At 41.1% G+C, this 72,089-nt stretch overlaps 8 non-coding genes across 8 annotated transcripts; all 8 read left to right on the top strand.

Annotated features, from left to right (window-relative positions):
• The first annotated feature begins 27,830 nt into the window (after nt 1–27,830).
• TRNAA-CGC (transfer RNA alanine (anticodon CGC)) lies at nt 27,831–27,902 on the top strand. Its single transcript has one exon. It is a non-coding gene; the product is annotated as a tRNA-Ala (tRNA).
• Nucleotides 27,903–30,999: 3,097 nt separating this feature from the next.
• Nucleotides 31,000–31,071, top strand: TRNAA-CGC (transfer RNA alanine (anticodon CGC)). The gene has a single exon. It is a non-coding gene; the product is annotated as a tRNA-Ala (tRNA).
• A 928-nt stretch (nt 31,072–31,999) lies between these two features.
• Nucleotides 32,000–32,071, top strand: TRNAA-CGC (transfer RNA alanine (anticodon CGC)). The gene has a single exon. It is a non-coding gene; the product is annotated as a tRNA-Ala (tRNA).
• Nucleotides 32,072–33,000: 929 nt separating this feature from the next.
• On the top strand, nt 33,001–33,072 carry TRNAA-CGC (transfer RNA alanine (anticodon CGC)). The gene has a single exon. It is a non-coding gene; the product is annotated as a tRNA-Ala (tRNA).
• A 1,942-nt stretch (nt 33,073–35,014) lies between these two features.
• On the top strand, nt 35,015–35,086 carry TRNAA-CGC (transfer RNA alanine (anticodon CGC)). Its single transcript has one exon. It is a non-coding gene; the product is annotated as a tRNA-Ala (tRNA).
• An 8,003-nt stretch (nt 35,087–43,089) lies between these two features.
• On the top strand, nt 43,090–43,162 carry TRNAA-CGC (transfer RNA alanine (anticodon CGC)). Its single transcript has one exon. It is a non-coding gene; the product is annotated as a tRNA-Ala (tRNA).
• Nucleotides 43,163–47,038: 3,876 nt separating this feature from the next.
• Nucleotides 47,039–47,110, top strand: TRNAA-CGC (transfer RNA alanine (anticodon CGC)). Its single transcript has one exon. It is a non-coding gene; the product is annotated as a tRNA-Ala (tRNA).
• A 3,093-nt stretch (nt 47,111–50,203) lies between these two features.
• On the top strand, nt 50,204–50,275 carry TRNAA-CGC (transfer RNA alanine (anticodon CGC)). The gene has a single exon. It is a non-coding gene; the product is annotated as a tRNA-Ala (tRNA).
• The last annotated feature ends 21,814 nt before the right edge of the window (nt 50,276–72,089 follow it).

Below are 72,089 nucleotides of genomic sequence, written 5' to 3'. Positions count from 1 at the left end.
AAAGTGGTTTCCTGCACCAACACAAGTGCAAAAAGTGGTTTTTCAACACTAAAACAAGTGCGAAAAGTGGTTTTTCAACACTAACACAAGTGCGAAAAGTGGTTTTTCAACACTAACACAAGTGCGAAATGTGGTTTTTCAACACTATCACCTGTGCAAAAAGTGTTTTTTCCACACTAATACAAGTGCAAAAGTGGTTTCCTGCACCAACACAAGTGCGAAAAGTGGTTTTTCAACACTAACACAAGTGCGAAATGTGGTTTTCAACACTATCACATGTGCAAAAAGTGTTTTTTCCACACTAATACAAGTGCAAAAGTGGTTTCCTGCACCAACACAAGTGCGAAAAGTGGTTATTAACACTAACACAAGTGCGAAAAGTGGTTTCCTGCACCAACACAAGTGCGAAAAGTGGTTTTTCAACACTAACACAAGTGCGAAAAGTGGTTTTTCAACACTAACACAAGTATGAAAAGTTGTTTTTCCACACTAATACAAGTGCAAAAGTGGTTTCCTGCACCAACACAAGTGCGAAAAGTGGTTTTTCAACACTAACACAAGTGCGAAAAGTGGTGTTTCAACACTATCACAAGTTCAAAAAGTGTTTTTTCCACACTAATACAAGTGCAAAAGTGGTTTCCTGCACCAACACAAGTGCGAAAAGTGGTTTTTCAACACTAACACAAGTGCGAAAAGTGGTTTTTCAACACTAACACAAGTGCGAAAAGTGGTTTTTCAACACTAACACAAGTGCGAAAAGTGGTTTTTCAACACTAACACAAGTGCGAAAAGTGGTTTTTCAACACTAACACAAGTGCAAAAAGTGTTTTTTCCACACTAATACAAGTGCAAAAGTGGTTTCCTGCACCAACACAAGTGCGAAAAGTGGTTTTTCAACACTAACACAAGTGCTAAAAGTGGTTTTTCAACACTAACACAAGTGCGAAAAGTGTTTTTTCCACACTAATATAAGTGCAAAAGTGGTTTCCTGCACCAACACAAGTGCGAAAAGTGGTTTTTCAACACTAACACAAGTGCGAAAAGTGGTTTTTCAACACTAACACAAGTGCGAAAAGTGGTTTTTCAACACTAACACAAGTGCGAAAAGTGTTTTTTCCACACTAATACAAGTGCAAAAGTGGTTTCCTGCACCAACACAAGTGCGAAAAGTGGTTTTTCAACACTAACACAAGTGCGAAAAGTGGTTTTTCAACACTAACACAAGTGCAAAAAGTGTTTTTTCCACATTAATACAAGTGCAAAAGTGGTTTCCTGCACCAACACAAGTGCGAAAAGTGGTTTTTCAACACTAACACAAGTGCGAAAAGTGGTTTTTCAACACTAACACAACTGTGAAAAGTGGTTTTTCCACACTAATACAAGTGCAAAAGTGGTTTCCTGCACCAACACAAGTGCGAAAAGTGGTTTTTCAACACTAACACAAGTGCGAAAAGTGGTTTTGTCAACACTATCAAAAGTGCAAAAAGTGTTTTTCCACACTAATACAAGTGCAAAAGTGGTTTCCTGCACCAACACAAGTGCGAAAAGTGGTTTTTCAACACTAACACAAGTGCGAAAAGTGGTTTTTCAACACTATCACAAGTACAAAAAGTGTTTTTTCCACACTAATACAAGTGCAAAAGTGGTTGCCTGCACCAACACAAGTGCGAAAAGTGGTTTTTCAACACTAACACAAGTGCAAAAAGTGGTTTTTCCACACTAATACAAGTGCAAAAGTGGTTTCCTGCACCAACACAAGTGCGAAAAGTGGTTTTTCAACACTAACACAAGTGCGAAAAGTGGTTTTTCAACACTATCACAAGTGCAAAAAGTGTTTTTTCCACACTAATACAAGTGCAAAAGTGGTTTCCTGCACCAACACAAGTGCGAAAAGTGGTTTTTCAACACTAACACAAGTGCGAAAAGTGGTTTTTCAACACTAACACAAGTGCGAAAAGTGGTTTTTCAACACGAACACAAGTGCAAAAAGTGGTTTTTCCACACTAATACAAGTGCAAAAGTGGTTTCCTGCACCAACACAAGTGCGAAAAGTGGTTTTTCAACACTAACACAAGTGCGAAAAGTGGTTTTTCAACACTATCACAAGTGCAAAAAGTGTTTTTTCCACACTAATACAAGTGCAAAAGTGGTTTCCTGCACCAACACAAGTGCGAAAAGTGGTTTTTTCAACACTAACACAAGTGCGAAAAGTGGTTTTTCAACACGAACACAAGTGCGAAAAGTGGTTTTTCAACACTATCACAAGTGCAAAAAGTGTTTTTCCCACACGAATACAAGGGCAAAAGTGGTTTCCTGCACCAACACAAGTGCAAAAAGTGGTTTTTCAACACTAACACAAGTGCAAAAAGTGGTTTTTCAACACTAACACAAGTGCAAAAAGTGTTTTTTCCACACTAATACAAGTGCAAAAGTGATTTCCTGCACCAACTCAAGTGCGAAAAGTGGTTTTTCAACACTAACACAAGTGCTAAAAGTGGTTTTTCAACACTAACACAAGTGCAAAAAGTGTTTTTTCCACACTAATATAAGTGCAAAAGTGGTTTCCTGCACCAACACAAGTGCGAAAAGTGGTTTTTCAACACTAACACAAGTGCGAAAAGTGGTTTTTCAACACTAACACAAGTGCAAAAAGTGGTTTTTCAACACTAACACAAGTGCGAAAAGTGTTTTTTCCACACTAATACAAGTGCAAAAGTGGTTTCCTGCACCAACACAAGTGCGAAAAGTGGTTTTTCAACACTAACACAAGTGCGAAAAGTGGTTTTTCAACACTAACACAAGTGCAAAAAGTGTTTTTTCCACATTAATACAAGTGCAAAAGTGGTTTCCTGCACCAACACAAGTGCGAAAAGTGGTTTTTCAACACTAACACAAGTGCGAAAAGTGGTTTTTCAACACTAACACAAGTGTGAAAAGTGGTTTTTCCACACTAATACAAGTGCAAAAGTGGTTTCCTGCACCAACACAGGTGCGAAAAGTGGTTTTTCAACACTAACACAAGTGCGAAAAGTGGTTTTGTCAACACTATCAAAAGTGCAAAAAGTGTTTTTTCCACACTAATACAAGTGCAAAAGTGGTTTCCTGCACCAACACAAGTGCGAAAAGTGGTTTTTCAACACTAACACAAGTGCGAAAAGTGGTTTTTCAACACTATCACAAGTACAAAAAAGTGCGAAAAGTGGTTTTTCAACACTATCACAAGTGCAAAAAGTGTTTTTTCCACACTAATACAAGTGCAAATGTGGTTTCCTGCACCAACACAAGTGCGAAAAGTGGTTTTTCAACACTAACACAAGTGCGAAAAGTGGTTATTCAACACTAACACAAGTGGGAAAAGTGTTTTTTCCACACTAATACAAGTGCAAAATTGGTTTCCTGCACCAACACAAGTGCGAAAAGTGGTTTTTCAACACGAACACAAGTGTGAAAAGTGGTTTTTCAACACTAACACAAGTGCGAAAAGTGGTTTTTCCACACTAATACAAGTGCAAAAGTGGTTTCCTGCACCAACACAAGTGCGAAAGGTGGTTTTTCAACACTAACACAAGTGGGAAAAGTGGTTTTTCAACACTATCACAAGAGCAAAAAGTGTTTTTTCCACACTAATACAAGTGCAAAAGTGGTTTCCTGCACCAACACAAGTGCAAAAAGTGGTTTTTCAACACTAACACAAGTGCGAAAAGTGGTTTTTCAACACTAACACAAGTGCGAAAAGTGGTTTTTCAACACTAACACAAGTGCGAAATGTGGTTTTTCAACACTATCACCTGTGCAAAAAGTGTTTTTTCCACACTAATACAAGTGCAAAAGTGGTTTCCTGCACCAACACAAGTGCGAAAAGTGGTTTTTCAACACTAACACAAGTGCGAAATGTGGTTTTTCAACACTATCACATGTGCAAAAAGTGTTTTTTCCACACTAATACAAGTGCAAAAGTGGTTTCCTGCACCAACACAAGTGCGAAAAGTGGTTATTAACACTAACACAAGTGCGAAAAGTGGTTTTTCAACACTAACACAAGTATGAAAAGTTGTTTTTCCACACTAATACAAGTGCAAAAGTGGTTTCCTGCACCAACACAAGTGCGAAAAGTGGTTTTTCAACACTAACACAAGTGCGAAAAGTGGTGTTTCAACACTATCACAAGTTCAAAAAGTGTTTTTTCCACACTAATACAAGTGCAAAAGTGGTTTCCTGCACCAACACAAGTGCGAAAAGTGGTTTTTCAACACTAACACAAGTGCGAAAAGTGGTTTTTCAACACTAACACAAGTGCGAAAAGTGGTTTTTCAACACTAACACAAGTGCGAAAAGTGGTTTTTCAACACTAACACAAGTGCGAAAAGTGGTGTTTTTCAACACTAACACAAGTGCAAAAAGTGTTTTTCCACACTAATACAAGTGCAAAAGTGGTTTCCTGCACCAACACAAGTGCGAAAAGTGGTTTTTCAACACTAACACAAGTGCTAAAAGTGGTTTTTCAACACTAACACAAGTGCGAAAAGTGTTTTTTCCACACTAATATAAGTGCAAAAGTGGTTTCCTGCACCAACACAAGTGCGAAAAGTGGTTTTTCAACACTAACACAAGTGCGAAAAGTGGTTTTTCAACACTAACACAAGTGCGAAAAGTGGTTTTTCAACACTAACACAAGTGCGAAAAGTGTTTTTTCCACACTAATACAAGTGCAAAAGTGTTTCCTGCACCAACACAAGTGCGAAAAGTGGTTTTTCAACACTAACACAAGTGCGAAAAGTGGTTTTTCAACACTAACACAACTGTGAAAAGTGGTTTTTCCACACTAATACAAGTGCAAAAGTGGTTTCCTGCACCAACACAGGTGCGAAAAGTGGTTTTTCAACACTAACACAAGTGCGAAAAGTGGTTTTGTCAACACTATCAAAAGTGCAAAAAGTGTTTTTTCCACACTAATACAAGTGCAAAAGTGGTTTCCTGCACCAACACAAGTGCGAAAAGTGGTTTTTCAACACTAACACAAGTGCGAAAAGTGGTTTTTCAACACTATCACAAGTACAAAAAGTGTTTTTTCCACACTAATACAAGTGCAAAAGTGGTTGCCTGCACCAACACAAGTGCGAAAAGTGGTTTTTCAACACTAACACAAGTGCAAAAAGTGGTTTTTCCACACTAATACAAGTGCAAAAGTGGTTTCCTGCACCAACACAAGTGCGAAAAGTGGTTTTTCAACACTAACACAAGTGCGAAAAGTGTTTTTTCCACACTAATACAAGTGCAAAAGTGGTTTCCTGCACCAACACAAGTGCGAAAAGTGGTTTTTCAACACTAACACAAGTGCGAAAAGTGTTTTTTCCACACTAATACAAGTGCAAAAGTGGTTGCCTGCACCAACACAAGTGCGAAAAGTGGTTTTTCAACACTAACACAAGTGCAAAAAGTGGTTTTTCCACACTAATACAAGTGCAAAAGTGGTTTCCTGCACCAACACAAGTGCGAAAAGTGGTTTTTCAACACTAACACAAGTGCGAAAAGTGTTTTTTCCACACTAATACAAGTGCAAAAGTGGTTTCCTGCACCAACACAAGTGCGAAAAGTGGTTTTTCAACACTAACACAAGTGCGAAAAGTGGTTTTTCAACACTAACACAAGTGCGAAAAGTGGTTTTTCAACATTATCACAAGTGTAAAAAGTGGTTTTTCCACACTAATACAAGTGCAAAAGTGGTTTCCTGCACCAACACAAGTGCGAAAAGTGGTTTTTCAACACTAACACAAGTGCGAAAAGTGGTTTTTCAACACTAGCACAAGTGAGAAAAGTGGTTTTTCAACACTAACACAAGTGCGAAAAGTGGTTTTTCAACACTATCACAAGTACAAAAAGTGTTTTTTCCACACTAATACAAGTGCAAAAGTGGTTGCCTGCACCAACACAAGTGCGAAAAGTGGTTTTTCAACACTAACACAAGTGCAAAAAGTGGTTTTTCCACACTAATACAAGTGCAAAAGTGGTTTCCTGCACCAACACAAGTGCGAAAAGTGGTTTTTCAACACTATCACAAGTGCAAAAAGTGTTTTTTCCACACTAATACAAGTGCAAAAGTGGTTTCCTGCACCAACACAAGTGCGAAAAGTGGTTTTTCAACACTAACACAAGTGCGAAAAGTGGTTTTTCAACACTAACACAAGTGCGAAAAGTGGTTTTTCAACATTATCACAAGTGTAAAAAGTGGTTTTTCCACACTAATACAAGTGCAAAAGTGGTTTCCTGCACCAACACAAGTGCGAAAAGTGGTTTTTCAACACTAGCACAAGTGAGAAAAGTGGTTTTTCAACACTATCACAAGTGCAAAAAGTGTTTTTTCCACACTAATACAAGTGCAAAAGTGGTTTCCTGCACCAACACAAGTACGAAAAGTGGTTTTTCAACATTAACACAAGTGCGAAAAGTGGTTTTTCAACACTATCACAAGTGCAAAAAGTGTTTTTTCCACACTAATACAAGTGCAAAAGTGGTTTTCTGCACCAACACAAGTGCGAAAAGTGGTTTTTGAACACTAAGACAAGTGCGAAAAGTGTTTTTTCAACACTAACACAAGTGCGAAAAGTGGTTTTTCCACACTAATACAAGTGCAAAAGTGGTTTCCTGCACCAACACAAGTGCGAAAGGTGGTTTTTCAACACTAACACAAGTGCGAAAAGTGGTTTTTCAACACTATCACAAGTGCAAAAAGTGGTTTTTCCACACTAATACAAGTGCAAATGTGGTTTCCTGCACCAACACAAGTGCGAAAAGTGGTTTTTCAACACTAACACAAGTGCGAAAAGTGGTTTTTCAACACTAACACAAGTGTGAAAAGTGTTTTTTCAACACTAATACAAGTGCAAAAGTGGTTTTCTGGACCAACACAAGTGCGAAAAGTGGTTTTTCAACACTAACACAAGTGCGAAAAGTGCTTTTTCAACACTAACACAAGTGTGAAAAGTGGTTTTTTCCAAACTAATACAAGTGCAAAAGTGGTTTCCTGCACCAACACAAGTGCGAAAGGTGGTTTTTCAATACTAACACAAGTGCGAAAAGTGGTTTTTCAACACTATCACAAGTGCAAAAAGTGTTTTTTCCACACTAATACAAGTGCAAATGTGGTTTCCTGCACCAACACAAGTGCGAAAAGTGGTTTTTCAACACTAACACAAGTGCGAAAAGTGGTTTTTCAACACTAACACAAGTGGGAAAAGTGCTTTTTCCACACTAATACAAGTGCAAAAGTGGTTTCCTGCACCAACACAAGTGCAAAAAGTGGTTTTTCAACACTAACACAAGTGCGAAAAGTGGTTTTTCAACACTAACACAAGTGCAAAAAGTGTTTTTTCCACACTAATATAAGTGCAAAAGTGGTTTCCTGCACCAACACAAGTGCGAAAAGTGGTTTTTCAACACTAACACAAGTGCGAAAAGTGTTTTTTCCACACTAATATAAGTGCAAAAGTGGTTTCCTGCACCAACACAAGTGCGAAAAGTGGTTTTTCAACATTAACACAAGTGCGAAAAGTGGTTTTTCAACACTAACACAAGTGCGAAAAGTGGTTTTTCAACACTAACACAAGTGCGAAAAGTGTTTTTTCCACACTAATACAAGTGCAAAAGTGTTTCCTGCACCAACACAAGTGCGAAAAGTGGTTTTTCAACACTAACACAAGTGCGAAAAGTGGTTTTTCAACACTAACACAAGTGCAAAAAGTGTTTTTTCCACATTAATACAAGTGCAAAAGTGGTTTCCTGCACCAACACAAGTGCGAAAAGTGGTTTTTCAACACTAACACAAGTGGGAAAAGTGCTTTTTCCACACTAATACAAGTGCAAAAGTGGTTTCCTGCACCAACACAAGTGCGAAAAGTGGTTTTTCAACACGAACACAAGTGCGAAAAGTGGTTTTTCAACACTAACACAAGTGCGAAAAGTGGTTTTTCCACACTAATACAAGTGCAAAAGTGGTTTCCTGCACCAACACAAGTGCGAAAGGTGGTTTTTCAACACTAACACAAGTGCGAAAAGTGGTTTTTCAACACTAACACAAGTGCGAAAAGTGTTTTTTTCCCCCACACTAATATAAGTGCAAAAGTGGTTTCCTCCACCAACACAAGTGCGAACAGTGGTTTTTCAACACTAACACAAGTGCGAAAAGTGGTTTTTCAACACTAACACAAGTGCGAAAAGTGGGTTTCCTGCACCAACACAAGTGCGAAAAGTGGTTTTTCAACACTAACACAAGTGCGAAAAGTGGTGTTTCAACACTATCACAAGTTCAAAAAGTGTTTTTTCCACACTAATACAAGTGCAAAAGTGGTTTCCTGCACCAACACAAGTGCGAAAAGTGGTTTTTCAACACTAACACAAGTGCGAAAAGTGGTTTTTCAACACTAACACAAGTGCGAAAAGTGGTTTTTCAACACTAACACAAGTGCGAAAAGTGGTTTTTCAACACTAACACAAGTGCGAAAAGTGGTTTTTCAACACTAACACAAGTGCAAAAAGTGTTTTTCCACACTAATACAAGTGCAAAAGTGGTTTCCTGCACCAACACAAGTGCGAAAAGTGGTTTTTCAACACTAACACAAGTGCTAAAAGTGGTTTTTCAACACTAACACAAGTGCGAAAAGTGTTTTTTCCACACTAATATAAGTGCAAAAGTGGTTTCCTGCACCAACACAAGTGCGAAAAGTGGTTTTTCAACACTAACACAAGTGCGAAAAGTGGTTTTTCAACACTAACACAAGTGCGAAAAGTGGTTTTTCAACACTAACACAAGTGCGAAAAGTGTTTTTTCCACACTAATACAAGTGCAAAAGTGTTTCCTGCACCAACACAAGTGCGAAAAGTGGTTTTTCAACACTAACACAAGTGCGAAAAGTGGTTTTTCAACACTAACACAACTGTGAAAAGTGGTTTTTCCACACTAATACAAGTGCAAAAGTGGTTTCCTGCACCAACACAGGTGCGAAAAGTGGTTTTTCAACACTAACACAAGTGCGAAAAGTGGTTTTGTCAACACTATCAAAAGTGCAAAAAGTGTTTTTTCCACACTAATACAAGTGCAAAAGTGGTTTCCTGCACCAACACAAGTGCGAAAAGTGGTTTTTCAACACTAACACAAGTGCGAAAAGTGGTTTTTCAACACTATCACAAGTACAAAAAGTGTTTTTTCCACACTAATACAAGTGCAAAAGTGGTTGCCTGCACCAACACAAGTGCGAAAAGTGGTTTTTCAACACTAACACAAGTGCAAAAAGTGGTTTTTCCACACTAATACAAGTGCAAAAGTGGTTTCCTGCACCAACACAAGTGCGAAAAGTGGTTTTTCAACACTAACACAAGTGCGAAAAGTGTTTTTTCCACACTAATACAAGTGCAAAAGTGGTTTCCTGCACCAACACAAGTGCGAAAAGTGGTTTTTCAACACTAACACAAGTGCGAAAAGTGTTTTTTCCACACTAATACAAGTGCAAAAGTGGTTGCCTGCACCAACACAAGTGCGAAAAGTGGTTTTTCAACACTAACACAAGTGCAAAAAGTGGTTTTTCCACACTAATACAAGTGCAAAAGTGGTTTCCTGCACCAACACAAGTGCGAAAAGTGGTTTTTCAACACTAACACAAGTGCGAAAAGTGTTTTTTCCACACTAATACAAGTGCAAAAGTGGTTTCCTGCACCAACACAAGTGCGAAAAGTGGTTTTTCAACACTAACACAAGTGCGAAAAGTGGTTTTTCAACACTAACACAAGTGCGAAAAGTGGTTTTTCAACATTATCACAAGTGTAAAAAGTGGTTTTTCCACACTAATACAAGTGCAAAAGTGGTTTCCTGCACCAACACAAGTGCGAAAAGTGGTTTTTCAACACTAACACAAGTGCGAAAAGTGGTTTTTCAACACTAGCACAAGTGAGAAAAGTGGTTTTTCAACACTAACACAAGTGCGAAAAGTGGTTTTTCAACACTATCACAAGTACAAAAAGTGTTTTTTCCACACTAATACAAGTGCAAAAGTGGTTGCCTGCACCAACACAAGTGCGAAAAGTGGTTTTTCAACACTAACACAAGTGCAAAAAGTGGTTTTTCCACACTAATACAAGTGCAAAAGTGGTTTCCTGCACCAACACAAGTGCGAAAAGTGGTTTTTCAACACTATCACAAGTGCAAAAAGTGTTTTTTCCACACTAATACAAGTGCAAAAGTGGTTTCCTGCACCAACACAAGTGCGAAAAGTGGTTTTTCAACACTAACACAAGTGCGAAAAGTGGTTTTTCAACACTAACACAAGTGCGAAAAGTGGTTTTTCAACATTATCACAAGTGTAAAAAGTGGTTTTTCCACACTAATACAAGTGCAAAAGTGGTTTCCTGCACCAACACAAGTGCGAAAAGTGGTTTTTCAACACTAGCACAAGTGAGAAAAGTGGTTTTTCAACACTATCACAAGTGCAAAAAGTGTTTTTTCCACACTAATACAAGTGCAAAAGTGGTTTCCTGCACCAACACAAGTACGAAAAGTGGTTTTTCAACATTAACACAAGTGCGAAAAGTGGTTTTTCAACACTATCACAAGTGCAAAAAGTGTTTTTTCCACACTAATACAAGTGCAAAAGTGGTTTTCTGCACCAACACAAGTGCGAAAAGTGGTTTTTGAACACTAAGACAAGTGCGAAAAGTGTTTTTTCAACACTAACACAAGTGCGAAAAGTGGTTTTTCCACACTAATACAAGTGCAAAAGTGGTTTCCTGCACCAACACAAGTGCGAAAGGTGGTTTTTCAACACTAACACAAGTGCGAAAAGTGGTTTTTCAACACTATCACAAGTGCAAAAAGTGGTTTTTCCACACTAATACAAGTGCAAATGTGGTTTCCTGCACCAACACAAGTGCGAAAAGTGGTTTTTCAACACTAACACAAGTGCGAAAAGTGGTTTTTCAACACTAACACAAGTGTGAAAAGTGTTTTTTCAACACTAATACAAGTGCAAAAGTGGTTTTCTGGACCAACACAAGTGCGAAAAGTGGTTTTTCAACACTAACACAAGTGCGAAAAGTGCTTTTTCAACACTAACACAAGTGTGAAAAGTGGTTTTTCCAAACTAATACAAGTGCAAAAGTGGTTTCCTGCACCAACACAAGTGCGAAAGGTGGTTTTTCAATACTAACACAAGTGCGAAAAGTGGTTTTTCAACACTATCACAAGTGCAAAAAGTGTTTTTTCCACACTAATACAAGTGCAAATGTGGTTTCCTGCACCAACACAAGTGCGAAAAGTGGTTTTTCAACACTAACACAAGTGCGAAAAGTGGTTTTTCAACACTAACACAAGTGGGAAAAGTGCTTTTTCCACACTAATACAAGTGCAAAAGTGGTTTCCTGCACCAACACAAGTGCAAAAAGTGGTTTTTCAACACTAACACAAGTGCGAAAAGTGGTTTTTCAACACTAACACAAGTGCAAAAAGTGTTTTTTCCACACTAATATAAGTGCAAAAGTGGTTTCCTGCACCAACACAAGTGCGAAAAGTGGTTTTTCAACACTAACACAAGTGCGAAAAGTGTTTTTTCCACACTAATATAAGTGCAAAAGTGGTTTCCTGCACCAACACAAGTGCGAAAAGTGGTTTTTCAACATTAACACAAGTGCGAAAAGTGGTTTTTCAACACTAACACAAGTGCGAAAAGTGGTTTTTCAACACTAACACAAGTGCGAAAAGTGTTTTTTCCACACTAATACAAGTGCAAAAGTGTTTCCTGCACCAACACAAGTGCGAAAAGTGGTTTTTCAACACTAACACAAGTGCGAAAAGTGGTTTTTCAACACTAACACAAGTGCAAAAAGTGTTTTTTCCACATTAATACAAGTGCAAAAGTGGTTTCCTGCACCAACACAAGTGCGAAAAGTGGTTTTTCAACACTAACACAAGTGGGAAAAGTGCTTTTTCCACACTAATACAAGTGCAAAAGTGGTTTCCTGCACCAACACAAGTGCGAAAAGTGGTTTTTCAACACGAACACAAGTGCGAAAAGTGGTTTTTCAACACTAACACAAGTGCGAAAAGTGGTTTTTCCACACTAATACAAGTGCAAAAGTGGTTTCCTGCACCAACACAAGTGCGAAAGGTGGTTTTTCAACACTAACACAAGTGCGAAAAGTGGTTTTTCAACACTAACACAAGTGCGAAAAGTGTTTTTTTTCCCCACACTAATATAAGTGCAAAAGTGGTTTCCTCCACCAACACAAGTGCGAACAGTGGTTTTTCAACACTAACACAAGTGCGAAAAGTGGTTTTTCAACACTAACACAAGTGCGAAAAGTGGTTTTTCAACACTAACACAAGTGCGAAATGTGGTTTTTCAACACTATCACATGTGCAAAAAGTGTTTTTTCCACACTAATACAAGTGCAAAAGTGGTTTCCTGCACCAACACAAGTGCGAAAAGTGGTTTTTCAACACTAACACAAGTGCGAAAAGTGGTGTTTCAACCCTTTCACAAGTTCAAAAAGTGTTTTTTCCACACTAATACAAGTGCAAAAGTGGTTTCCTGCACCAACACAAGTGCGAAAAGTGGTTTTTCAACACTAACACAAGTGCGAAAAGTGGTTTTTCAACACTAACACAAGTGCGAAAAGTGGTTTTTCAACACTAACACAAGTGCGAAAAGTGGTTTTTCAACACTAACACAAGTGCGAAAAGTGGTTTTTCAACACTAACACAAGTGCAAAAAGTGTTTTTTCCACACTAATACAAGTGCAAAAGTGGTTTCCTGCACCAACACAAGTGCGAAAAGTGGTTTTTCAACACTAACACAAGTGCTAAAAGTGGTTTTTCAACACTAACACAAGTGCGAAAAGTGTTTTTTCCACACTAATATAAGTGCAAAAGTGGTTTCCTGCACCAACACAAGTGCGAAAAGTGGTTTTTCAACACTAACACAAGTGCGAAAAGTGGTTTTTCAACACTAACACAAGTGCGAAAAGTGGTTTTTCAACACTAACACAAGTGCGAAAAGTGTTTTTTCCACACTAATACAAGTGCAAAAGTGTTTCCTGCACCAACACAAGTGCGAAAAGTGGTTTTTCAACACTAACACAAGTGCGAAAAGTGGTTTTTCAACACTAACACAAGTGCAAAAAGTGTTTTTTCCACATTAATACAAGTGCAAAAGTGGTTTCCTGCACCAACACAAGTGCGAAAAGTGGTTTTTCAACACTAACACAAGTGCGAAAAGTGGTTTTTCAACACTAACACAACTGTGAAAAGTGGTTTTCCACACTTATACAAGTGCAAAAGTGGTTTCCTGCACCAACACAGGTGCGAAAAGTGGTTTTTCAACACTAACACAAGTGCGAAAAGTGGTTTTGTCAACACTATCAAAAGTGCAAAAAGTGTTTTTTCCACACTAATACAAGTGCAAAAGTGGTTTCCTGCACCAACACAAGTGCGAAAAGTGGTTTTTCAACACTAACACAAGTGCGAAAAGTGGTTTTTCAACACTATCACAAGTACAAAAAGTGTTTTTTCCACACTAATACAAGTGCAAAAGTGGTTGCCTGCACCAACACAAGTGCGAAAAGTGGTTTTTCAACACTAACACAAGTGCAAAAAGTGTTTTTTCCACACTAATACAAGTGCAAAAGTGGTTTCCTGCACCAACACAAGTGCGAAAAGTGGTTTTTCAACACTAACACAAGTGCGAAAAGTGTTTTTTCCACACTAATACAAGTGCAAAAGTGGTTGCCTGCACCAACACAAGTGCGAAAAGTGGTTTTTCAACACTAACACAAGTGCAAAAAGTGGTTTTTCCACACTAATACAAGTGCAAAAGTGGTTTCCTGCACCAACACAAGTGCGAAAAGTGGTTTTTCAACACTAACACAAGTGCGAAAAGTGTTTTTTCCACACTAATACAAGTGCAAAAGTGGTTTCCTGCACCAACACAAGTGCGAAAAGTGGTTTTTCAACACTAACACAAGTGCGAAAAGTGGTTTTTCAACACTAACACAAGTGCGAAAAGTGGTTTTTCAACATTATCACAAGTGTAAAAAGTGGTTTTTCCACACTAATACAAGTGCAAAAGTGGTTTCCTGCACCAACACAAGTGCGAAAAGTGGTTTTTCAACACTAACACAAGTGCGAAAAGTGGTTTTTCAACACTAGCACAAGTGAGAAAAGTGGTTTTTCAACACTAACACAAGTGCGAAAAGTGGTTTTTCAACACTATCACAAGTACAAAAAGTGTTTTTTCCACACTAATACAAGTGCAAAAGTGGTTGCCTGCACCAACACAAGTGCGAAAAGTGGTTTTTCAACACTAACACAAGTGCAAAAAGTGGTTTTTCCACACTAATACAAGTGCAAAAGTGGTTTCCTGCACCAACACAAGTGCGAAAAGTGGTTTTTCAACACTATCACAAGTGCAAAAAGTGTTTTTTCCACACTAATACAAGTGCAAAAGTGGTTTCCTGCACCAACACATGTGCGAAAAGTGGTTTTTCAACACTAACACAAGTGCGAAAAGTGGTTTTTCAACACTAACACAAGTGCGAAAAGTGGTTTTTCAACATTATCACAAGTGTAAAAAGTGGTTTTTCCACACTAATACAAGTGCAAAAGTGGTTTCCTGCACCAACACAAGTGCGAAAAGTGGTTTTTCAACACTAACACAAGTGCGAAAAGTGGTTTTTCAACACTAGCACAAGTGAGAAAAGTGGTTTTTCAACACTATCACAAGTGCAAAAAGTGTTTTTTCCACACTAATACAAGTGCAAAAGTGGTTTCCTGCACCAACACAAGTACGAAAAGTGGTTTTTCAACATTAACACAAGTGCGAAAAGTGGTTTTTCAACACTATCACAAGTGCAAAAAGTGTTTTTTCCACACTAATACAAGTGCAAAAGTGGTTTTCTGCACCAACACAAGTGCGAAAAGTGGTTTTTCCACACTAATACAAGTGCAAAAGTGGTTTCCTGCACCAACACAAGTGCGAAAGGTGGTTTTTCAACACTAACACAAGTGCGAAAAGTGGTTTTTCAACACTATCACAAGTGCAAAAAGTGGTTTTTCCACACTAATACAAGTGCAAATGTGGTTTCCTGCACCAACACAAGTGCGAAAAGTAGTTTTTCAACACTAACACAAGTGCGAAAAGTGGTTTTTCAGCACTAACACAAGTGTGAAAAGTGTTTTTCCACACTAATACAAGTGCAGAAGTGGTTTTCTGGACCAACACAAGTGCGAAAAGTGGTTTTTCAACACTAACACAAGTGCGAAAAGTGCTTTTTCAACACTAACACAAGTGTGAAAAGTGGTTTTTCCACACTAATACAAGTGCAAAAGTGGTTTCCTGCACCAACACAAGTGCGAAAGGTGGTTTTTCAATACTAACACAAGTGCGAAAAGTGGTTTTTCAACACTATCACAAGTGCAAAAAGTGTTTTTTCCACACTAATACAAGTGCAAATGTGGTTTCCTGCACCAACACAAGTGCGAAAAGTGGTTTTTCAACACTAACACAAGTGCGAAAAGTGGTTTTTCAACACTAACACAAGTGGGAAAAGTGCTTTTTCCACACTAATACAAGTGCAAAAGTGGTTTCCTGCACCAACACAAGTGCGAAAAGTGGTTTTTCAACACGAACACAAGTGCGAAAAGTGGTTTTTCAACACTAACACAAGTGCGAAAAGTGGTTTTTCCACACTAATACAAGTGCAAAAGTGGTTTCCTGCACCAACACAAGTGCGAAAGGTGGTTTTTCAACACTAACACAAGTGGGAAAAGTGGTTTTTCAACACTATCACAAGTGCAAAAAGTGTTTTTTCCACACTAATACAAGTGCAAAAGTGGTTTCCTGCACCAACACAAGTGCAAAAAGTGGTTTTTCAACACTAACACAAGTGCGAAAAGTGGTTTTTCAACACTAACACAAGTGCGAAAAGTGTTTTTTTTCCCACACTAATATAAGTGCAAAAGTGGTTTCCTGCACCAACACAAGTGCGAACAGTGGTTTTTCAACACTAACACAAGTGCGAAAAGTGGTTTTTCAACACTAACACAAGTGCGAAAAGTGGTTTTTCAACACTAACACAAGTGCGAAATGTGGTTTTTCAACACTATCACATGTGCAAAAAGTGTTTTTTCCACACTAATACAAGTGCAAAAGTGGTTTCCTGCACCAACACAAGTGCGAAAGGTGGTTTTTCAACACTAACACAAGTGCGAAATGTGGTTTTTCAACACTATCACATGTGCAAAAAGTGTTTTTTCCACACTAATACAAGTGCAAAAGTGGTTTCCTGCACCAACACAAGTGCGAAAAGTGGTTTCCTGCACCAACACAAGTGCGAAAAGTGGTTTTTCAACACTAACACAAGTGCGAAATGTGGTTTTTCAACACTATCACATGTGCAAAAAGTGTTTTTTCCACACTAATACAAGTGCAAAAGTGGTTTCCTGCACCAACACAAGTGCGAAAAGTGGTTTTTCAACACTAACACAAGTGCGAAAAGTGGTGTTTCAACACTATCACAAGTTCAAAAAGTGTTTTTTCCACACTAATACAAGTGCAAAAGTGGTTTCCTGCACCAACACAAGTGCGAAAAGTGGTTTTTCAACACTAACACAAGTGCGAAAAGTGGTTTTTCAACACTAACACAAGTGCGAAAAGTGGTTTTTCAACACTAACACAAGTGCGAAAAGTGGTTTTTCAACACTAACACAAGTGCGAAAAGTGGTTTTTCAACACTAACACAAGTGCAAAAAGTGTTTTTTCCACACTAATACAAGTGCAAAAGTGGTTTCCTGCACCAACACAAGTGCGAAAAGTGGTTTTTCAACACTAACACAAGTGCTAAAAGTGGTTTTTCAACACTAACACAAGTGCGAAAAGTGTTTTTTCCACACTAATATAAGTGCAAAAGTGGTTTCCTGCACCAACACAAGTGCGAAAAGTGGTTTTTCAACACTAACACAAGTGCGAAAAGTGGTTTTTCAACACTAACACAAGTGCGAAAAGTGGTTTTTCAACACTAACACAAGTGCGAAAAGTGTTTTTTCCACACTAATACAAGTGCAAAAGTGTTTCCTGCACCAACACAAGTGCGAAAAGTGGTTTTTCAACACTAACACAAGTGCGAAAAGTGGTTTTTCAACACTAACACAAGTGCAAAAAGTGTTTTTTCCACATTAATACAAGTGCAAAAGTGGTTTCCTGCACCAACACAAGTGCGAAAAGTGGTTTTTCAACACTAACACAAGTGCGAAAAGTGGTTTTTCAACACTAACACAACTGTGAAAAGTGGTTTTTCCACACTAATACAAGTGCAAAAGTGGTTTCCTGCACCAACACAGGTGCAAAAAGTGGTTTTTCAACACTAACACAAGTGCGAAAAGTGGTTTTGTCAACACTATCAAAAGTGCAAAAAGTGTTTTTTCCACACTAATACAAGTGCAAAAGTGGTTTCCTGCACCAACACAAGTGCGAAAAGTGGTTTTTCAACACTAACACAAGTGCGAAAAGTGGTTTTTCAACACTATCACAAGTACAAAAAGTGTTTTTTCCACACTAATACAAGTGCAAAAGTGGTTGCCTGCACCAACACAAGTGCGAAAAGTGGTTTTTCAACACTAACACAAGTGCAAAAAGTGGTTTTTCCACACTAATACAAGTGCAAAAGTGGTTTCCTGCACCAACACAAGTGCGAAAAGTGGTTTTTCAACACTAACACAAGTGCGAAAAGTGTTTTTTCCACACTAATACAAGTGCAAAAGTGGTTTCCTGCACCAACACAAGTGCGAAAAGTGGTTTTTCAACACTAACACAAGTGCGAAAAGTGTTTTTTCCACACTAATACAAGTGCAAAAGTGGTTGCCTGCACCAACACAAGTGCGAAAAGTGGTTTTTCAACACTAACACAAGTGCAAAAAGTGGTTTTTCCACACTAATACAAGTGCAAAAGTGGTTTCCTGCACCAACACAAGTGCGAAAAGTGGTTTTTCAACACTAACACAAGTGCGAAAAGTGTTTTTTCCACACTAATACAAGTGCAAAAGTGGTTTCCTGCACCAACACAAGTGCGAAAAGTGGTTTTTCAACACTAACACAAGTGCGAAAAGTGGTTTTTCAACACTAACACAAGTGCAAAAAGTGGTTTTTCAACATTATCACAAGTGTAAAAAGTAGTTTTACCACACTAATACAAGTGCAAAAGTGGTTTCCTGCACCAACACAGGTGCGAAAAGTGGTTTTTCAACACTAACACAAGTGCGAAAAGTGGTTTTTCAACACTAGCACAAGTGAGAAAAGTGGTTTTTCAACACTAACACAAGTGCGAAAAGTGGTTTTTCAACACTATCACAAGTACAAAAAGTGTTTTTTCCACACTAATACAAGTGCAAAAGTGGTTGCCTGCACCAACACAAGTGCGAAAAGTGGTTTTTCAACACTAACACAAGTGCAAAAAGTGGTTTTTCCACACTAATACAAGTGCAAAAGTGGTTTCCTGCACCAACACAAGTGCGAAAAGTGGTTTTTCAACACTAACACAAGTGCGAAAAGTGGTTTTTCAACACTAACACAAGTGCGAAAAGTGGTTTTTCAACATTATCACAAGTGTAAAAAGTGGTTTTTCCACACTAATACAAGTGCAAAAGTGGTTTCCTGCACCAACACAAGTGCGAAAAGTGGTTTTTCAACACTAACACAAGTGCGAAAAGTGGTTTTTCAACACTAGCACAAGTGAGAAAAGTGGTTTTTCAACACTATCACAAGTGCAAAAAGTGTTTTTTCCACACTAATACAAGTGCAAAAGTGGTTTCCTGCACCAACACAAGTACGAAAAGTGGTTTTTCAACATTAACACAAGTGCGAAAAGTTGTTTTTCAACACTATCACAAGTGCAAAAAGTGTTTTTTCCACACTAATACAAGTGCAAAAGTGGTTTCCTGCACCAACACAAGTGCGAAAAGTGGTTTTTCAACACGAACACAAGTGCGAAAAGTGGTTTTTCAACACTAACACAAGTGCGAAAAGTGGTTTTTCCACACTAATACAAGTGCAAAAGTGGTTTCCTGCACCAACACAAGTGCGAAAGGTGGTTTTTCAACACTAACACAAGTGGGAAAAGTGGTTTTTCAACACTATCACAAGTGCAAAAAGTGTTTTTTCCACACTAATACAAGTGCAAAAGTGGTTTCCTGCACCAACACAAGTGCAAAAAGTGGTTTTTCAACACTAACACAAGTGCGAAAAGTGGTTTATCAACACTAACACAAGTGCGAAAAGTGTTTTTTTTCCCACACTAATATAAGTGCAAAAGTGGTTTCCTGCACCAACACAAGTGCGAACAGTGGTTTTTCAACACTAACACAAGTGCGAAAAGTGGTTTTTCAACACTAACACAAGTGCGAAAAGTGGTTTTTCAACACTAACACAAGTGCGAAATGTGGTTTTTCAACACTATCACATGTGCAAAAAGTGTTTTTTCCACACTAATACAAGTGCAAAAGTGGTTTCCTGCACCAACACAAGTGCGAAAGGTGGTTTTTCAACACTAACACAAGTGCGAAATGTGGTTTTTCAACACTATCACATGTGCAAAAAGTGTTTTTTCCACACTAATACAAGTGCAAAAGTGGTTTCCTGCACCAACACAAGTGCGAAAAGTGGTTTCCTGCACCAACACAAGTGCGAAAAGTGGTTTTTCAACACTAACACAAGTGCGAAATGTGGTTTTTCAACACTATCACATGTGCAAAAAGTGTTTTTTCCACACTAATACAAGTGCAAAAGTGGTTTCCTGCACCAACACAAGTGCGAAAAGTGGTTTTTCAACACTAACACAAGTGCGAAAAGTGGTGTTTCAACACTATCACAAGTTCAAAAAGTGTTTTTTCCACACTAATACAAGTGCAAAAGTGGTTTCCTGCACCAACACAAGTGCGAAAAGTGGTTTTTCAACACTAACACAAGTGCGAAAAGTGGTTTTTCAACACTAACACAAGTGCGAAAAGTGGTTTTTCAACACTAACACAAGTGCGAAAAGTGGTTTTTCAACACTAACACAAGTGCGAAAAGTGGTTTTTCAACACTAACACAAGTGCAAAAAGTGTTTTTTCCACACTAATACAAGTGCAAAAGTGGTTTCCTGCACCAACACAAGTGCGAAAAGTGGTTTTTCAACACTAACACAAGTGCGAAAAGTGTTTTTTCCACACTAATATAAGTGCAAAAGTGGTTTCCTGCACCAACACAAGTGCGAAAAGTGGTTTTTCAACACTAACACAAGTGCGAAAAGTGGTTTTTCAACACTAACACAAGTGCGAAAAGTGGTTTTTCAACACTAACACAAGTGCGAAAAGTGTTTTTTCCACACTAATACAAGTGCAAAAGTGTTTCCTGCACCAACACAAGTGCGAAAAGTGGTTTTTCAACACTAACACAAGTGCGAAAAGTGGTTTTTCAACACTAACACAAGTGCAAAAAGTGTTTTTTCCACATTAATACAAGTGCAAAAGTGGTTTCCTGCACCAACACAAGTGCGAAAAGTGGTTTTTCAACACTAACACAAGTGCGAAAAGTGGTTTTTCAACACTAACACAACTGTGAAAAGTGGTTTTTCCACACTAATACAAGTGCAAAAGTGGTTTCCTGCACCAACACAGGTGCAAAAAGTGGTTTTTCAACACTAACACAAGTGCGAAAAGTGGTTTTGTCAACACTATCAAAAGTGCAAAAAGTGTTTTTTCCACACTAATACAAGTGCAAAAGTGGTTTCCTGCACCAACACAAGTGCGAAAAGTGGTTTTTCAACACTAACACAAGTGCGAAAAGTGGTTTTTCAACACTATCACAAGTACAAAAAGTGTTTTTTCCACACTAATACAAGTGCAAAAGTGGTTGCCTGCACCAACACAAGTGCGAAAAGTGGTTTTTCAACACTAACACAAGTGCAAAAAGTGGTTTTTCCACACTAATACAAGTGCAAAAGTGGTTTCCTGCACCAACACAAGTGCGAAAAGTGGTTTTTCAACACTAACACAAGTGCGAAAAGTGTTTTTTCCACACTAATACAAGTGCAAAAGTGGTTTCCTGCACCAACACAAGTGCGAAAAGTGGTTTTTCAACACTAACACAAGTGCGAAAAGTGTTTTTTCCACACTAATACAAGTGCAAAAGTGGTTGCCTGCACCAACACAAGTGCGAAAAGTGGTTTTTCAACACTAACACAAGTGCAAAAAGTGGTTTTTCCACACTAATACAAGTGCAAAAGTGGTTTCCTGCACCAACACAAGTGCGAAAAGTGGTTTTTCAACACTAACACAAGTGCGAAAAGTGTTTTTTCCACACTAATACAAGTGCAAAAGTCGTTTCCTGCACCAACACAAGTGCGAAAAGTGGTTTTTCAACACTAACACAAGTGCGAAAAGTGGTTTTTCAACACTAACACAAGTGCGAAAAGTGGTTTTTCAACATTATCACAAGTGTAAAAAGTGGTTTTACCACACTAATACAAGTGCAAAAGTGGTTTCCTGCACCAACACAAGTGCGAAAAGTGGTTTTTCAACACTAACACAAGTGCGAAAAGTGGTTTTTCAACACTAGCACAAGTGAGAAAAGTGGTTTTTCAACACTAACACAAGTGCGAAAAGTGGTTTTTCAACACTATCACAAGTACAAAAAGTGTTTTTTCCACACTAATACAAGTGCAAAAGTGGTTGCCTGCACCAACACAAGTGCGAAAAGTGGTTTTTCAACACTAACACAAGTGCAAAAAGTGGTTTTTCCACACTAATACAAGTGCAAAAGTGGTTTCCTGCACCAACACAAGTGCGAAAAGTGGTTTTTCAACACTAACACAAGTGCGAAAAGTGGTTTTTCAACACTAACACAAGTGCGAAAAGTGGTTTTTCAACATTATCACAAGTGTAAAAAGTGGTTTTTCCACACTAATACAAGTGCAAAAGTGGTTTCCTGCACCAACACAAGTGCGAAAAGTGGTTTTTCAACACTAACACAAGTGCGAAAAGTGGTTTTTCAACACTAGCACAAGTGAGAAAAGTGGTTTTTCAACACTATCACAAGTGCAAAAAGTGTTTTTTCCACACTAATACAAGTGCAAAAGTGGTTTTCTGCACCAACACAAGTACGAAAAGTGGTTTTTCAACATTAACACAAGTGCGAAAAGTGGTTTTTCAACACTATCACAAGTGCAAAAAGTGTTTTTTCCACACTAATACAAGTGCAAAAGTGGTTTTCTGCACCAACACAAGTGCGAAAAGTGGTTTTTGAACACTAAGACAAGTGCGAAAAGTGTTTTTTCAACACTAACACAAGTGCGAAAAGTGGTTTTTCCACACTAATACAAGTGCAAAAGTGGTTTCCTGCACCAACACAAGTGCGAAAGGTGGTTTTTCAACACTAACACAAGTGCGAAAAGTGGTTTTTCAACACTATCACAAGTGCAAAAAGTGGTTTTTCCACACTAATACAAGTGCAAATGTGGTTTCCTGCACCAACACAAGTGCGAAAAGTGGTTTTTCAACACTAACACAAGTGCGAAAAGTGGTTTTTCAGCACTAACACAAGTGTGAAAAGTGTTTTTTCCACACTAATACAAGTGCAAAAGTGGTTTTCTGGACCAACACAAGTGCGAAAAGTGGTTTTTCAACACTAACACAAGTGCGAAAAGTGCTTTTTCAACACTAACACAAGTGTGAAAAGTGGTTTTTCCACACTAATACAAGTGCAAAAGTGGTTTCCTGCACCAACACAAGTGCGAAAGGTGGTTTTTCAATACTAACACAAGTGCGAAAAGTGGTTTTTCAACACTATCACAAGTGCAAAAAGTGTTTTTTCCACACTAATACAAGTGCAAATGTGGTTTCCTGCACCAACACAAGTGCGAAAAGTGGTTTTTCAACACTAACACAAGTGCGAAAAGTGGTTTTTCAACACTAACACAAGTGGGAAAAGTGCTTTTTCCACACTAATACAAGTGCAAAAGTGGTTTCCTGCACCAACACAAGTGCGAAAGGTGGTTTTTCAACACTAACACAAGTGGGAAAAGTGGTTTTTCAACACTATCACAAGTGCAAAAAGTGTTTTTTCCACACTAATACAAGTGCAAAAGTGGTTTCCTGCACCAACACAAGTGCAAAAAGTGGTTTTTCAACACTAACACAAGTGCGAAAAGTGGTTTTTCAACACTAACACAAGTGCGAAAAGTGTTTTTTTTCCCACACTAATATAAGTGCAAAAGTGGTTTCCTGCACCAACACAAGTGCGAACAGTGGTTTTTCAACACTAACACAAGTGCGAAAAGTGGTTTTTCAACACTAACACAAGTGCGAAAAGTGGTTTTTCAACACTAACACAAGTGCGAAATGTGGTTTTTCAACACTATCACATGTGCAAAAAGTGTTTTTTCCACACTAATACAAGTGCAAAAGTGGTTTCCTGCACCAACACAAGTGCGAAAGGTGGTTTTTCAACACTAACACAAGTGCGAAATGTGGTTTTTCAACACTATCACATGTGCAAAAAGTGTTTTTTCCACACTAATACAAGTGCAAAAGTGGTTTCCTGCACCAACACAAGTGCGAAAAGTGGTTTTTAACACTAACACAAGTGCGAAAAGTGGTTTCCTGCACCAACACAAGTGCGAAAAGTGGTTTTTCAACACTAACACAAGTGCGAAAAGTGGTTTTTCAACACTAACACAAGTATGAAAAGTTGTTTTTCCACACTAATACAAGTGCAAAAGTGGTTTCCTGCACCAACACAAGTGCGAAAAGTGGTTTTTCAACACTAACACAAGTGCGAAAAGTGGTGTTTCAACACTATCACAAGTTCAAAAAGTGTTTTTTCCACACTAATACAAGTGCAAAAGTGGTTTCCTGCACCAACACAAGTGCGAAAAGTGGTTTTTCAACACTAACACAAGTGCGAAAAGTGGTTTTTCAACACTATCACAAGTGCAAAAAGTGTTTTTTCCACACTAATACAAGTGCAAAAGTGGTTTCCTGCACCAACACAAGTGCGAAAAGTGGTTTTTCAACACCAACACAAGTGCGAAAAGTGGTTTTTCCACACTAATACAAGTGCAAAAGTGGTTTCCTGCACCAACACAAGTGCGAAAAGTGGTTTTTCAACACTAACACAAGTGCAAAAAGTCGTTTTTCAACACTAAAACAAGTGCGAAAAGTGGTTTTTCAACACTATCACAAGTGCAAAAAGTGGTATTTCCACACTAATACAAGTGCAAAAGTGGTTTTTCAACACTATCACAAGTGCAAAAAGTGTTTTTTCCACACTAATACAAGTGCAAAAGTGGTTTCCTGCACCAACACAAGTGCGAAAAGTGGTTTTTCAACACTAACACAAGTGCGAAAAGTGGTTTTTCAACACTATCACAAGTGCGAAAAGTGGTTTTTTCCACACTAATACAAGTGCAAAAGTGGTTTCCTGCACCAACACAAGTGTGAAAAGTGGTTTTTCAACACTAACACATGTGCGAAAAGTGGTTTTTCAACACTATCACAAGTGCAAAAAGTGTTTTTTCCACACCAATACAAGCGCAAAAGTGGTTTCCTGCACCAACACAAGTGCGAAAAGTGGTTTCCTTCACCAACACATGTGCGAAAAGTGGGTTTTCCACACTAATACAAGTGCAAAAGTGGTTTCCTGCACCAACACAAGTGCGAAAAGTGGTTTTTCAACACTAACACAAGTGCAAAAAGTGGTTTCCTACTCCAACACAAGTGGGAAAAGTGGATTTTCAACACTAACACAAGTGTGAAAAGTGGGTTTTCAACACTAACACAAGTGCGAAAAGTGGTTTCCTTCACCAACACCAGTTGTTAGGGTTATGGATAGGGTTATGGATAGGGTTAGGGTGAGGGTTAGGGTTAGGGTTAGGGTGAGGGTTAGGGTTAGGGTTAGGGTTAGGGTTAACCCTTTACAGCCAAATGACTTGGTCATTGTCATGTCCAAATATCAACTGTCCAAATATCAATGAATAGATTTGGTGAGCAAGACGAAAGCATCCTTTTGTAGGAAAAGAAGAAAAGGGTGTTATAATATATGAGAGAAAATAGTTGTTCAGGGGAGAGATTATACATATCTAACCGCGTGATCGCGAACGAAGAACGAACGAACAAAAAGAACAACAAATAAACGAATAAGACCTGGGAAGGAAATATTTTTTGGGGGTTTTTTTTTTTTTTTTTGTGAGTACAGATATTAAACAAGGAGGTACGGGGTGAACGACTGGTACGAAACAGAGAACGAAAATAATTTCAGCGCATTCGACGAATCGCTGAGAGAAAAACAAACCACAAGGTCGGAGACGGTACGGTAGTCTAAGCCTACGAGTACTAGGCCGCAGAATACTCGATACCATTAACCGACGATTGTGTATACATGTACGAAAAATTAGCACCGAAAATTTTCCAAAAGATACGCTATAGGTACATACACCGAAAGATAGATACAGTCTCGACAAAAACACAATTGAGAAATATCACTTAGCTTCGAAAGCGTGAGCGCATGGAGCAGCTTCGAAAAGACGTGACCTCGCCGTGATCTCGCGAGATCTCCGGATCTCGCCGTGATCTCGCGAGAACCACTTTTCGCAATAACGACATTGTTGCCCAGTAATGACATCATGCAGTGCCTGGAGAATGCACAGGAAAGGAGCGGTGTACAACAGAGCATGATGTGATGGGCCTCTGCCCTCTCCCATCAGCGAGCCCAGTGCTTCAGCTCCACATCTTTCCCAGATCACTGCTTTGATTGAGGTGTCAAAGACAGTTCATAATTGGGGATGTAGCTCAGTGGTGGAGTGGCATGCCTCGCATGTGTGAGGCCCTGGGTTCAACTCCCGGCATCTCCATTTTGCTTGTGGTATCTTTTCAATTTTATCGTCAATAACGAATCGCAAGTTCAATTAATTTTAAATAATTTCGCTGCTGTGGTTTTGGTCATCTGAAGCAACAATCCAATTGGTTACAGAGACTTTCATCGCCATAACACGCTGTGTTAATTGGTGCTCTTTCAATCTTTTCTCATGCCCTGTCGTCCTTCTCCTTTATTTGTCATCAATCTGCAATATGAGGAGTTCACGAAAGTGAGGCCTGAGTGTTCGAGTCCCAGTGTCTTGATATGGAAATTCAAATCCACTCCTAATTATGACAAAATAATTAATTAATTGATTAATCAATAAAAATGAATTGAATTACTCCGAATTATCAAAAAAACAAATAATTCATTGATTCATCAATAAATAATTAATCGATTAATTTGATGATTCAATTCATCAAAAATACCTTGGTCATTGTCATGTCCAAATATCAACTCCCCAGCTCAAAAGGTGCCTGAGATGTGCCCAGATGAGAAAGGAAATAAAAAAAGTTCTTCATCAATCGACAATCATTCGGTTATTAATTGATTAATCAAAAAAACTGAAAATACCGTTTTTGCCAAAGCAGTTGCTCACTATTGTGCCAAAATTTCTGCTTCCTCACTCATCGGATGGCTGAGATATCGCCCGGACAAACAAACAAGAAAACAACCAGAGTGAAATCTGAGTACTCCCTTTCAGCGCGCATCATTGCCGGGCCCCCTTCGTTGCCCAGTAATGACATCATGCAGCGCCTGGAGAATGCACAGGAAAGGAGTGGTGCACAACAGAGCGTGTCGTGATGGGCAAAGCTCTGCCCTCTCCCATCAGCGAGCCCAGTGCTTCAGCTCCACATCTTTCCCAGATCACTGCTTTGATTGAGGTGTCAAAAACAGTTCATAAGTGGGGATGTACCTCAGGGGTAGAGCGCATGCTTTGCATATGTGAGGCCCTGGGTTCAACTCCTGGCATCTCCATTTTGTTTGTGGTATCTTTTCAATTTTATCGTCAATAACGAATCGCAAGTTCAATTAATTTCAAATAATTTCGCTGCTGTGGTTTTGGTCATCTGAAGCAACAATCCAATTGGTTACAGAGACTTTCATCGCCATAACATCCTGTGTTAATTGGTGCTCTTTCAAAATTTTCTCACGCCCTGTCGTCCTTCTCCTTTATTTGTGATCAATCTGCAATATGAGGAGTTCACGAAAGTGAGGTGCGAGTGTTCGAGTCCCAGTGTCTTGATATGGAAGTTCAAATCCACTCCTAATTATGAAAAAATAATTAATTAATTGATTAATCAATAAAAATGAATTGAATTACTCCGAATTGTCAAAAAAACAAATAATTCATTGATTCATCAATAAATAATGAATCGATAAATTTGATGATTCAATTCATCAAAAATACCCGTCACAGCCAAAGAACTTGGTCATTGTCATGTCCAAATATCAGCTTCCTAGATCGAAAGGTGCCTTCGATATTGCCCAGATGAGAAAGGAAATAAATAAGTTCTTAATCAATGGATAATAATTCGGTAATGAATTGATTTATCAAAAAAACAAAACATACCGTTTTTGCCAAAGCACTTGCTCACTAATGTGCCAAAATTTCTGTTTCCTCACTCAAAGGATGGATGAGATATCGCCCGGATAAACAAACAAGAAAACAACCAGAGTGAAAACTGAGTTCTCCCTTTCAGCGCGCGTCATTGCCGGCCCCCTTTGTTGCCTGGTTATGACATCATGCAGCGCCTGGAGAATGCACAGGAAAGGAGCGGTGCACAACAGACCATGTCGTGATGTGGAAAGCTCTGCCCTATCTCATCAGCTGGCCCAGTGCTTCAGCTCCACATCATGTACAGATCACTGCTTTGATTGAGGTGTCAAAGATAGTTCACAGGTGGGGATGTAGCTCAGTGGTAGAGTGCATGCTTCGCATGTGTGAGGCCCTGGGCTCAACTCCCGGCATCCCCATTTTGCTTGTGGTATCTTTTCAACTTTATCGTCAATAACGAATCGCAAGTTCAATTAATTTCAAATAATTTCGCTGCTGTGGTTTTGGTCATCTGAAGCAACAATCCAATTGGTTACAGAGACTTTCATCGCCATAACACCCTGTGTTAATTGGTGCTCTTTCAATATTTTCTCATGCCCTGTCGTCCTTCTCCTTTATTTGTGATCAATCTGCAATATGAAGAGTTTACGAAAGTGAGGTGCGAGTGTTCGAGTCCCAGTGTCTTGATATGGAAGTTCAAATCCATAGTAAAGGCAGTTTATGAGATATTTCACAAATCTGTTAACTAAATTGTTACCAAAAAATTTCTTCACCAATATGTTTGTATAGGTGTGTAATAACATGTGTTAAAATGTTGAAGTTCAACTCCCGTGGGAAACCCAGAAAAAAAGCTGTTGAATTCGGGTACCGAAAAATTGTTTTTGAGAATTTTTTTTTTTTTAATCCGCCCTTAAGTAACTTATGAGGGGTCAAATAAGGGTTTTTCATGATTCTGAGTTGATTGTTAACATTTATATTTTCACTTTTACATTTACACACAAAGTAGCTTTTATTTCACATACATATATAATACTCAAGAGTTATTTCTCATTCACAATGTCAGAAGTTTCAACAGTCATTGTCTATGTCTTCTTCAGACTCAACAACATCATGACTGCAGTTTCTGCATGTAATGCCATTACAGACTCCACAGGCCGAGATGCACGTGACCCCATTCTTCTTGCAGCTGCATCGCCGGTTGCTGCAATCTCCAAGACAATTACAGCTCGTGAACTGCAATAGCTCCTCAGGAGCCGTGGGGTCCAGTGTTGGAACTGGCTCATACCCATGCACACCTATTGTCCATGCACACCTATTTCTCATTCACAATGTCAGAAGTTTCAACAGTCATTGTCTATGTCTTCTTCAGACTCAACAACATCATGACTGCAGTTTCTGCATGTAATGCCATTACAGACTCCACAGGCCGAGATGCACGTGACCCCATTCTTCTTGCAGCTGCATCGCCGGTTGCTGCAATCTCCATGACAATTACAGCTCGTGAACTGCAATAGCTCCTCAGGAGCCGTGGGGTCCAGTGTTGGAACTGGCTCATACCCATGCACACCTATTGTCAAGATTAGCATGATGCTCTCACAGAATATTGTCGGTGCCATCTTTGAGACAGAGTACATCTGCCCTTCTTTCCTGTGTTGTGAAATACAAGGTGTCTTCGTATTTCTCTAGAAGTTTTATCTTTAGCCAATGCTTTGAATAAGAAAGGCTCTTCTCTGGTGACTGATCAAACTCCTGCAGCTTTTCATGGACTTGGTCCATGTTCATTACCCCATGCTCTAATTCTGAGTCTAACCATTCGCAGAATTCAATAAAAACTGCCTCTCGCTCCTCATCAATACTCCTCTGTCCTCTCTTCCTTTTTCCTTCCTCATCAGTCTTGGACAAACTGTCACCTCTCGCAAACATAAGTTTGCATCGCAACTGGTACAGTGTTTCTTCTGCTACCAAGTCGTTGATCCCTTCCAGGCGTCCAGTGACTTCAGTGCCCCAGTCATCCCCACGACTCCGTGCTGTCTTCAGCAAGCTTGCCTTCAGTGTATCTGCAGTCAAATTATCTGGCACTCTGTATTTCTTTCTAGCTTGTGCTGGATTATTTTTGTAGAGCTGGGCTGGTTGGTTGCAAAGAATGCATACATACATCCTTATACAGGAGGTCAACTGACTGTGACCTTCTAGAACTGCAGCCAGTTGATGAACTGAACTCACAAGTAGTGTGTCTTCTCTTCAACTTTGATGACTCTTTCTCTGCCTTTGATGCTTGAGCTGACTTCTTGGTGGTTGCAACAAAGTTGTTGTACAGATCATTTTTACACTTCTGGTGGTACCTCAGTTTTCCTTCCTTTTGAGCCGCCTTCATATGTTCCACATCAGTAACATTTTCGACAGTTTCTGCTTGTTTCAATAAAGTTGAGTATCCCTTTGGAGTTGCCTGTATGAGCCTTTCAGCTGGTGTATCCGAGCATGCACAGATGAAGCAATTGAGCACAGGTGGAGTAACGTCTTCATCCATATTGCTAGACTCCATGTCCTGCAAAGTAGAAAATGAGATATATTTAGAAATTATTTTTCCACAAAGGAGTGTCTGTGGTGAAATATAAATGTTAACAATCAACTCAGAATCATGAAAAACCCTTATTTGACCCCTCATAAGTTACTTAAGGGCCGATTTAAAAAAATAAAAATTCTCGAAAATAATTTTTCGGTACCCGAATTCAACAGCTTTTTTTCTGGGTTTCCCACGGGAGTTGACCTTCAACATTTTAACATATGTTATTACACACCTTTACAAACATATTGGTGAAGAAATTTTTTGGTAACAATTTAGTTAACAGATTTTCATATGTTTCCCTTACTAACTCCTAATTATGAAAAAATAATTAATTAATTGAGTAATCAATAAAAATGAATTGAATTACTCCGAATTATCAAAAAAAAGAAAAATTCATTGATTCATCAACAAATAATTAATCGATTAATTTGATGATTCAATTCATCAAAAATACCCTTTACAGACAAATGACTTGGTCATTGTCATGTCCAAATATCAACTCCCCAGCTCAAAAGGTGCCTGAGATGTTGCCCAGATGAGAAAGGAAATAAAAAAAGTTCTTAATCAATCGACAATCATTCGGTTATTAATTGATTAATCAAAAAAACAGAAAATATCGTTTTTGCCAAAGCAGTTGCTCACTATTGTGCCAAAATTTCTGCTTCCTCACTCATCGGATGGCTGAGATATCGCCCGGACAAACAAACAAGAAAACAACCAGAGTGAAATCTGAGTACTCCCTTTCAGTGCGCGTCATTGCTGGGCCCCCTTCGTTGCCCAGTAATGACATCATGCTGCGCCTGGAGAATGCACAGGAAAGGAGTGGTGCACAACAGAGCATGTCGTGATGGGCAAAGCTCTGCCCTCTCCCATCAGCGAGCCCAGTGCTTCAGCTCCACATCTTTCCCAGATCACTGCTTTGATTGAGGTGTCAAAGACAGCTCATAAATGGGGATGTAGCTCAGTGGTCGAGTGCATGCCTCGCATGTGTGAGGCCCTGGGTTCAACTCCCAGCATCTCCATTTGTTTGTGGTATCTTTTCAATTTTATCGTCAATAATGAATCGCAAGTCCAATTAATTTCAAATAATTTCGCTGCTGTGGTTTTGGTCATCTGAAGCAACAATCCAATTGGTTACAGAGACTTTCATCGCCATAACACGCTGTGTTAATTGGTGCTCTTTCAATATTTTCTCATGCCCTGTCGTCCTTCTCCTTTATTTGTCATCAATCTGCAATATGAGGAGTTCACGAAAGTGAGGCCTGAGTGTTCGAGTCCCAGTGTCTTGATATGGAAGTTCAAATCCACTCCTAATTATGACAAAATAATTAATTAATTGATTAATCAATAAAAATGAATTGAATTACTCCGAATTATCAAAAAAACAAATAATTCATTGATTCATCAACAAATAATTAATCGATAAATTTGATGATTCAATTCATCGAAAATACCCTTTACAGCCAAATGACTTGGTCATTGTCATGTCCAAATATCAACTCCCCAGCTCAAAAGGTGCCTGAGATGTTGCCCAGATGAGAAAGGAAATAAAAAAAGTTCTTCATCAATCGACAATCATTCGGTTATTAATTGATTAATCAAAAAAACTGAAAATACCGTTTTTGCCAAAGCAGTTGCTCACTATTGTGCCAAAATTTCTGCTTCCTCACTCATCGGATGGCTGAGATATCGCCCGGACAAACAAACAAGAAAACAACCAGAGTGAAATCTGAGTACTCCCTTTCAGCGCACATCATTGCCGGGCCCCCTTCGTTGCCCAGTAATGACATCATGCTGCGCCTGGAGAATGCACAGGAAAGGAGTGGTGCACAACAGAGCATGTCGTGATGGGCAAAGCTCTGCCCTCTCCCATCAGCGAGCCCAGTGCTTCAGCTCCACATCTTTCCCAGATCACTGCTTTGATTGAGGTGTCAAAGACAGCTCATAAATGGGGATGTAGCTCAGTGGTCGAGTGCATGCCTCGCATGTGTGAGGCCCTGGGTTCAACTCCCAGCATCTCCATTTGTTTGTGGTATCTTTTCAATTTTATCGTCAATAATGAATCGCAAGTCCAATTAATTTCAAATAATTTCGCTGCTGTGGTTTTGGTCATCTGAAGCAACAATCCAATTGGTTACAGAGACTTTCATCGCCATAACACGCTGTGTTAATTGGTGCTCTTTCAATATTTTCTCATGCCCTGTCGTCCTGCTCCTTTATTTGTGATCAATCTGCAATATGAGGAGTTCACAAAAGTGAGGCGCTAGTGTCCGAGTCCCAGTGTCTTGGTATGGAAGTTCAAATCCACTCCTAATTATCAAAAAATAAATTAATTAATTGATTTATCAATAATAATGAATTGAATTTCTCCAAATTATCAAAAAACAGATAATTAATTTATTAATCAATAAAAAATCAATCGATTAATTTGATGATTCAATTCATCAAAAATACCCGTTACAGCCAAATGACTTGGTCATTGTCATGTCCAAATATCAACTTCCTAGCTCAAAAGGTGCCTGAGATTTTGCCCAGATGAGAAAGGAAATAAATAAGTTCTTAATCAATCGATATAATAATTCGGTAATTAATTGATTAATCAAAAAAACAGAACATACCGTTTTTGCCAAAGCAGTTGCTCACTATTGTGCCAAAATTTCTGCTTCCTCACTCACGGGATGGCTGAGATATCGCCCGGACAAACAAACAAGAAAACAACCAGAGTGAAATCTGAGTACTCCCTTTCAGCGCGCATCATTGCCGGGCCCCCTTCGTTGCCCAGTAATGACATAATGCAGCGCCTGGAGAATGCACAGGAAAGGAGTGGTGCACAACAGAGCATGTCGTGATGGGCAAAGCTCTGCCCTCTCCCATCAGCGAGCCCAGTGCTTCAGCTCCACATCTTTCCCAGATCACTGCTTTGATTGAGGTGTCAAAGACAGTTCATAAGTGGGGATGTAGCTCAGGGGTAGAGCGCATGCTTCGCATGTGTGAGGCCCCGGGTTCAACTCCTGGCATCGCCATTTTGTTTGTGGTATCTTTTCAATTTTACCGTCAATAACGAATCGCAAGTTCAATTAATTTCAAATAATTTCGCTGCTGTGGTTTTGGTCATCTGAAGCAACAATCCAATTGGTTACAGAGACTTTCATCGCCATAACACCCTGTGTTAATTGGTGCTCTTTCAAAATTTTCTCACGCCCTGTCATCCTTCTCCTTTATTTGTGATCAATCTGCAATATGAGGAGTTCACGAAAGTGAGGTGCGAGTGTTCGAGTCCCAGTGTCTTGATATGGAAGTTCAAATCCACTCCTAATTATAAAAAATAATTAATTAATTGATTAATCAATAAAAATGAATTGAATTACTCCGAATTGTCAAAAAAACAAATAATTCATTGATTCATCAATAAATAATTAATCGATAAATTTGATGATTCAATTCATCAAAAATACCCGTCACAGCCAAAGAACTTGGTCATTGTCATGTCCAAATATCAGCTTCCTAGATCGAAAGGTGCCTTCGATATTGCCCAGATGAGAAAGGAAATAAATAAGTTCTTAATCAATGGATAATAATTCGGTAATGAATTGATTTATCAAAAAACAAAACATACCGTTTTTGCCAAAGCACTTGCTCACTAATGTGCCAAAATTTCTGTTTCCTCACTCAAAGGATGGATGAGATATCGCCCGGATAAACAAACAAGAAAACAACCAGAGTGAAAACTGAGTTCTCCCTTTCAGCGCGCGTCATTGCCGGCCCCCTTTGATGCTCTGGTTATGACATCATGCAGCGCCTCGAGAATGCACAGGAAAGGAGCGGTGTACAACAGAGCATGTCGTGATGTGGAAAGCTCTGCCCTATCTCATCAGCTGGCCCAGTGCTTCAGCTCCACATCTTGTACAGATCACTGCTTTGATTGAGGTGTCAAATATAGTTCACAGATGGGGATGTAGCTCAGTGGTAGAGTGCATGCTTCGCATGTGTGAGGCCCTGGGCTCAACTCCTGGCATCCCCATTTTGTTTGTGGTATCTTTTCAACTTTATCGTCAATAACGAATCGCAAGTTCAATTAATTTCAAATAATTTCGCTGCTGTGGTTTTGGTCATCTGAAGCAACAATCCAATTCGTTACAGAGACTTTCATCGCCATAACACCCTGTGTAAATTGGTGCTCTTTCAATAATTTCTCATGCCCTGTCGTCCTTCTCCTATATTTGTGATCAATCTGCAATATGAGTTCACGAAAGTGAGGCGCGAGTGTTCGAGTCCCAGTGTCTTGATATGGAAGTTCAAATCCACTCCTAATCATCAAAAAATAATTAATTAATTGATTAATCAATAAAAATGAATTGAATTACTCCGAATTATCAAAAAAAACAAATAATTCATTGATTCATCAATAGATAATTAATCGATTAATTTGATGATTCAATTCATCAAAAATACCCGTCACAGCCAAATAACTTGGTCATTGTGATGTCCAAATATTAGCTTCCTAGATCCTAGCTTCCTATTAGCTTCCTAGGTGCCTTCGATATTGCCCAGATGAGAAAGGAAATAAATAAGTTCTTAATCAATGGATAATAATTCGGTAATTAATTGATTAATCAAAAAAAAAAAACATACCGTTTTTGCCAAAGCACTTGCTCACTCATGTGCCAAGATTTCTGTTTCCTCACTCAAAGGATGGATGAGATATCGCCCGGATAAACAAACAAGAAAACAACCAGAGTGAAAACTGAGTTCTCCCTTTGAGCGCGCGTCATTGCCGGGCCCCCTTCGTTGCCTGGTTATGACATCATGCAGCGCCTGGAGAATGCACAGGAAAGGAGCGGTGGACAACAGAGCATGTCGTGATGCGGAAAGCTCTGCCCTCTCTCATCAGCTGGCCCAGTGCTTCAGCTCCACATCTTGTACAGATCACTGCTTTCATTGAGGTGGCAAAGACAGTTCATATGTGGGGATGTAGCTCAGTGGTAGAGTGCATGCTTCGCATGTGTGACGCCCTGGGTTCAACTCCTGGCATCCCCAACTTGCTTGTGGTATCTTTCCGATTTTATTGTCAATAACGAATCGCAAGTTCAATTAATTTCAAATAATTTCGCTGCTGTGGTTTTGGTCATCTGAAGCAACAATCCAATTGGTTACAGAGACCTTCATCGCCATAACACCCTGTGTTCATTGGTGCTCTTTCAATATTTTCTCATGCCCTGTCGTCCTACTCCTTTATTTGTGATCAATCTGCATTATGAGAAGTTCACGAAAGTGAGGTGCGAATGTTCGAGTCCCAGTGTCTTGATATGGAAGTTCAAATCCACTCCTCATTATGAAAAAATAATTAATTAATTGAGTAATCAATAAAAAATGAATTGAATTACTCCGAATTATCAAAAAAAAAAAATTTCATTGATTCATCAACAAATAATTAATCGATTAATTTGATGAGTCAATTCATCAAAAATACCCTTTACAGCCAAATGACTTGGTCATTGTCATGTCCAAATATCAACTCCCCAGCTCAAAAGGTGCCTTAGATGTTGCCCAGATGAGAAAGGAAATTAAAAAAAAATCTTAATCAATCGATAATAATTCGGTAATTAATTGATTAATCAAAAAAACAGAACATACCGTTTTTGCCAAAGCAGTTGGTCACTATTGTGCCAAAATTTCTGCTTCCTCACTCATAGGTTGGCTGATATATCACCCGGACAAACAAACAGGAAAACAACCAGAGTGAAATCTGAGTACTCCCTTTCAGCGCGCGTCATTGCCGGGTCCCCTTCGTTGTCCAGTAATGACATCATGCAGCGCCTGGAGAATGCACAGGAAAGGAGAGGTGGACAACAGAGCATGTCGTGATTGTCAAAGCTCTGCCCTCTCCGATCAGCTGGCCCAGTGCTTCAGCTCCACATCTTGTACAGATCACTGCTTTGAGTGAGGTGTCAAAGACAGTTCATAGGTGGGGATCTAGCTCAGCAGTCGAGCACATACCCTGCATGTGTGAAGCCCCAGGTTCAACTCCCAGCATCTCCATTTTGTTTGTGGTATCTTTTCAATTTTATCGTCAATCACGAATCGCAAGTTCAATTATTTTCAAATAATTTCGCTGTTGTGGTTTTGGTCATCTGAAGCAACAATCCAATTGGTTACAGAGACTTTCATCGCCATAACACCCTGTGTTAATTGGTGCTCTTTCAAAATTTTCTCATGCCCTGTCGTCCTGCTCCTTTATTTGTGATCAATCTGCAATATGAGGAGTTCACAAAAGTGAGGCGCTAGTGTCCGAGTCCCAGTGTCTTGGTATGGAAGTTCAAATCCACTCCTAATTATCAAAAAATAAATTAATTAATTGATTGATCAATAATAATGAATTGAATTTCTCCAAATTATCAAAAAACAGATAATTAATTTATTAATCAATAAAAAATCAATCGATTAATTTGATGATTCAATTCATCAAAAATACCCGTTACAGCCAAATGACTTGGTCATTGTCATGTCCAAATATCAACTTCCTAGCTCAAAAGGTGCCTGAGATTTTGCCCAGATGAGAAAGGAAATAAATAAGTTCTTAATCAATCGATATAATAATTCGGTAATTAATTGATTAATCAAAAAAACAGAACATACCGTTTTTGCCAAAGCAGTTGCTCACTATTGTGCCAAAATTTCTGCTTCCTCACTCACGGGATGGCTGAGATATCGCCCGGACAAACAAACAAGAAAACAACCAGAGTGAAATTTGAGTACTCCCTTTCAGCGCGCGTCATTGCCGTGCCCCCTTCGTTGCCCGGTAATGACATCATGCAGTGCCTGGAGAATGCACAGGAAAGGAGCGGTGCATAACAGAGCATGTCGTGATGGGCAAAGCTCTGTCCTCCCCCATCAGCGAGCCCATTGCTTCAGCTCCACATCTTGTGCAGATCACTGCTTTGATTGCGGTGTCAAAAATAGTTCATAAGTAGGAATGTAGCCCAGTGGAACAATGTGTCCTTTGCATGTGTGAGGCCATGGGTTCATCTCCTGGCATCTCCATTTTGTTTGTGGTCTCTTTTCAATTTTATCTTTAATATCTAATCACAAGTTCATTTAATTTCCAATAATTTCGCTGTTATGGTTTTGGTCATCTGAAGCAACAATCCAATTGGTTACAGAGATTTTCTTCGCCATGACACCCTGTGTTAATTGGTGTTCTTTCAATCTTTTCTCATGCCCTGTCGTCCTCCTCCTTCATTTGTCATCAATCTGCAATATGAGGAGTTCACTTAAGTGAGGCACGAGTGTCCGAGTCCCAGTGTCTTGATATGGAAGTTCAAATCCACTCCTAATTATCAAAAAATAAATAATTAATTGATTAAACAATAAAAAATCAATCGATTAATTTGATGATACAATTTATCAACCCCCAGCTGGAGCCCCCAGCTGGAGAAAGACGGACCTGCGAGCGCTGAAACAGATGCGCCTCAGCTTGGAGAGAGAAGCCACCGCCACCCCCAGCGCGACGATACCTCCCCGCATCTTTGGACCGGACCGGACCGTACTGTACCCTGCTTTGAGCCAAGAGTGCACCTTGAGCCATCGCTATCTGCCTTTCCTTGCCATCAACCCCCGTGTGAGTCAGCCTTGTCCCGTTTACCTGTCGTCTGTCCGGGGTTAATGTAAGAGTGTGTCTAAGTGCCTGTCTTCCTGTAATATACCTCTAGCCCCTGTAATCTGACCTTTCCGTACGAATATAATCTCCTCCGGAGGTCTTGAGAATCGAAACCTTGGTGTCGTATTGTGTTATTGTAATCCAGCCGGGTGTCTTCTTTTTCTTATTGAGCCAGCATCGCGCGACTAGTCAACGTTCGGGCACAATCGGGTAACTTGTGCAGACGTGGTCATACCATAAAACCGCTCGGTAAATAACATCCAAGCCACGTCTGTAACAATTTTATGGTATGACCACGTCTGCACAAGTTACCCGATTGTGCCCGAACGTTGACTAGTCGCGCGATGCTGGCTCAATAAGAAAAAGAAGACACCCGGCTGGATTACAATAACACAATACGACACCAATGTTTCGATTCTCAAGACCTCCGGAGGAGATTATATTCGTACGGAAAGGTCAGATTACAGGGGCTAGAAGTATAATCACAGAAAGACAGGCACTTAGACACACTCTTATATTAACCCCGGACAGACGACAGACAAACGGGACAACGGCTGACTCACACGGGGGTTTGATGGCTAGGAAAGGCAGGTATCGATGGCTCCAGGTCCTCCTGGGCTCGGGGCAGGGTACAGTACGGTCCGGTCCAGTCCAAAGATGCGGGGAGGTATCGTCGCGCTGGGGGTGGCGGTGGCTTCTCTCTCCAAGCTGAGGCGCATCTGTTTCAGCGCTCGCAGGTCCTTCCTTCTCCAGCTGGGGGCGAATCTGACGTCACATCCGGCGCGGGGCCGCGTATATCCGGCGGGGAGTGACACGCCCTCGGCTCGTTAGCTCCGCCCCAGATGGAATCGGCACGTTGCTTCTCATTGGGTGCATGGGGGGGGTTACTGGCTCCGCCCCTGACGAGGAGCTGACAGCCAGCCCCTTCGGGGTAACGCCGTGGAGCGCATGGTCATGGCGGGTAACCGAGCCGGTGTGAGGACGCACACTCCCCGCCCCTCTGTTGTTGTAGTCGTAGTTGTAGTTGTAATTGTTGTTGTAGTTGTTGTTGTAGTTGTTGTTATTGTTGTTGTTTGGGGAAGAAGATGGGAGGAGGTATGGGAAAGGTCCTAAACTCACTACTGATGCCATATAATCACATTCTGGTGCAACGAAGAGTCATAATTAATGGAAACGAGGCCTTAACTGACATAGATTAAGAATAACTAGGAAGATGTCCGAAAGTTGTCTACGTGTGGTGCGGTGGACCTGGGCACGACATTTAATGGGGGAATAAGGGGAAGGTCGGCTCTACTGATTGTTATTTACATGCAATGGGACTAGGGAATGGGGGATTGGGGAAAGTTGGGGAGTATTGGAGAAAATAGGGGAATATTTACAAGTGGATATGGAGGCCAAATTCCATATTCGCAACATTGCACCCTTCTCTACCCTCGGGGCGTCCCGACCCGATAAATTTTTACCTACTTTAGTGTGGCACGCAATGTAGTTCCCTCTACTATTAACTCTACCCTGAGTGCGACAGTTTTACAGATATTCACAAATGAGTAAATATGTCCCCCTGCGACGTTGCACCCTTCTCCTCACAGAAACACACCCACAGGATAACCGAATCCGGAAAGAATTCGCAAACTAAACATACAGCCGGTAGGGAGCATTATTTACAAGATTACGCCGATATCTACACTACGATCCAGGACCTGTTTTTTTGGAGGAACACATGCAGATGTTATGCATAGAGAGAGAGCGCGCTTGCCAACATCGATACACCAACCCACGAGTGCTCTGTGGCCGACGGCCTTTACTCGGACTTTACTCGGTCACTCGGACTTGGTCATTGTCATGTCCAAATATCAACTTCTGAGCTCAAAAGGTGCCTGATCCTAGCTTCCTTCGATAAATTTGATGATTCAATTCATCAAAAATACCCGTCACAGCCAAATAACTTGGTCATTGTCATGTCCAAATATTAGCTTCCTAGATCCTAGCTTCCTATTAGCTTCCTAGGTGCCTTCGATATTGCCCAGATGAGAAAGGAAATAAATAAGTTCTTAATCAATGGATAATAATTCGGTAATTAATTGATTAATCAAAAAAACAAAACATACCGTTTTTGCCAAAGCACTTGCTCACTCATGTGCCAAGATTTCTGTTTCCTCACTCAAAGGATGGATGAGATATCGCCCGGATAAACAAACAAGAAAACAACCAGAGTGAAAACTGAGTTCTCCCTTTGAGCGCGCGTCATTGCCGGGCCCCCTTCCTTGCCTGGTTATGACATCATGCAGCGCCTGGAGAATGCACAGGAAAGGAGCGGTGGACAACAGAGCATGTCGTGATGCGGAAAGCTCTGCCCTCTCTCATCAGCTGGCCCAGTGCTTCAGCTCCACATCTTGTACAGATCACTGCTTTCATTGAGGTGTCAAAGACAGTTCATATGTGGGGAAGTAGCTCAGTGGTAGAGTGCATGCTTCACATGTGTGACGCCCTGGGCTCAAGTCCTGGCATCCCCATCTTGCTTGTGGTATCTTCCGATTTTATTGTCAATAACGAATCGCAAGTTCAATTAATTTCAAATAATTTCGCTGCTGTGGTTTTGGTCATCTGAAGCAACAATCCAATTGGTTACAGAGACGTTCATCGCCATAACACCCTGTGTTCATTGGTGCTCTTTCAATATTTTCTCATGCCCTGTCGTCCTACTCCTTTATTTGTGATCAATCTGCATTATGAGAAGTTCACGAAAGTGAGGTGCGAATGTTCGAGTCCCAGTGTCTTGATATGGAAGTTCAAATCCACTCCTCATTATGAAAAAATAATTAATTAATTGAGTAATCAATAAAAAATGAATTGAATTACTCCGAATTATCAAAAAACAGATAATTAATTTATTAATCAATAAAAAATCAATCGATTAATTTGATGATTCAATTCATCAAAAATACCCGTTACAGCCAAATAACTTGGTCATAGTCATGTCCAAATATCAACTTCCTAGCTCAAAAGGTGCCTGAGATTTTGCCCAGATGAGAAAGGAAATAAATAAGTTCTTAATCAATCGATATAATAATTCGGTAATTAATTGATTAATCAAAAAAACAGAACATACCGTTTTTGCCAAAGCAGTTGCTCACTATTGTGCCAAAATTTCTGCTTCCTCACTCACGGGATGGCTGAGATATCGCCCGGACAAACAAACAAGAAAACAACCAGAGTGAAATTTAAGTACTCCCTTTCAGCACGCGTCATTGCCGTGCCCCCTTCGTTGCCCGGTAATGACATCATGCAGTGCCTGGAGAATGCACAGGAAAGGAGCGGTGCATAACAGAGCATGTCGTGATGGGCAAAGCTCTGTCCTCCCCCATCAGCGAGCCCATTGCTTCAGCTCCACATCTTGTGCAGATCACTGCTTTGATTGCGGTGTCAAAAATAGTTCATAAGTAGGAATGTAGCCCAGTGGAACCAATGCGTCCTTTGCATGTGTGAGGCCCATGGGTTCATCTCCTGGCATCTCCACTTTGTTTGTGGTCTCTTTTCAATTTTATCTTTAATATCTAATCACAAGTTCATTTAATTTCCAATAATTTCGCTGTTATGGTTTTGGTCATCTGAAGCAACAATCCAATTGGTTACAGAGATTTTCTTCGCCATGACACCCTGTGTTAATTGGTGTTCTTTCAATCTTTTCTCATGCCCTGTCGTCCTCCTCCTTCATTTGCCATCAATCTGCAATATGAGGAGTTCACTTAAGTGAGGCGCGAGTGTCCGAGTCCCAGTGTCTTGATATGGAAGTTCAAATCCACTCCTAATTATCAAAAAATAAATAATTAATTGATTAAACAATAAAAAATCAATCGATTAATTTGATGATACAATTTATCAAAAATACCCCTTGCAGCCAAATGACTTGGTCATTGTCATGTCCAAATATCAACTTCTGAGCTCAAAAGGTGCCTGAGATGTTGCCCAGATGAGAAAGGAAATAAAAAAGTTCTTAATCAATTGATAATAATTCTGTAATTCTTTGATTCATCAAAAAATATATGTATATATACTGTTTTTGCGAAAGCACTTGCTCACTATTGTGCCAAAATTTCTGCTTCCTCGCTCATCGGATGGATGAGATATCGCCCGGACAAACAAACAAGAAAACAACCAGAGTGAAAACTGAGTACTCCCTTTCGGCGTGCGATTTTCCCAGGCCCCCTTCGTTGCCTGGTTATGACATCATGCAGCGCCTGGAGAATGCACAGGAAATGAGCGGAATACAACAGAGGATGTCGTGATGGGCAAAGCTCTGCCCTCTCCCATCAGCTGGCCCAGTGCTTCAGTTCCACATCTTGTACAGATCGATGCTTTGATTGCTGTGGCAAAGACAGTTGACAAGTGGGTTGCAGCTCTGTGGAAGAGCTGCATGCTTCGCCTGTGTGATGCCCTGGGTTCGACTCCTGGCATCTCCATTTTGCTTGTGGTATCTCCCCAATTTTACCGTCAACAACGAATCGCAAGTTCAATTAATTTCAAATAATTTTGCTGTTGTGGTTGTGGTCATCTGATACAACAATCCAATTGGTTACAGAGACTATCATCACCATGACACCCTGTGTTAATTGGTGCTCTTTCAATATTTTCTCATGCCCTGTCGTCCTCCTTTATTTGTCATCAATCTGCAATATGAGTTCACTTAAGTGTGGCGCTAGTGTTTGAGTCCCAGTGGCTTGATATGGAAGCTCAAATCCACTCCTTATTATCAAAAAATAATGAATTAATTGATTAATCAATAATAATGAATTCAATTACCCCAGAATTATCAAAAAACAAATAATTCAATGAGGAATCAATGAATAATTAATCGATAAATTTGATGATTCAATTCATCAAAAATACCCTTTACAGCCAAATGACTTGGTCATTGTCATGTCCAAATATCAACTCCCTAGCTCAAAAGGTGCCTGAGATGTTGCCCAGATGAGAAAGGAAATAAAAAAAGTTCTTAATCAATCGACAATCATTCGGTTATTAATTGATTCATCAAAAAAACAGAAAATAGCGTTTTTGCCAAAGCAGTTGCTCACTATTGTGCCAAAATTTCTGCTTCCTCACTCATCGGATGGCTGAGATATCGCCCGGACAAACAAACAAGAAAACAACCAGAGTGAAATCTGAGTACTCCCTTTCAGCGCGCGTCATTGCCGGGCCCCCTTCGTTGCCCAGTAATGACATCATGCAGCACCTGGAGAATGCACAGGAAAGGAGTGGTGCACAACAGAGCATGTCGTGATGGGCAAAGCTCTGCCCTCGCCCATCAGCGAGCCCAGTGCTTCAGCTCCACATCTTTCCCAGATCACCGCTTTGATTGAGGTGTCAAAATCATTTCATAAGTGGGGATGTAGCTCAGTGGTAGAGCGCATGCTTCGCATGTGTGAGGCCCCGCGTTCAACTCCCGTGCATCTCCATTTTGTTTGAGGTATCTTTTCAATTTTATCGTCAATAACGAATCGCAAGTTCAATTAATTTCAAATAATTTCGCTGCTGTGGTTTTGGTCATCTGAAGCAACAATCCAATTGGTTACAGAGACTTTCATCGCCATAACACCCTGTGTTAATTGGTGCTCTTTCAATATTTTCTCATGCCCTGTCGTCCTTCTCCTTTATTTGTGATCAATCTGCAATATGAAGAGTTTACGAAAGTGAGGCGCGAGTGTTCGAGTCCCAGTGTCTTGATGTGGAAGTTCAAATCCACTCCTAATTATCAAAAAATAATTAATTAATTGATTAATCAATAAAAATGAATTGAATTACTCCGAATTATCAAAAAAACAAATAATTCATTGATTCATCAATAGATAATTAATCGATTAATTTGATGATTCAATTCATCAAAAATACCCGTCACAGCCAAATAACTTGGTCATTGTGATGTCCAAATATTAGCTTCCGAGATCCTAGCTTCCTATTAGCTTCCTAGGTGCCTTCGATATTGCCCAGATGAGAAAGGAAATAAATAAGTTCTTAATCAATGGATAATAATTCGGTAATTAATTGATTAATCAAAAAAACAAAACATACCGTTTTTGCCAAAGCACTTGCTCACTCATGTGCCAAGATTTCTGTTTCCTCACTCAAAGGATGGATGAGATATCGCCCGGATAAACAAACAAGAAAACAACCAGAGTGAAAACTGAGTTCTCCCTTTGAGCGCGCGTCATTGCCGGGCCCCCTTCCTTGCCTGGTTATGACATCATGCAGCGCCTGGAGAATGCACAGGAAAGGAGCGGTGGACAACAGAGCATGTCGTGATGCGGAAAGCTCTGCCCTCTCTCATCAGCTGGCCCAGTGCTTCAGCTCCACATCTTGTACAGATCACTGCTTTCATTGAGGTGTCAAAGACAGTTCATATGTGGGGAAGTAGCTCAGTGGTAGAGTGCATGCTTCACATGTGTGACGCCCTGGGTTCAAGTCCTGTCATCCCCATCTTGCTTGTGGTATCTTCTGATTCTATTGTCAATAACGAATCGCAAGTTCAAATAATTTCGCTGCTGTGGTTTTGGTCATCTGAAGCAACAATCCAATTGGTTACAGAGATGTTCATCGCCATAACACCCTGTGTTCATTGGTGCTCTTTCAATATTTTCTCATGCCCTGTCGTCCTACTCCTTTATTTGTGATCAATCTGCATTATGAGAAGTTCACGAAAGTGAGGTGCGAATGTTCGAGTCCCAGTGTCTTGATATGGAAGTTCAAATCCACTCCTCATTATGAAAAAATAAATAAATTAATTGATTTATCAATAATAATGAATTGAATTTCTCCAAATTATCAAAAAACAGATAATTAATTTATTAATCAATAAAAAATCAATCGATTAATTTGATGATTCAATTCATCAAAAATACCCATTACAGCCAAATAACTTGGTCATTGTCATGTCCAAATATCAACTTCCTAGCTCAAAAGGTGCCTGAGATTTTGCCCAGATGAGAAAGGAAATAAATAAGTTCTTAATCAATCGATATAATAATTCGGTAATTAATTGATTAATCAAAAAAACAGAACATACCGTTTTTGCCAAAGCAGTTGCTCACTATTGTGCCAAAATTTCTGCTTCCTCACTCACGGGATGGCTGAGATATCGCCCGGACAAACAAACAAGAAAACAACCAGAGTGAAATTTAAGTACTCCCTTTCAGCGCGCGTCATTGCCGTGCCCCCTTCGTTGCCCGGTAATGACATCATGCAGTGCCTGGAGAATGCACAGGAAAGGAGCGGTGCATAACAGAGCATGTCGTGATGGGCAAAGCTCTGTCCTCCCCCATCAGCGAGCCCATTGCTTCAGCTCCACATCTTGTGCAGATCACTGCTTTGATTGCGGTGTCAAAAATAGTTCATAAGTAGGAATGTAGCCCAGTGGAACAATGTGTCCTTTGCATGTGTGAGGCCATGGGTTCATCTCCTGGCATCTCCATTTTGTTTGTGGTCTCTTTTCAATTTTATCTTTAATATCTAATCACAAGTTCATTTAATTTCCAATAATTTCGCTGTTATGGTTTTGGTCATCTGAAGCAACAATCCAATTGGTTACAGAGATTTTCTTCGCCATGACACCCTGTGTTAATTGGTGTTCTTTCAATCTTTTCTCATGCCCTGTCGTCCTCCTCCTTCATTTGTCATCAATCTGCAATATGAGGAGTTCACTTAAGTGAGGCGCGAGTGTCCGAGTCCCAGTGTCTTGATATGGAAGTTCAAATCCACTCCTAATTATCAAAAAATAAATAATTAATTGATTAAACAATAAAAAATCAATCGATTAATTTGATGATACAATTTATCAAAAATACCCCTTGCAGCCAAATGACTTGGTCATTGTCATGTCCAAATATCAACTTCTGAGCTCAAAAGGTGCCTGAGATGTTGCCCAGATGAGAAAGGAAATAAAAAAGTTCTTAATCAATCGATAATAATTCTGTAATTCTTTGATTCATCAAAAAATATATGTATATATACTGTTTTTGCGAAAGCACTTGCTCACTATTGTGCCAAAATTTCTGCTTCCTCGCTCATCGGATGGATGAGATATCGCCCGGACAAACAAACAAGAAAACAACCAGAGTGAAAACTGAGTACTCCCTTTCGGCGTGCGATTTTGCCAGGCCCCCTTCGTTGCCTGGTTATGACATCATGCAGCGCCTGGAGAATGCACAGGAAATGAGCGGAATACAACAGAGGATGTCGTGATGGGCAAAGCTCTGCCCTCTCCCATCAGCTGGCCCAGTGCTTCAGTTCCACATCTTGTACAGATCGATGCTTTGATTGCTGTGGCAAAGACAGTTGACAAGTGGGTTGCAGCTCAGTGGAAGAGCTGCATGCTTCGCCTGTGTGAGGCCCTGGGTTCGACTCCTGGCATCTCCATTTTGCTTGTGGTATCTCCCCAACTTTACCGTCAACAACGAATCGCAAGTTCAATCAATTTCAAATAATTTCGCTGTTGTGGTTGTGGTCATCTGAAACAACAATCCAATTGGTTACAGAGACTGTCATCACCATGACACCCTGTGTTAATTGGTGCTCTTTCAATATTTTCTCATGCCCTGTCATCCTCCTTTATTTGTCATCAATCTGCAATATGAGTTCACTTAAGTGTGGCGCTAGTGTTTGAGTCCCAGTGGCTTGATATGGAAGCTCAAATCCACTCCTTATTATCAAAAAATAATGAATTAATTGATTAATCAATAATAATGAATTCAATTACCCCAGAATTATCAAAAAACAAATAATTCAATGATGAATCAATGAATAATTAATCGATAAATTTGATGATTCAATTCATCAAAAATACCCTTTACAGCCAAATGACTTGGTCATTGTCATGTCCAAATATCAACTCCCCAGCTCAAAAGGTGCCTGAGATGTTGCCCAGATGAGAAAGGAAATTAAAAAAGTTCTTAATCAATCGACAATCATTCGGTTATTAATTGATTCATCAAAAAAACAGAAAATAGCGTTTTTGCCAAAGCAGTTGCTCACTATTGTGCCAAAATTTCTGCTTCCTCACTCGTCGGATGGCTGAGATATCGCCCGGACAAACAAACAAGAAAACAACCAGAGTGAAATCTGAGTACTCCCTTTCAGCGCGCGTCATTGCCGGGCCCCCTTCGTTGCCCAGTAATGACATCATGCAGCACCTGGAGATTGCACAGGAAAGGAGTGGTGCACAACAGAGCGTGTCGTGATGGGCAAAGCTCTGCCCTCTCCCATCAGCGAGCCCAGTGCTTCAGCTCCACATCTTTCCCAGATCACCGCTTTGATTGAGGTGTCAAAATCAGTTCATAAGTGGGGATGTAGCTCAGTGGTAGAGCGCATGCTTCGCATGTGTGAGGCCCCAGGTTCAACTCCCGGCATCTCCATTTTGTTTGTGGTATCTTTTCAATTTTATCGTCAATAACGAATCGCAAGTTCAATTAATTTCAAATAATTTCGCTGCTGTGGTTTTGGTCATCTGAAGCAACAATCCAATTGGTTACAGAGACTTTCATCGCCATAACACCCTGTGTTAATTGGTGCTCTTTCAATATTTTCTCATGCCCTGTCGTCCTTCTCCTTTATTTGTGATCAATCTGCAATATGAAGAGTTTACGAAAGTGAGGTGCGAGTGTTCGAGTCCCAGTGTCTTGATATGGAAGTTCAAATCCATAGTAAGGGCATTTTATGAGATATTTCACAAATCCGTAAACTAAATTGTTACCAAAAAATTTCTTCACCAATATGTTTGTAAAGGTGTGTAATAACATGTGCTAAAATGTTGAAGTTCAACTCCCGTGGGAAACCCAGAAAAAAAGCTGTTGAATTCGGGTACCGAAAAATTATTTTTGAGAATTTTTATTTTTTTTAATCGGCCCTTAAGTAACTTATGAGGGGTCAAATAAGGGTTTTTCATGATTCTGAGTTGATTGTTAACATTTATATTTTCACTTTTACATTTACACACAAAGTAGCTTTTATTTCACATCCATATATAATACTCAAGAGTTATTTCTCATTCACAATGTCAGAAGTTTCAACAGTCATTGTCTATGTCTTCTTCAGACTCAACAACATCATGACTGCAGTTTCTGCATGTAATGCCATTACAGACTCCACAGGCCGAGATGCACGTGACCCCATTCTTCTTGCAGCTGCATCGCCAGTTGCTGCAATCTCCATGACAATTACAGCTCGTGAACTGCAATAGCTCCTCAGGAGCCGTGGGGTCCAGTGTTGGAACTGGCTCATACCCATGCACACCTATTGTCCATGCACACCTATTTCTCATTCACAATGTCAGAAGTTTCAACAGTCATTGTCTATGTCTTCTTCAGACTCAACAACATCATGACTGCAGTTTCTGCATGTAATGCCATTACAGACTCCACAGGCCGAGATGCACGTGACCCCATTCTTCTTGCAGCTGCATCGCCGGTTGCTGCAATCTCCATGACAATTACAGCTCGTGAACTGCAATAGCTCCTCAGGAGCCGTGGGGTCCAGTGTTGGAACTGGCTCATACCCATGCACACCTATTGTCAAGATTAGCATGATGCTCTCGCAGAATATTGTCGGTGCCATCTTTGAGACAGAGTACATCTGCCCTTCTTTCCTGTGTTGTGAAATACAAGGTGTCTTCGTATTTCTCTAGAAGTTTTATCTTTAGCCAATGCTTTGAATAAGAAAGGCTCTTCTCTGGTGACTGATCAAACTCCTGCAGCTTTTCATGGACTTGGTCCATGTTCATTACCCCATGCTCTAATTCTGAGTCTAACCATTCGCAGAATTCAAAAAAAACTGCCTCTCGCTCCTCATCAATACTCCTCTGTCCTCTCTTCCTTTTTCCTTCCTCATCAGTCTTGGACAAACTGTCACCTCTCGCAAACATAAGTTTGCATCGCAAATGGTACAGTGTTTCTTCTGCTACCAAGTCGTTGATCCCTTCCAGGCGTCCAGTGACTTCAGTGCCCCAGTCATCCCCACGACTCCGTGCTGTCTTCAGCAAGCTTGCCTTCAGTGTATCTGCAGTCAAATTATCTGGCACTCTGTATTTCTTTCTAGCTTGTGCTGGATTATTTTTGTAGAGCTGGGCTGGTTGGTTGCAAAGAATGCATACATCCTTATACAGGAGGTCAACTGACTGTGATCTTCTAGAACTGCAGCCAGTTGATGAACTGAACTCACAAGTACTTTGATGACTTTGATGACTTTGATGACTCTTTCTCTGCCTTTGATGCTTGAGCTGACTTCTTGGTGGTTGCAACAAAGTTGTTGTACAGATCATTTTTACACTTCTGGTGGTACCTCAGTTTTCCTTCCTTTTGAGCCGCCTTCATACGTTCCACATCAGTAACATTTTCGACAGTTTCTGCTTGTTTCAATAAAGTTGAGTATCCCTTTGGAGTTGCCTGTATGAGCCTTTCAGCTGGTGTATCCGAGCATGCACAGATGAAGCAATTGAGCACAGGTGGAGTAACGTCTTCATCCATATTGCTAGACTCCATGTCCTGCAAAGTAGAAAATGAGATATATTTAGAAATTATTTTTCCACAAAGGAGTGTCTGTGGTGAAATATAAATGTTAACAATCAACTCAGAATCATGAAAAACCCTTATTTGACCCCTCATAAGTTACTTAAGAGCCGATTTAAAAAAATAAAAATTCTCGAAAATAATTTTTCGGTACCCGAATTCAACAGCTTTTTTTCTGGGTTTCCCACGGGAGTTGACCTTCAACATTTTAACACATGTTATTACACACCTTTACAAACATATTGGTGAAGAAATTTTTTGGTAACAATTTAGTTAACAGATTTTCATATGTTTCCCTTACTAACTCCTAATTATGAAAAAATAATTAATTAATTGAGTAATCAATAAAAATGAATTGAATTACTCCGAATTATCAAAAAAAAAAAATTCATTGATTCATCAACAAATAATTAATCGATTAATTTGATGATTCAATTCATCAAAAATACCCTTTACAGCCAAATGACTTGGTCATTGTCATGTCCAAATATCAACTCCACAGCTCAAAAGGTGCCTGAGATGTTGCCCAGATGAGAAAGGAAATAAAAAAAGTTCTTAATCAATCGACAATCATTCGGTTATTAATTGATGAATCAAAAAAACAGAAAATACCGTTTTTGCCAAAGCAGTTGCTCACTATTGTGCCAAAACTTCTGCTTCCTCACTCATCGGATGGCTGAGATATCGCCCGGACAAACAAACAAGAAAACAACCAGAGTGAAATCTGAGTACTCCCTTTCAGTGCGCGTCATTGCCGGGCCCCCTTCGTTGCCCAGTAATGACATCATGCTGCGCCTGGAGAATGCACAGGAAAGGAGTGGTGCACAACAGAGCATGTCGTGATGGGCAAAGCTCTGCCCTCTCCCATCAGCGAGCCCAGTGCTTCAGCTCCACATCTTTCTCAGATCACTGCTTTGATTGAGGTGTCAAAGACAGCTCATAAATGGGGATGTAGCTCAGTGGTAGAGTGCATGCCTCGCATGTGTGAGGCCCTGGGTTCAACTCCCAGCATCTCCATTTGTTTGTGGTATCTTTTCAATTTTATCGTCAATAACGAATCGCAAGTTCAATTAATTTCAAATAATTTCGCTGTTGTGGTTTTGGTCATCTGAAGCAACAATCCAATTGGTTACAGAGACTTTCATCGCCATGACACCCTGTGTTAATTGGTGCTCTTTCAATATTTTCTCATGCCCTATCGTCCTACTCATTTATTTGTGATCAATCTGCAATATGAGGAGTTCAGGAAAGTGAGGTGCGAGTGTTCGAGTCCCAGTGTCTTGATTTGGAAGTTCAAATCCACTCCTAATTATCAAAAAATAATTAATTAATTGATGAATCAATAAAAATGAATTGAATTTCTCCGAATTATCAAAAAACAGATAATTAATTGATTAATCAATAAAAAATCAATCGATTAATTTGATGATTCAATTCATCAAAAATACCCGTTACAGCCAAATAACTTGGTCATTGTCATGTCCAAATATCAACTTCCTAGCTCAAAACGTGCCTGAGATTTTGCCCAGATGAGAAAGGAAATAAATAAGTTCTTAATCAATCGATATAATAATTCGGTAATTAATTGATTAATCAAAAAAACATAACATACCGTTTTTGCCAAAGCAGTTGCTCACTATTGTGCCAAAATTTCTGCTTCCTCACTCATGGGATGGCTGAGATATCGCCCGGACAAACAAACAAGAAAACAACCAGAGTGAAATTTGAGTACTCCCTTTCAGCACGCGTCATTGCCGTACCCCCTTCGTTGCCCGGTAATGACATCATGCAGCGCCTGGAGAATGCACAGGAAAGGAGCGGTGCATAACAGAGCATGTCTTGATGGGCAAAGCTCTGTCCTCTCCCCTCAGCGAGCCCATTGCTTCAGCTCCACATCTTGTGCAGATCACTGCTTTGATTGCGGTGTCAAAAATAGTTCATAAGTAGGAACGTAGCCCAGTGGAACAATGCATCCTTTGCATGTGTGAGGCCATGGGTTCTTCTCCTGGCATCTCCATTTTGTTTGTGGTCTCTTTTCAATTTTATCTTCAATATCTAATCACAAGTTCATTTAATTTCCAATAATTTCGCTGTTATGGTTTTGGTCATCTGAAGCAACAATCCAATTGGTTACAGAGACTTTCTTCGCCATGACACCCTGTGTTAATTGGTGTTCTTTCAATCTTTTCTCATGCCCTGTCGTCCTCCTCCTTCTTTTGTCATCAATCTGCAATATGAGGAGTTCACTTAAGTGAGGTGCGAGTGTCCGAGTCCCAGTGTCTTGATATGGAAGTTCAAATCCACTCCTAATTATCAAAAAATAAATAATTAATTGATTAAACAATAAAAAATCAATCGATTTATTTGATGATTCAATTCATCAAAAATACCCCTTGCAGCCAAATGACTTGGTCATTGTCATGTCCAAATATCAACTTCCGAGCTCAAAAGGTGCCTGAGAGGTTGCCCAGATGAGAAAGGAAATAAAAAAGTTCTTAATCAATCGATAATAATTCTGTAATTCTTTGATTCAACAAAAAATATATGTATATATACTGTTTTTGCGAAAGCACTTGCTCACTATTGTGCCAAAATTTCTGCTTCCTCGCTCATCGGATGGATGAGATATCGCCCGGACAAACAAACAAGAAAACAACCAGAGTGAAAACTGAGTACTCCCTTTCGGCGTGCGATTTTGCCAGGCCCCCTTCGTTGCCTGGTTATGACATCATGCAGCGCGTGGAAAATGCACAGGAAATGAGCGGAATACAACAGAGGATGTCGTGATGGGCAAAGCTCTGCCCTCTCCCATCAGCTGGCCCAGTGCTTCAGTTCCACATCTTGTTCAGATCGATGCCTTGATTGCAGTGTCAAAGACAGTTCACAAGTGGGTTGCAGCTCACTGGAAGATGCAACATGCTTCTCCTGTGTGAGGCCCTGGGTTCGACTCCTGGCATCTCCATTTTGCTTGTGGTATCTCCTCAACTTTATCGTCAACAACGAATCGCAAGTTCAATTAATTTCAAATAATTTCGCTGTTGTGGTTGTGGTCATCTGAAGCAACAATCCAATTGGTTACAGAGACTATCATCACCATGACACCCTGTGTTAATTGGTGCTCTTTCAATATTTTCTCATGCCCTGTCGTCCTCCTTTATTTGTCATCAATCTGCAATATGAGTTCACTTATGTGTGGCGCTAGTGTTTGAGTCCCAGTGTCTTGATATGGAAGTTCAAATCCACTCCTTATTATCAAAAAATAATGAATTAATTGATTAATCAATAATAATGAATTCAATTACCCCAGAATTATCAAAAAACAAATAATTCAATGATGAATCAATGAATAATTAATCGATTAATTTGATGATACAATTCATCAAAAATACCCTTTTCAGCGAAATCACTTGGTCATTGTCATGTCCAAATATCAACTTCCCAGCTCAAAAGGTGCCTGAGATGTTGCCCAGATGAGAAAGGAAATAAAAAAGTTCTTAATCAATCGATAATAATTCTGTAATTCATTGATTAATCAAAAAAAAAAAACATAATGTTTTTTGCGAAAGCACTTACTCACTATTGTGCCAAAATTTCTGCTTCCTCGCTCATGGGATGGATGTGATATCGCCCGGACAAACAAACAAGAAAACAACCAGAGTGAAATCTGAGTACTCCCTTTCAGCGCGCGTCATTGCCGGGCCCCCTTCGTTGCCCAGTAATGACATCATGCAGCACCTGGAGAATGCACAGGAAAGGAGTGGTGCACAACAGAGCGTGTCGTGATGGGCAAAGCTCTGCCCTCGCCCATCAGCGAGCCCAGTGCTTCAGCTCCACATCTTTCCCAGATCACCGCTTTGATTGAGGTGTCAAAATCATTTCATAAGTGGGGATGTAGCTCAGTGGTAGAGCACATGCTTCGCATGTGTGATGCCCCAGGTTCAACTCCCAGCATCTCCATTTTGTTTGTGGTATCTTTTCAATTTTATCGTCAATAACGAATCGCAAGTTCAATTAATTTCAAATAATTTCGCTGCTGTGGTTTTGGTCATCTGAAGCAACAATCCAATTGGTTACAGAGACTTTCATCGCCATAACACCCTGTGTTAATTGGTGCTCTTTCAATATTTTCTCATGCCCTGTCGTCCTTCTCCTTTACTTGTGATCAATCTGCAATATGAAAAGTTTACGAAAGTGAGGCGCGAGTGTTCGAGTCCCAGTGTCTTGATGTGGAAGTTCAAATCCACTCCTAATTATCAAAAAATAATTAATTAATTGATTAATCAATAAAAATGAATTGAATTACTCCGAATTATCAAAAAAACAAATAATTCATTGATTCATCAATAGATAATTAATCGATTAATTTGATGATTCAATTCATCAAAAATACCCGTCACAGCCAAATAACTTGGTCATTGTGATGTCCAAATATTAGCTTCCTAGATCCTAGCTTCCTATTAGCTTCCTAGGTGCCTTCGATATTGCCCAGATGAGAAAGGAAATAAATAAGTTCTTAATCAATGGATAATAATTCGGTAATTAATTGATTAATCAAAAAAACAAAACATACCGTTTTTGCCAAAGCACTTGCTCACTCATGTGCCAAGATTTCTGTTTCCTCACTCAAAGGATGGATGAGATATCGCCCGGATAAACAAACAAGAAAACAACCAGAGTGAAAACTGAGTTCTCCCTTTGAGCGCGCGTCATTGCCGGGCCCCCTTCCTTGCCTGGTTATGACATCATGCAGCGCCTGGAGAATGCACAGGAAAGGAGCGGTGGACAACAGAGCATGTCGTGATGCGGAAAGCTCTGCCCTCTCTCATCAGCTGGCCCAGTGCTTCAGCTCCACATCTTGTACAGATCACTGCTTTCATTGAGGTGTCAAAGACAGTTCATATGTGGGGAAGTAGCTCAGTGGTAGAGTGCATGCTTCACATGTGTGACGCCCTGGGCTCAAGTCCTGGCATTCCCATCTTGCTTGTGGTATCTTCTGATTCTATTGTCAATAACGAATCGCAAGTTCAACTAATTTCAAATAATTTCGCTGCTGTGGTTTTGGTCATCTGAAGCAACAATCCAATTGGTTACAGAGACGTTCATCGCCATAACACCCTGTGTTCATTGGTGCTCTTTCAATATTTTCTCATGCCCTGTCGTCCTACTCCTTTATTTGTGATCAATCTGCATTATGAGAAGTTCACGAAAGTGAGGTGCGAATGTTCGAGTCCCAGTGTCTTGATATGGAAGTTCAAATCCACTCCTCATTATGAAAAAATAATTAATTAATTGCGTAATCAATAAAAAATGAATTGAATTACTCCGAATTATCAAAAAACAGATAATTAATTTATTAATCAATAAAAAATCAATCGATTAATTTGATGATTCAATTCATCAAAAATACCCGTTACAGCCAAATAACTTGGTCATTGTCATGTCCAAATATCAACTTCCTAGCTCAAAAGGTGCCTGAGATTTTGCCCAGATGAGAAAGGAAATAAATAAGTTCTTAATCAATCGATATAATAATTCGGTAATTAATTGATTAATCAAAAAAACAGAACATACCGTTTTTGCCAAAGCAGTTGCTCACTATTGTGCCAAAATTTCTGCTTCCTCACTCACGGGATGGCTGAGATATCGCCCGGACAAACAAACAAGAAAACAACCAGAGTGAAATTTAAGTACTCCCTTTCAGCGCGCGTCATTGCCGTGCCCCCTTCGTTGCCCGGTAATGACATCATGCAGTGCCTGGAGAATGCACAGGAAAGGAGCGGTGCATAACAGAGCATGTCGTGATGGGCAAAGCTCTGTCCTCCCCCATCAGCGAGCCCATTGCTTCAGCTCCACATCTTGTGCAGATCACTGCTTTGATTGCGGTGTCAAAAATAGTTCATAAGTAGGAATGTAGCCCAGTGGAACAATGCGTCCTTTGCATGTGTGAGGCCATGGGTTCATCTCCTGGCATCTCCATTTTGTTTGTGGTCTCTTTTCAATTTTATCTTTAATATCTAATCACAAGTTCATTTAATTTCCAATAATTTCGCTGTTATGGTTTTGGTCATCTGAAGCAACAATCCAATTGGTTACAGAGATTTTCTTCGCCATGACACCCTGTGTTAATTGGTGTTCTTTCAATCTTTTCTCATGCCCTGTCGTCCTCCTCCTTCATTTGTCATCAATCTGCAATATGAGGAGTTCACTTAAGTGAGGCGCGAGTGTCCGAGTCCCAGTGTCTTGATATGGAAGTTCAAATCCACTCCTAATTATCAAAAAATAAATAATTAATTGATTAAACAATAAAAAATCAATCGATTAATTTGATGATACAATTTATCAAAAATACCCCTTGCAGCCAAATGACTTGGTCATTGTCATGTCCAAATATCAACTTCTGAGCTCAAAAGGTGCCTGAGATGTTGCCCAGATGAGAAAGGAAATAAAAAAGTTCTTAATCAATCGATAATAATTCTGTAATTCTTTGATTCATCAAAAAATATATGTATATATACTGTTTTTGCGAAAGCACTTGCTCACTATTGTGCCAAAATTTCTGCTTCCTCGCTCATCGGATGGATGAGATATCGCCCGGACAAACAAACAAGAAAACAACCAGAGTGAAAACTGAGTACTCCCTTTCGGCGTGCGATTTTGCCAGGCCCCCTTCGTTGCCTGGTTATGACATCATGCAGCGCCTGGAGAATTGCACAGGAAATGAGCGGAATACAACAGAGGATGTCGTGATGGGCAAAGCTCTGCCCTCTCCCATCAGCTGGCCCAGTGCTTCAGTTCCACATCTTGTACAGATCGATGCTTTGATTGCTGTGGCAAAGACAGTTGACAAGTGGGTTGCAGCTCAGTGGAAGAGCTGCATGCTTCGCCTGTGTGAGGCCCTGGGTTCGACTCCTGGCATCTCCATTTTGCTTGTGGTATCTCCCCAACTTTACCGTCAACAACGAATCGCAAGTTCAATCAATTTCAAATAATTTCGCTGTTGTGGTTGTGGTCATCTGAAACAACAATCCAATTGGTTACAGAGACTTTCATCGCCATAACACCCTGTGTTAATTGGTGCTCTTTCAATATTTTCTCATGCCCTGTCGTCCTACTCATTTATTTGTGATCAATCTGCAATATGAGGAGTTCAGGAAAGTGAGGTGCGAGTGTTCGAGTCCCAGTGTCTTGATTTGGAAGTTCAAATCCACTCCTAAATATCAAAAAATAATTAATTAATCGATTAATCAATAAAAATGAATTGAATTACTCCGAATTATCAAAAAAACAAATAATTCATTGATTCATCAATAAATAATTAATCGATTAATTTGATGATTCAATACATCAAAAATACCCGTCACAGCCAAATAACTTGGTCATTGTCATGTCCAAATATCAGCTTCCTAGATCGAAAGGTGCCTTCGATATTGCCCAGATGAGAAAGGAAATAAATAAGTTCTTAATCAATGGATAATAATTCGGTAATGAATTGATTAATCAAAAAAACAAAACATACCGTTTTTGCCAAAGCACTTGCTCACTAATGTGCCAAAATTTCTGTTTCCTCACTCAAACGATGGATGCGATATCGCCCGGATAAACAAACAAGAAAACAACCAGAGTGAAAACTGAGTTCTCCCTTTCAGCGCGCGTCATTGCCGGCCCCCTTCGTTGCCTGGTTATGACATCATGCAGCGCCTGGAGAATGCACAGGAAAGGAGCGGTGTACAACAGAGCATGTCGTGATGCGGAAAGCTCTGCCCTCTCTCATCAGCTGGACCAGTGCTTCAGCTCCACATCTTGTACAGATCACTGCTTTGAGTGAGGTGTCAAACACAGTTCATAGGTGGGGATGTAGCTCAGCAGTCGAGCACATGCTCTGCATGTGTGAGGCCCCGGGTCCAACTCCCGGCATCTCCATTTTGCTTGTGGTATCTTTTCAACCTTATCGTCAATCGCAAATCGCAAGTTCAATTATTTTCAAATAATTTCGCTGTTGTGGTTTTGGTCATCTGAAGCAACAATCCAATTGGTTACAGAGACTTTCATCGCCATAACACCCTGTGTTAATTGGTGCTCTTTCAAAATTTTCTCATGCCCTGTCGTCCTGCTCCTTTATTTGTGATCAATCTGCAATATGAGGAGTTCACAAAAGTGAGGCGCTAGTGTCCGAGTCCCAGTGTCTTGGTATGTAAGTTCAAATCCACTCCTAATTATCAAAAAATAAATTAATAAATTGATTAATCAATAATAATGAATTGAATTTCTCCGAATTATCAAAAAACAGATAATTAATTGATTAATCAATAAAAAAATCAATCGATTAATTTGATGATTCAATTCATCAAAAATACCCGTTACAGCCAAATAACTTGGTCATTGTCTTGTCCAAATATCAACTTCCGAGCTCAAAAGGTGCCTGAGAGGTTGCCCAGATGAGAAAGGAAATATAAAAGTTCTTAATCAATCGATAATAATTCTGTAATTCTTTGATTCATCAAAAAATATATGTATATATACTGTTTTTGCGAAAGCACTTGCTCACTATTGTGCCAAAATTTCTGCTTCCTCGCTCATCGGATGGATGAGATATCGCCCGGACAAACAAACAAGAAAACAACCAGAGTGAAAACTGAGTACTCCCTTTCGGCGTGCGATTTTGCCAGGCCCCCTTCGTTGCCTGGTTATGACATCATGCAGCGCGTGGAGAATGCACAGGAAATGAGCGGAATACAACAGAGGATGTCGTGATGGGCAAAGCTCTGCCCTCTCCCATCAGCTGGCCCAGTGCTTCAGTTCCACATCTTTTTTTTTTTTTTTCTTTTTTTTTTTTGTATACAAGATCGAGGCTCGTGAAAGAGCGAACATTAATCACACAGAAAGACAAACCGACACATAAAACATATAACATCGGGAGCGGTAGACAAGATGGGGAGAGAGGGGGAAGGACACAAACACAACATTTGAGAGCAGGGACCGAGAGACATGGAGACATTGAGAGATCTGAGAGAGGGCGAGGGCTTTGGGGGGGGGGGGCATGGGAAGGGGGCGGTGGGAGAGGTATAAAACATATGGACACTGCCAGGACTTCCAGGAAATAAGTTGGAATTTCAAACAAGGTGGATCTGGGGTGAATTAGCGGGGGTAGAAAAGATCAAGGTTTTGGATGGGGGAAGATAAGAGATGGTGGTGAACAGCTGTTTTAAAGACCTGGAGGGAGGAGTGGGATTGAAGGGAGTGAGGGAGTTTGTTCCAGAGGCGGGAGAAAAGAGGAATGAAAGAGTGAAGGTGAGCAGAGAGCCGAGATTTCGGCAGTTTAACCATCAGAGGGTTGCTGGCAGATCTTGTGCGACCTGTAGGAATATTTGGGGGACAGAGCACAGAGAGAGCTGGGGGTGCAAGGCCGGAGAGGAGTCGGTAGAAGACAGAAAGACCACCGACCTGCCTGCGGTGAGTGAGTGAAAGGCCCTCAGAGATAGCTTCATCGCGGGAGATTCCAATAATTCTGAAAGCTTTGGTTTCAACAGCGTCAAGCCGAGCTAGGTGTGAGGCAGGAGCACCGGCCCATAGGGGAGAACAGTATTCCATTGAGCTGCGGATGAAAGCCTTGTATGTGGTGAGGAACTCAGGTGTGCCGAGGAAGGACTTCGCACGACGGAGGATGCCCAGTCGGCGACTGGCTTTGGAGGCCAGCTTGGAAATGTGGTTTTCCCAAGAAAGATCATGGCAGATAGTGAGACCCAAAATCTTGAGCGACAGAACTTCTTGGAGAGGATTGTTGAGAAAGTAGATGGGAGGGTTGTCCAGTCGATCTTTTCGGAGAGACATAGTAAGAGTGTGAGATTTGTCAGGATTGAAAGACATGTTCCACTTGTTTGACCAGTCTGTGAGTCTGTCCATCTTGTACAGATCGATGCTTTGATTGCAGTGTCAAAGACAGTTCACAAGTGGGTTGCAGCTCAGTGTAAGAGCACATGCTTCTCCTGTGTGAGGCTCTGGGTTCGACTCCTGGCATCTCCATTTTGTTTGTGGTATCTCCTCAATTTTATCGTCAACAACGAATCGCAAGTTCAATTAATTTCAAATAATTTCGCTGTTGTGGTTGTGGTCATCTGAAGCAACAATCCAATTGGTTACAGAGACTATCATCACCATGACACCCTGTGTTAATTGGTGCTCTTTCAATATTTTCTCATGCCCTGTCGTCCTCCTTTATTTGTCATCAATCTGCAATATGAGTTCACTTAAGTGTGGCGCTCGTGTTTGAGTCCCAGTGGCTTGATATGGAAGTTCAAATCCACTCCTTATTATCAAAAAATAATGAATTAATTGATTAATCAATAATAATGAATTCAATTACCCCAGAATTATCAAAAAACAAATAATTCAATGATGAATCAATGAATAATTAATCGATTAATTTGATGATACAATTCATCAAAAATACCCTTTTCAGCGAAATCACTTGGTCATTGTCATGTCCAAATATCAACTTCCCAGCTCAAAAGGTGCCTGAGATGTTGCCCAGATGAGAAAGGAAATAAAAAAGTTCTTAATCAATCGATAATAATTCTGTAATTCATTGATTAATCAAAAAAAAAAACATACTGTTTTTTGCGAAAGCACTTACTCACTATTGTGCCAAAATTTCTGCTTCCTCGCTCATGGGATGGATGTGATATCGCCCGGACAAACAAACAAGAAAACAACCAGAGTGAAATCTGAGTACTCCCTTTCAGCGCGCGTCATTGCCGGGCCCCCTTCGTTGCCCAGTAATGACATCATGCAGCGCCTGGAGAATGCACAGGAAAGGAGTGGTGCACAACAGAGCATGTCGTGATGGGCAAAGCTCTGCCCTCTCCCATCAGCGAGCCCAGTGCTTCAGCTCCACATCTTGTACAGATCAATGCTTTGATTGCGGTGTCAAAATAGTTCATAAGTGGGAATGTAGCCCAGTGGTAGAATGCATTCTTTGTATGTGTGAGGCCGTTGGCTCAACTCCTGGCATGTCCATTTTGTTTGTGGTCTCTTTCCAATTTTATCGTCAATAACTAATCACAAGTTCAATTAATTTCCAATAATTTCGCTGTTATGGTTTTGGTCATCTGAAGCAACAATCCGATTGGTTACAGAGACTTTCATCGCCATGACACCCTGTGTTGATTGTTGCTCTTTCAATCTTTTCTCATGCCCTGTCGTACTTCTCCTTCATTTGTCATCAATCTGCAATTTGAGGAGTTCACTTCATTCAAGCACGAGTGATTGAGTCTCAATGTCTTGGTATAGGTCCACTCCTGAACCTGAGGCCATTTGTTACGAGATCTCGGGATATTCAATGGCCCATTCTCCCAATTCGTTGTGATCATGTTGGATGAAGGACCAGCACCAGCTTGCGGAGGATCATGCCTATGTCACAAGTCGATGGCCTCTGTCGAACTACACCATCAGCGGAAATGCTATTTTGATGTAATTGACGCAGTTTAAAACGTGATTGCAAAATAACTTTCGTTTACATTGTGGGTATTGTCAATTTATTGCTTGTGTTTCACTGCGACATGACAGATGCATCATGAACATGTGAGAATTGCTCCGTGGCATTTGATGGGATACAAGTACTGGACAAAAACAAGATGTATCTCACAGTCCATACCGTAAAATGGGGTGAATAGGGACAGCAAGGTGAATAGGGACACAAACTGAAACAAAGTTCGGAAACTTTTTTCGCTGAAAATTGATAACCATACTGATTTGTTGATATTTGGGTTGAAAGTGTTCTCCTGTTTTTTAAAAAAAAGCAACTTATAGTACCTATTAACTCCATATATCGGTTAAATAGCAATAAATAGGATTTTTATGGCTGTCCCTATTCACCCGGTTTTACGGGTGAATAGGGACAGTCACTAATACAAAAAAAATAATAATCAAGAAACAATCCTGAGTTTCCAACTTATTGCTAAATTGACAGCTCAGATGGATGCACATAATATGCACCCATAATATAAACCATGGTGCCAATGAAAAGAAATATGGGATAAAAAGTTTCTCCAAACTGTCCCAATTTCTTGATTATTATTTTTTTGTATTAGTGACTGTCCCTATTCACCCGTAAAACGGGGTGAATAGGGACAGCCATAAAAATCCTATTTATTCCTATTTAACCCAAATATGGGGTTAATAGGGACTATAAGTTGCTTTTAAAAAAAACAAGAGAACACTTTCAACCCAAATATCAACAAATCAGTATGGTTGTCAATTTTCAGCGAAAAAGGTTTCCGAACTTTTTTCAGTTTGTGTCCCTATTCACCTTGCCGTCCCTATTCACCCCATTTTACGGTATCATACACTGCGGTCGATCGCTGAATTAACGCCAGGGGGGTTGACTCAGCCTGTCATCCTTCTGAGGTCGGTTAATTGAGTACCAGTTCACTGGTAATTCCCTGCTTGTCGTAAAAGGCGACAAAAAGGGTTGGCGGCAGGAAGGGCATCCGGCCGTAAAACATTGTTTCAAAAAGGGGACCAAAAAACAACAACAACCACGGTCCGCGAAAAAGGCCAACCCCCGCTTGCGGGGAAAAATGGCCTCTAAAGGTGGTTTTTATACACTGCCAGCAAAGGAACACTTGTTCAATATCCTAGAACAGAATCATACCAGATACTACTCGATGTAGTGGAAGAAGAAAGAGGCAGCTTACAGGATGGAAAATATGTTGACATCGCCATCATACTCAAATACGCAATTTGGCGTCTGTCTGTCTGTTTGTCTGATGATTTTTTGACCACGATACATTCTGTCGTTACTTATCCAATCTCAACCCGGATGGCTAAGGGTTACACAATGAAGGTTGTAGCGAATTCATTTGCTCCCCTCCCCAAGGGGGTTTTCTCCCTCAAGCGGGGTTTCTCCGCCATTGCCGTCAACGGGGATACGTATTGAGGTGTATATCCATGTTAAGTTAGCTTTATCATGGCGTTTTTCCAAAGCCGATCCTTATAACAAAATGAACGATAATAGCATAATATTAATGTTATCACAAAACAATATTAATACCATTAGTATCTCACCTCCTCAAGAGCTTTTTCCTCCATTAACAAACATCGAGTCAACATTCATAAATAGCTTATCATGGCGCTTCCGTGGGAGCAACGTCCCAACAGCCTCTACCAGGAGTAAACATATTGTTACGGTTTCTGCACTACACTCCTGCCCTTACCAAGGGGAGATTAAGCCCCTTGTTCTTCTTGGGTCGTCGCAACCGCGAGACTTTGAGTCGCCACTCCCGGGCAGATGCAGGACAGGGTTTCGGGACAATTCTCGCATGTACCTAAGTACCTACGCCGCCGCATAAGTGGGGATCAAGTCTCGCACGAACCACGCGTAATTTGAGTATGTCCGAGTGGATGGCGTACCACGTGGTCCGTGCAGTTATCTTGTATTGGAACCCGATTAGAGCGATAATTCGTACCACGCTTAGTCAATAGATGGAAATGACGGGAACGATCAAATGGAAGGAAAAACACAGGTTTATTTACAATTATACAAGGCGAAGAGACACAGAGGAGGCACTTAAGCAGTCTTAGCTTATCCCCAGACACGGGCCCGTTCACACTCACAGGGGGAATGAAGGAAGGAGATGTTCATGCGCTGAACGTGCCGGCTCCGTTGTTCAGGAACAGCTTCGCCTGGCGTGGCCCTCCGCAGTCACAGCACGTCCCTCGATGAAAGCAGGCAGGCAGCGGGAGGGATCCTTGCAGCGCGTATCTCGAACCAAGGCAGAGCAGGCAGGCGGGAAAATATATGCATCTCTCGCACGGCTCGGCAGTTCCTCACAGCGCTATTAATCAACGGCGCACTTTCACTCGCGTAACTCAATAGGGAATTTGCCTCAAGCTCAACCGAGCGTTCAACTGTTCAAGCGCCTCTCCCCTCAAAACTCGTTTGACTTCTTTCAGCGCACCTCTCCTCAGAACTTAGGACTTGTTTCAACGCACCTCTCCTCAGAACTGTGAACTTGTTCAAGCACCTCTCCCCTCAAAACCGAGGTGGGAGCTTTGCGCAAAGGGTTATATTGCCACGCCCTTAGCCCGCATCAAATGTTCTAACCACGCCTTTTGACGCAATGCTAAGCCACTCCCTTCGAGCCCTGATTGGCGGCTCGCACTTACCGTCGGCTCCTCCTCCGCCTTCCTTCAGCCTGCCTCAACTTGTCCAAGCCTGCCTCGTGGCATTTCGTGCCAAAGCCAAAGTATCGAGGCAGCATAAAGCAATGGAAGGACCTAACTCTCATTATTCTACTCAATGCAAAACTAACACAGGAAAAGGACTATGCTTACATTTACTAAGAAATAACTGAACTATCGCTAGGCTACGTGTTGTAGTGTGACTAAACTATGAGGGGGGAAATTAACCTTTATTGCAAAAGCACAAAACCGCAACAATATTATAAACCACAAACACGTATGATTAGCTTTTTAAACAGTCGCTAATGCTGTTTATAACACTAAATACAGACATTTGGAGGAATCCCGACATCCGTGAGGTAAGTTTTACTTACCGAACTGAGCGAAGATCTACTGTACTCTATATACCCCACAACGGTTGGTTAAGAACATGACCCTTCCTGCCGCTAACGTGGCGTTTTTTGTGGTGGCCTTTTGAAACTCGCTCCTACTGTTTAACACAAACTGAAAGGGGTGAAGCCCAGGATGTGCTCAATTGCCAAGCAGCTAGTTAGCACTTGCCAAGCCAGCCGTTCCTTAATGGTTTTGAATGGAGTGATTGCTCGAATGCTTAAACCACTTGGCGATCTCTCCACAAGAAACTTGTTAAATGAACACACACCCAATGTTCTTGAGACCTGACCATATATCGATTGTAATCTATATACCCCAAAGAGAAATGGCCCTTCCTGCCACTCCTGTAGTGAGCGGGTGTACTAGTTTGAGAAAATCAGATATTTCTGGAAGATTTGTCAGCTGGAAAAGGGGCTCAAGATTTTTAAAAAATTGTTATTTCATTGGTCGTTATGATATTTTGATAAAACGGCTGGATAATTTCAAGAGCAGGAAAACAGAAAACCTTTTCACTGAGATTATAAAATGAAAAGAAACTAATTATTGATTGTGAAAGGCAATACTTATGTCTCAGTTTTATTTGGTTTGGCATAAAATGGTGGGAAAGGTGTAACAACAGAGCATGTCATGGTGCGGAAAGATCTGCCGTCTCCCATCAGCTGGTCCAGTGTTTCAGCTCTACATCTTGTACAGATCATTGTTTTGATTGAGGTGTCAAAACCTGCTCGTAAGTGGAGTTGAAGTTCAGTGGTAGAGTGCATGCTTCGCATGTGTGAGGCCCTAGGTTCAACTCCTGGCATCTCCATTTTCTTTGACATCTCTCCATTTTGAACAGGAGTAAACTAACTGCAAGGTGAGACAACTTGAAATTATTCAGCTGTTATCAACTTGCTCATCTGAACCAACAACTTAATGCAGGGCCGTCTTAAGAGCATTGTAGGCCCTGGGCAAAGCAATCCACTGGGGCCCCTTCCCACCCACCCACGGGAATAAAAATGTAAACGGTCAATAAAATTAAACCTATAGATTTATTGGTACTTTCAACAAAATCAATGTTTAAACATAAAAAAAACCATGCTGTAAAGCGAGGATTAATCAACACAAACTTTTGAACAATATACCGGCAACATAAGCCTTGAAAAAAAAACATTTCAACATATAAATGATAATATAATTGGTACACCGTACAGACGGAGATGGTACAGTATGAATTATTTATTATTATGCAAACGTTTGCCAAATTTCTTTGCAGAGAATTGATTTATAATTGGCTTGAAGTCAATGGTCTTCAGGATGTCATTTTCCATGCACATGAGTGAAAGCCAGTTCAAAGGCTGCTGCCGCGTTGTGCTGCGAAGCTGATTCTTGTTAAGCTTCAATCTTGAAAATGAACGTTCCCCTGTACAGTTGGTCACCATCATGCACATGAACACTCTGAGTGCAATTTCAACATTGGGAAACACAGATTTCAAGTTGTCCGAAATTATTTTTCTGTACAACGCAGGGAGAGTCTCACAATTTTCATCAAGAACCATATAGTGCTTGAGTTGCTGGCATTCATTTAGAAGGTCACCATAATCAAGGTATTTGTGATACACATTAGCCAAGTGTTCACACTTTTTGTTTAACTCATCAGAACCAATCGTTTTCAATTGACCGAAGAGGGAAAACAGATTTCCAATCCATGAATAACCATCTGCACGTTTTGTCAGGTCAGAGTTCAGAGAATCCAGAACAGGAGAGAATATTTCCACCCTGAACTTTTCACTTTTGTTTAGAAGTATCTCTTCTTCTGATCCGTCATATGTAGTAAGACGTACACTTCGCTTTCGCACCCGTTTCTTCACATCGCTGTTATCCGAATCTGGACACCTACATTCGAACCGAACCGAATCTGGACACTTACATGGCCTTCAGTTCATATTCACTAAATTTGTCTCTAATTTCCTGAAGATACGTTTTCAGAGACTCAAGAAGTTTCATGGCAACAAGTAAATCCACATCTTTTGACTGCAGGACCTTACTTGTTTTGCTCACTCTTTCGAGAATGTAGTTCCAAAGAATTGTCAGAAAAATCGTTTCCAGGTTCTCTATTTTCTCGCTCAATCCTTCTGCCTCTCGCCTTGTGTTCACTTCCTGGTCAGTGTCAGCTGATACCGAATCCAGTACATGATTAATTTTCTCGAAACCTCTATGCAGAGCATGGACAGCATCAAAATGTGACGACCATCTCGTGTCAGCCACAGACGTTTGACCGCAATATGATCTTTTCCTAAAGATGATGCCAAAACATTCCATCGATGTGTAGAAGCCGAGAAAAAGGAATACAGACGCTGAACAAAGTCAAAGAATTTTACAATCTGTAGACAACACTGCCGCTTTTACTCCCACTAAGTTCAGGCTGTGTCCAGCACAGATGCGAACCCATTCAGTTGATGGATCCGTGCCTGCAATCCAGTATAGCATTGTCATATGACTGACCACGGCAGTTTGATGGCGGAATTTTGTTCCCATTCAGGAAATCCACAACAGTGTCTGCTAGATTCTTTGCTCCATGAGAAAAGATGGGGATGAACTTGATGAAATGCTCCACACGCTCACATCCTCGAATGTACCGGACGGTAAATGTCAGTTGATCAATGTGTGAGATGTCTGGAGTGGAATCCACACTTATTGAATAATACTTTGACTCTTTTATTTCTTCCAGAATAGCACAAAGAGCATGACTGTTGACCCATTAATTCAATAAATTCCTCACAAATGTTTGCCGATAGATACGATGGGTTCCCCTTTCCAGCATTTCCATGCAGTTTGAGATGCTCTTCCAAAAAAGGGTCAAATTCACTCAACAGCTCTAGAATACCTAAAAAGTTTCCATTTTTTCCCGACCCAATAGTTTGATTCTCTCCACGAAATGCCAAACCTCTGGAGGCAAGAAAGCGAATGACAGAAACCACACATGACATGTCAACACTTTATGCCAGTACTCCTGCTCTGAGCGCTGATGTTTGATTAATAAAGAATCTACACATCCAGTTTCTTTATGCCGAATCAAATATGCCATCATGCACTTGCGATGTTCTTTTCCATTTTCATGTTCTGCAATAAGATTGCTGTGTTTCCAGTCATTGAATCCTGATGTAGCAAAGGGTGATTCGTTCTGGGACAATAGGCGACATCCAAAGCAGTACAAAGAACCTTGGGATGGTGGATAGAGTAGCCATTCGCGTTTTGCGCACTCGCCATTCTGCAGTTCACGTGTGAACACATTCTGTGATAAATACCTTGTCTGAGTTCTCCCTCCTCCGGCTCCGTCGTACACTCGGCGTGAGTTTGAAAGGTTGCAATCATGATTCTGATATGATTTCGGCTCACTACGATTCCAGTAATCCACTGTATTTGTATTGTTAATGTTCCATAGGCGGGAATTTGTCACATCTGTGACGTGAATCGCACACTCCTTTGACGTTACAGATTTGTGTATTTCCTCTTGTGGAATGTCTCCAGCAGCAGGAACAGGTAATGGTATGTCTGGAAGCGAATGATTGGATGCAAGAGTGGATGTAGATGGCGATGCTGTATTTGGAGGTGCAGTACTAGTAGCAGGATCGAACCAAGATGTTAACTTTGGAAGTTTGCGCATTTTCTCCTTCTCCTCTGCAGCTCTTTTCCTTTTCTGTGCTCCACTCATTAAAGTACGCTTCATTTCTGCTCAAAGGGTTATCCACCTAGAAAAATACAAGTATTTTTTATTTTATTTATAGTATACGAGCTGAAAGCACGCAGCGTTGCCCGGGTTCTTTTGAATGAATTTACTACTATAATTCAGCTTTTACTCGTGGCCGTAAACGATTGACTACAATAATTCAGCTCAGCTTTTAATTGCGAAATGGGCCCAGCCCGGCCGAAGCGGCCTCAACCGGCCTCGCCACATAGCCTATAACCTTCCTGGGACCTGTCCAGACATTTTTGGTTCTTTTTGAATGAATTTACTCCTATAATTCAGCTTTTACTCGCGGCCGTAGAAGATTGACTATTATAAGTCAGCTCAGCTTTTAATTGTGAAATGGGCCCAGCCCGGCCGAAGCGGCCTCAACCGGTCTCGCCACCTAGCCTATAAACTTCCCGGGGCCCATCCCGACAGATTTTGTATTAGAAGTTTCTTCCTATCTTTCACTGTTAGGAGATTAGCGCGCGCAGACAAACAAACAAACCAACAAACAAAAACTTTCTTTTTATATATCTATATATATATATGTATGTATGTATATATACATATATATATATATATATATATATATATATATATATATATATATATGTATATCTATCTATAATTCCAGTAATCTCTGTATGTGTGTTTGTTTGTTTGTTTGTTTGTCTGTGACCGCTGTTTCTCGACAACCACGGGTCCGATATACTTTAAACTTGCCAGGTATATTGCTGGGGACCCGAGGATGTGCCTTTTCAAGGTTTCATATTAATCGGACAATTACTTACCGAGCTATGTCCAAAAAACGATTCAACCAATCAGAGAGCAGCGAGCTATCACGTGTGCCGAACGTGGCGAACACACTCTGCCTCGGACGGCACATTTGAGAGCGTATTCATTTATTTCACGTTGGCAAACTATGTTGCCGCTATGTTGGCGTTAAACTATGTTTTAAAACTAATTAAAACCATTTCATGTAAATAGAGGGGGGGGGATTGTCACTGTACTCGCAAGCCGTTCGCCGTTCGCTTTGGCGTTGCGAATGGACCAAAACATTTCATGGACCAAACCATTTCATGTAAAGCGTTCGCCGTTCGCTTTGGCGTTGCGAATGGACCAAAACATTTCATGAACCAAACCATTTCATGTAAATAGAGGGGGGGGGGATTGTCACCGTACTCGCACCCACGTACCCACGTACGGGCATTGCACCCACGTACGGGCATGCCCTAGTATTACAAATATTTATATTAACAGACAGATTGATAAACAAAAAGAGAAACGAAAAGGAAAGAATATATATATGTGCTCTCTCAGGTCTGGCCTCTGGTGAACGACACAATCAGGATAAACTCAATTCTTCGTGCCCAGTGGACACTTTGACAATCATTTCGGAAAATATTGGTTGTTAATGCATTATAATTGACAACGAATTTAAACTGTACATACCTTATTATTATTACATAGGAATGGAGGATGCTCACTATTCACAATTCACAAAAGTGACAAGACAAATAGTTGGCGCTGTGAAATGCTGATGGCGCTTGCTGGAATAAATTTGAGAGAAGGTCGTGACGTCATTCAACAAATGGCAATCGGGATGCGCAGTGAAACTTGTTTCGTATTTTGCACAGTGAATAAATGAGTGGAAATGTTAATGAAATAAGGTTGATACATATTATAACATTTGCATATAAAATGAAATGTAATCTGCTACAGTCCTATTTCGTAACTTAATCCCAGGCCTTTCCAGCGAGAGGTCGAGTAATTATCCACTCTGCCAAGAGATCTCTTATGAACAATATGGCAGCATGGTGCCCCTAGAATCGTGGGGCCCCTGGGCAACTTGGGGCCCCTGGGCAACTGCCCAGTGTGCCCATGCCTAAAGACGGCCCTGACTTAATGGGTTCCAGACATTTTCATCGACAAGACACTGTTTGTTGGCGCTCTTTGAATCTTTATCAACCTCTTGTGATCCTTGTCTGCTCATGGTCTGTCTGCAATATAGTCAGGTTCACCATGTATTTTTGTTCAAATTTTTTGGAGATTAGCAAACCAGTACATTTATGAGAAACTTAAAGCATCAGGAATATGAAGATCAATGTTTAAATTTGCGCAGATGCCTGCATAGCAGCCATTTTGGATTTTCAAAATGGCCACCATAAAATAAGAATTTCCGAATATCTCAGCTTGTAAATGACATAGAAACTTCATTCTAAATGCTAATCATATGTTTCTAGGACCAAGGAATCCAAAGCTTATGTCAAATTAGTGTTTATGAGCACCAAAAACCAAGAAAAGAAGAAGTTTGTAAAATTATGTTTGTATTTTCATCAAAAAATGCACACTCAAATTGTTGGTAGTGACATTACCATACGAATAGATGTATTTCCTATCTCAGTTTGACACATCTTTACACATCATCATCACTCTCAGTGTCATATTCAACATTACAGTCTACATCGTTTTCACATTCTGTGCCACACAAGTGAAGGAGCTGCGCTCCAACGCGAGTCGAAAGAAGTGACGCGACCAAAGACGGAATTCGTCCGAGTTGCTTTATTGAAACAAAACAGCTTAGGTATTCTGACAAAAGCCCGTTTATCGGGCAGCAATATATATACACATTTATGTCGGGAAGTTTGCCCGGCAAAAGCTATACCGGGCATGACCGGGTGTCAAGGGCAAGCCTTGGAAAGGCGAGTCTGGACCTACCCGGGCGTGTTTGGCTGCGGCCTGGCAAGTCGAGGCTGGGCGTGCCCGGGCGCTCTGGACGAGCACTGGAAAGGCGAGAGCGGGCATGCCCGGACGCTCTGGGCGAGCCCTGGAAAGGCGATAGCGGGCATGCCTGGACGCTCTGGGCGAGCCCTGGAAAGGCGATAGCGGGCATGCCCGGACGCTCTGGGTGAGCCCTGGAAAGGCGAGAGCGGGCATGCCCGGGAAAGACGAGACCGGGCGTGCCCGGGAGGTTCGGGCGTGCCCGGGAACAGTGAGTCCGGGCATGCCCGGGAGAGGCGCGTCTGGCCGTGTTCTGGCCGGTGCAAGGCGATTGTGTGCATCCAGCGGTAACCACTACACACGCCCCTCCAGAATCGACCTGCACCGGCAGGGTCAATTTAAGAGGGGTCCGGATGACCCGGCCGAAGCGACCCCTGGAGGGTCGTGGGGAGGGGTCCGACGTGGTGGTGGGTGGTCGAGCGGGGGGAACTGTGGACGGGGGGCGGCCTCGCCGCAGAGGAAGGGCCAACCGTGGTGGTCGGTCGACGTCCATGTGCACCGGTTTGAGGCGGTCCACAGAGATCCGGTCCGACCGGCCGCCAACGTCGACGACAAAGGACTTGTCGCCCCGTCGCAGGACCTGGAAGGGCCCGTCGCATGGTGGCCGGAGTGGCCCCCGGTGCGCGTCATGACGCACAAAGACATACTCCGCTGTGCGAAGCGCCGGGGGGACGTAGGACTGGGGGCCACCGTGGCGGGACGTTGGCACGGGGGCAAATCGGCGGGCGGCCTCCTGGAGGTCCGAGCGCTGGTGTGCGGCGGACCAGGGACTGGTAGCGTCGGGCACGAACTCGCCCGGGACGCGGAGCGGCTGGCCGTAGACGAGCTCGGCGGCGGACGCCCGGAGGTCCTCCTTGGGGGCCGTGCGGAGGCCCAAAAGGACCCACGGCAGCCGGTCGGTCCAACCGTCATCCTGAAGGCCGGCCATGAGTGCGGCCTTCATGGAGCGGTGAAACCGCTCGCACAACCCGTTGGCTTGGGGGTGGTAGGCCGTGGTGTGGTGCAGCGTGACCCCCAACGAGCGGGCAACCGTGCCCCAAAGTTCGGACGTGAACTGTGGGCCGCGGTCGGACGAGATGTCCGCCGGTGCGCCGAAGTGCGTGACCCAGGTGGCGATGAAAGCCTGCGCCACGTCGGCGGTGGTGGTGGAGGTGAGGGGCACGGCCTCCGGCCACCTGGTGGTCCTGTCCACCATGGTGAGCAGGTGGGTGAACCCCCGCGATGGGGGCAGGGGACCCACCAGGTCCACGTGGACGTGGTCGAAACGCCGTGCAGGCACGGTGAAAGGTGCCAGCGGGGCCTGGGTGTGGCAGTGGACCTTGGCCCGCTGGCAGGCCGTGCAGGCGTTGGCCCAGTCGCGGACGTTCCGTTGAAGGCCGTGCCAGACGAAATGCGCCGACACCAGCTTCTGAGAAGCTTTCCGGCCCGGGTGAGAAAGGCCGTGGATGGAGGCGAAGATGCGGCGCTGCCAGGAAACGGGCACGATGGGGCGAGGCTGGCCCTGGGAGACGTCGCAGAGCAGGACGGTGCCCGCGAAGGGGATGTCGGCCAGGCGGAGGCCCGTGTCCGCCGCCCGGAGGGCCTGCACTGAAGTGTCAGTGGTCTGGTCGGCCGCCATGAGCGCGAAGTCCACGCCGAGGTGGACCGCGTTCGCGCTGGCCCGAGAAAGACAGTCAGCCACAGCGTTGTCTTTGCCGGCGACGTGCCGGATGTCCATGGTGAATTCCGACACGGCGGAGAGGTGGCGCTGCTGGCGGGCCGACCACGGCT

This window comes from Myxine glutinosa, chromosome 6 (assembly GCF_964187855.1).
Source record: "Myxine glutinosa chromosome 6, kmMyxGlut1.1, whole genome shotgun sequence".
In the NCBI taxonomy this organism is placed as follows: domain Eukaryota; kingdom Metazoa; phylum Chordata; class Myxini; order Myxiniformes; family Myxinidae; genus Myxine; species Myxine glutinosa.
Note: the sequence above shows the minus strand (reverse complement) of the source record. Positions and strands in the feature narration are given on the sequence as shown.